A 72,089-nucleotide genomic window follows, 5' to 3' on the forward strand; every position below is an offset into this window, starting at 1 on the left:
ATAGTGTTGTTATTAATCTTGAGTTGGTGTTGGAATTAACTTGTAACACCAACTTATTAAAAAAGTTTAATATATGTAACCGATGAAGGTACTAAATTGTGCATATTAAAATAAAAGCTTATAAAAAAATAAAATGAAATTTTACTTCCAATTGATGTGAGTTGAAATATCATTATATGTAAAAATAACTTATTTTAATTATAGAAGGATGTTTTTGTAATTTTTTATATAAATAATAGTATGCTAGGAGTGTAAATAACACATTAGTGCTCCTAAGCTATTCAAGTTTGACTTGAAAAAAAATTGAACTTCATTTAGTAATTATCGACCCGAGCTCGAGCTCGAGCTATTGATTGAGCCAAATTCAAGCTTAGCAATACTTGACTCGAACAGCTCACAAGTCTTATCAAGCTTTTCATATTTTTATATTATGAAATTATATTATTACCCCTATATATATTATTAACCCTAAGCTTAATTATTGAATCAAGTTTAAGCTTGAGTATAAAAATTGGTAAACAAGCTTAATCAAGCTTGAGCTTGAGTATAAAAATTGGTAAATGAGTCGAGATCGAGCTTAAAAATAAATATTTGATTGAGCTCTAAATTTTGAGTCGAACTCGAGCTCGAGCTTGACAGTATTCGGGCTCAACTCTATTCGATTACACCCTTAATCTATATCATTTACGAAGCACTTTATTGAGTTAATGTTACCTATCAACTGAGTCCTAACTCAATTAAGGAAATTACATTAATATTCCTTCATATTTGAAATAATTTATATTATTTAGATAATTTAATTTTTTTGATAAAAACTAATAAAAATATGTATAGAGTGAGATTTGATTCAATAGGTCCACAAGAAAACAGGTTCATAGGCATGGGTTATTATGGGTTATACTGTTAAACCCTCTGATAAGAACTGAAGTCGAGCAGAAAATTTGAAGAAAAGAAAATGGAGATAAGGAAGAAAGAAAAGAGAAAACAAATAACAAATTTCTTCTGTAATTCGATAACCTCCTTTCCATGCAGCACATGCATATTTCAAGGAAAAGAAAACATAACAAACAGTGACGTGGCGTCTTTCAGTTAACACCAAAACGCATCGTCCAATTAACATCTAAAACTCACTGTTTAACTAATACCCAAAACTTCCCGTTTTTTAGTAACTAAATCAATTTTAGCTAATTCTTTTTTTTTTTTTGCTATTATTCTACCTCATAATAATACTCCCTCCCACAGACACATCCTTGACCTCAAGGATGAAGATGAGGTAATTTGGACTAAATAGCAGATAAAGACTCCCATGTTGCATCTTCCGGGAAAGAATTGGACCATTCAATCAACACTTCTGTTGTAGCTTGATTCCCTCTCTTGACCATCCTTCTGTCTATGATGCGTGTTGGTTCTTTTGGCAAGGCTCCATGGTCATCCACCGGAGGTAGCTGAGCTTCGGTTGGTGCTGAGCCAACGTGTCTCTTCAATTGAGATACATGAAACGTAGGATGTATGCGAGAGTTTTGTGGAAGCTGGAGGTTGTAGGCTACTGCTCCCACTTTCGCAATAACCCGGAAAGGGCCCATAAAACTTGGGAGACAGCTTCTGGTTGGAGACCCTTCTAAGAGAGTGTTGTCTATACGGCTGTAACTTTAAAAAGACCATGTCCCCGATTTGAAAACTTCTCTCTGTGCGATGTTTGTCAACAAAGAGCTTCATACGGTTTTGAGCCTTCTTGAGACAGAACTGAAGCAGCTTCCTGGCAGCCTCACGAGCTTGTAGGCTGCGATCAATAGTAGCTACAGAAGAAGCTCCAGCTAAATACAGTATATGCGTCGGGGGAGGTTGGCCATATAAAGCCTCGTATGGTGTGAGTTGAATAGCTGAATGAAACGAGGAATTATACCACCATTCAGTAAAGGGCAACCAGTGAAACCAATGAGCAGGTGTCTCACCAGTCATACATCTCAAATACCCTTCCAAGCACCGATTAAGAACTTCAGTCTGACCATCCGTTTGGGGGTGGTAAGCTGTAGATAACAGAAGCTTAGTACCCGAATGTCGGAAAAGTTCTTGCCAAAAGTTACTGACAAAAATTTTATCCCTATCCGATATGATGGACTCCGGCATTCTATGAAGCTTATAAACCTGAGTCAAATATTCGTGAGCCACCTCTTTTGCCGTATAAGGGTGAGACAAAGCTAAGACATGTCCAAATTTGGTGAGGTGATCTACCACCACTAAAATGGAGTTCTTTTTGTTTGAAGTCGGCAATCCCTCCACGAAGTCCATACTGATCACTGACCAAGCACGATCAGGAATTGGCAAAGGCTGCAATAACCCAGGAGATGCTACTGTTTCCCCTTTGCACTTCTGGCAAATGACACATTCTCGTACCCATTTTCTCACATTGGTGGTAAGTCCTCTCCAGAACAATAAGCTGGAAATTCTCTTCTTGGTGGCGTGTAGCCCGGAGTGGCCACCCATTGCACTAGCATGGAAATGATAAAACAATTCTTGTCTCAACTAGGGAACCCGTCCAACCATAATTTTTCCTTTCCGGAACAGAAATTGACCATCCCAAGAGTATTTCTGATCTTGGTTTTGTTGTTGTAGGATATTCTGAATAATCCTCTGTAATTTATCATCTAAGACATAAGATTGTTGCACCCGCTCCAAAAGACTCGAAATCACGGAACTGACTGAGAGTTGAAAATGCTAACCATGTTCCAACTGAGGATGATGCAATAGCGCATCAGCAACTCGGTTGTTAGTTCCCTTTCTATATGCCACCTCAAAATCATACCCTAGTATTTTGGCCACCCAACGTTGCTGAAAGGGAGTAACAGCTACTTGGTTTGAAAGAAATCGAAGACTCTGATGATCCGTCCTTATTTTAAAATGTCGGCCAACCAAATAAGTGTGCCATTTCTGAACTGCTAGCCAGGCCGCGAGCATCTCCTTCTCATAGATCGATAATGTCTGATGTCGGACACCAAGGGCCTTATTGAAAAAGGTTATCGGATGCCCTTGTTGCTGCAACACTTCCCCAATACCAACCCCACTTGCATCCGTGTCGACTGTGAATTCAAGTTGGAAATTAGAGAGCCTCAATACTAGAGCAGAACTCACTGCTGATTTTAATGCTTGAAAAGCCTCGGTGGCTTGTTCAGACTAGCACCACCTTTTTTTTTAAGCAGATTTGTTAAAGGTCTAGCGACCACCCCGTAACCTTTTATAAACCTCCTGTAGTAGCCTGTAAGACTTAGGAAGGTGCTCAATTCTTTAGTCGATTGTGGTATAGGCCATGAAGCTACACACTCAATCTTAGTAGAGTCCATAGCCACAGTACCCTTATGCAAGACATGCCCCAAATAATGAATTTGAGAGGAGCCAAAACAACATTTCGTTTTCTTAGCGTACAGCTGATGCTCTCAAAGTGTAAGAACCACTGATCCCAAATGTTGTAGATGTTCAAGCCATGATGTTGAATACACAAGGATATCATCGAAGAAAACTAACACAAACCTCCTCAGCCACGGTTTAAAAATAGAGTTCATGAGAGCTTGGAAACTGGATAGAGCATTTGTAAGGCTGAATAGCATTACGAAAAATTCGTAGTACCCCTCATGTGTTCGAAACGCAGTCTTGTGCAGGTCTGGTTCCCACATGCGGATCTGATGATGACCCGCTCGTAAATCCAGCTTAGAAAATACTCTTGCTTCCCCTAACTCGTTCAATAGTTCCTCGATGACAGGAATGGGAAATTTATCCTTAATTGTATGTTGATTCAGTTGCCGATAGTCTATGCATAACTTCCAACTTCTGTCCTTCTTCTTAACCATGACAATCGAAGACGCGAATGAACTTGTACTATCTCGAATTGTCCCAGCTTGGAGCATTTCTTTAATAAGTCTCTCCATTTTTGTTTTCTAAAAAGATGGATATCGATAGGGGCGCATTTTAATCACAGCATCCTCATTCTTCAAAGGAATTTTGTGGTCGTGTGCCCTTCGAGGAGGCAAACCCTTTGGAACCTGAAAGACATCCTCAAACTCTCTCAACAGTGTTTGGAGTTGATTCTTAGATGCCTCGACCCCTGTGGAAGAAAGCATAACTTGCTCTGGCGAACTCAAAACTGCTGCATAAGGTCCCAACGATTGCCCCACCAACGCAAGACACCTTGAATCCATCTCTTGGGCTGCCAGTGCACCAGGAATAATGCCTTGAATAGTGCAAGTTTGCTCTCTTAACTGGAATTGCATCGTTAAATAACCAAAATTCCATATAATGTCTCCTAAGGCCAACAGCCACTGTACCCCCAAGACCATGTCGCACCCTTTCAATGACAACACTAAGAAATCAGTTTCGAACTTGTGATCTTGAACCTCCCATATAACATCCTTGCACAACCCTCGCGTGAACAAGCAGCTACCATTCGCCACTGAAACTTTAAGTTGTTCTTGGTCGGTCACAAGTAACAACAATCTATTAACTAATCTAGTATCAATAAAACTGTGGGTACTTTCGGAATCAACCAAGATGATAGCCATACATGAACCAACTCGGGCAGCCACCCTCGTAGTGTTATGTCCATGTAGTCCTGTCAAGGCATGCAACGAAATAATAGGAGATTTGGAACCTTCTTCTTCTATTCCACTCTCCTCTAATTTCTCGGAACATTCCAAAAATTCCTCTGCCTCACTATCCGAAACTGGATCCAGCAGAAATTGATACAACTGAGACTTCACACATTTATGCCCCACATGGTATTTAGCCCCACACCAAAAACAGAGGCCCTTCTGTTTTCTTTCAGCCTTCAACGCTGGAGATATAGTATGAGACCCACCTTTGCTGGAGGGCATATTGTTGGTAGATTGTGTTCCTGTCACAGTCTTCGCAGGTGAAGGAGAATATCTTGAAACGGTTGACGTGGTGGTTAAAGTTTTAGGTGAAATAGCCCCTCAAGTTGTGTGCCCCTTGATCGAGTGTGAAATCAGCACTTCTATTTTCTTGGCTAATTGAAAGGCTTCCTTTAAAGAAGGAGGTTCGAACAGGTCTAAGTAGTGACCTATTTCAGCCTTCAGATTGCTAATAAAAATACTAAGAGCATAATTTTTAGGTAGGTGCAATTGGTTTAATAATCCCACAAACATATTCTGGTATTGCTCGACCGTACCTTGCTGCTTCAGATGGACCAACTCTTTCATCGGATTCCCAAACTGCCCGAACCCGAATCGATCTTGTAAACTCTTCAAGTATGCCGGCCACAACAGCATGTGCAGACCCCTATTTCATGCGAATAAAAATGATGCCACTCTAACGCCCTTCCTTCCAGATTCATCATCACCACACGAACCTTACTCGCATCCGGAGTACCCTCCGCCTTGAAGTATTACTCCAGTTTGGTCCACCACTGGTCCACCACCCTCTGAAATCGGTACCACCAAACTTTGGGCAATCCAACTTGCTACCCTTCATCAAAGTGTCTGATGCTAAAGATTGCTCCCTCACGTGAGTGCTTTCTCCTTCCATAGCAAATGGGTCGACCTGAGTATGAGGCAGTTCAGGGTCCTTAGAAGAAAACCCCGAAGGAGCCCCTAACACCCCCTTCCCTTTGTCTACTGTAACATTCGCTGGTAAGCTCTTCGGTGGAGGTCCAAAGTACTGACCCAATACGGCTTGCAAATCACCTCAAAACTCCTTTTTAAACTCCTTCAAACGGGTTTCCATTTTCGTCTCCAAATGACTAATTTCTTCCTAGATTTTAGAAATTTCCTGTTGCATGCTTACTACCTCTTTCTGTAAGCGAGTCGACACACCATCGCCAGCCATTGAAAGGATTGACTGAGCTCTGATACCTTTGATAAGAACTGAAGTCGAGCAGAAAATTTGAAAAAAAGAAAAGGGAGAAAAGGAAGAAAGAAAAGAGAAAACAGATAACAAATTTCTTCTGTAATTCGATAACCTCCTTTCCATGCAGCACATGCATATTTCAAGGAAAAGAAAACATAACAAACAGTGACGTGGCGTCTTTTAGTTAACACCAAAATGCACCGTCCAATTAACATCTAAAACTCACCGTTTAACTAATACCCAAAACTCTCCGTTTTTCAGTAACTAAATCAATTTTAGCTAATTCTTTTTTTCTGTTATTATTCTACCCCGTAACACCCTCTATTCTGCGCAAAGCCTGAATAGCAATTCGTTGGCCTCCCCTCTGAATTGCAATTCAGCAATAGAAGGAATAGACAACAAAAATTATGCTCCCTTAATTGCACTCATCACCCTCGTTCAAAATCATGCTTCCTCTCCATCGTTTTTTGACCTCAAAATACAAAATCAAGAAACCCTTCTTAAACCCTCGTTAAAAAAAGGAAGAAGCTTAATCCACCCAAATCCATTAGTTTCAGTCTTAGTTTAGAACCAAATACAGAGCTCTTTCTGTCTAAGCCTCGCGTTTCATTTGGCCTTCTTTGATTCTTTGATTTGTGGGTTTTCTTTTTATTCCCTTGCTTTGGTTTGATTTTTATACTTATTTATTATTTTACAAGAGTTAGTGTGTGTCTATCTATGGATTTCGTTAAAATTTTGTTTGGACATTTCCTTATTATTGTCATGATCCAATTCTGGGTTCTTTTTCTTCTTTGTCGGTTGCCAGTGTTTGAGGTCGACTCTTTTGCATAATTAAATTTCAAATTGCAAGGAAAGTGATATAAGGTAACCCCATAATCTTTTATTTTATTTTATTTTATTTTATTTTATTTTTTACAGTTCCTCTTGTTTGTTAAAAAAAATTGAGCCAAAAACATATAGATTTGATAACTTGAGAGTTCAGTGCAATATTTCAAAGCATATTTGATTTTGGTTTGAACTCCTCCAGAAAAGTTGTTGTGCTTTGTCTTTTGTTTAGTGACTTGGCTTGGCCCTTGAAATTGGGCACTTTTTTATCTATATATATTTTTCTTATATTTACCACTATTATATAGTGATCATCTGCATTTCTAGTTCCATTTACAACACTACTTATTTGCATTTCTTGTCTATTAATCAAGTTTCTATGTGCAAATTCGTTTTGTTTGGACATTGCCTTATAGCTGCTTGTTCAGCTTCTTCTGTTTGGTTTAAGGCAGCAATTTTCACTTCTAAGGATGCATCACAGTCCTGACGAACCTTCCTCAATTCTTGTTTAGTTGCATCAAGCTCAGTAATTACAGTCACGTATTGTTCCCTTGCAGTTTCCAAGTCCTAGCTCCTAGCTCCATCAGGTCTTGGAAGAATGCCAGAATTCGCTTCTTCAATCTACTTAGCCTTTTCCTTGCATCTTCTGTAGCCTTAATTGCGCAATCCTTCGACTCGTTAACAGTTTTGAGTTTGTGTGAGACTTCCTCGGTGGTTTTTTAGCCCTTTCTAGCTGTACAAGTGCTTGAGCCTTAGTTGTGCATTTGCTACATGCTCCTTTAACTTGTTCAACTTCATTTGAGTAAGGTGAAGGTTGTAGTTTGTAATTGCACTGCTTTATAGTTATGATTGGTGATGCATCTTGGGACTTCTAATGTTGTAACCTTTCTTTTTCTAATAAATTTTATGGTGAAAGATTGTATTTCTTTTTCTGCTCATTATGTTGAAATGTTGTAATCAATGGTGGTGGTAATCACAAAACTATAGTTTACTCTTAATTTAGTTTTTATTTTTCCATTGATCCATGAGTAAATGGATTGCGCTTTATAGTTCAAGATTGATCCCATTGTAATATTATGAAAATACAATTCAAGATTTTCAAGATTCATCTCATCTTAGTATTATAAAATTCAATTCAAGATTGATTTACTGAATTACTTACATAATATATATATAAACAACAATGTTTTCCGGAAAAATTAATTACCTATATTAAACAACTAGAATTTAAATAATATTTAATGATTTTTCTTATTAAATTAATCTATTTTCTACATTTTGTTGTTTTGCATTTTATATTAAAGGGTATATTGGTCATTTGTGTTATAAAATCTATTGCCTTTCTATTCTTTTTCATTTTATTACAAGTAGTATACTCTTATATATATTAGACTCCTTATTTTCTAATACATAAATAGTAAAGAGGTTATAAGGAGGTGAAATGTGAAGAGTTAAAAGAAGATGAAAGGTGAAAGGTTGATTATAATGAACATTCACTTAATAACATTCATAACACTCCCCTTTGAATGTTCGTTGTATAAAAAAGTGTCTCATTAAAAACATTACTAGGAAACACCCTGTGAGACAAAAGCCTAGTGAAGAAAAAAAAGTACATAATCCTTTAACACATAGTACACCACAATCTTAAAAGCAAAATGTAGTACGAATTTACTCCCCTCATTTAAGCATCACTTAAGATCTTTGAAACGACGTAATCCAATGTTGAAAATTAACTTCTCAAATGTAGCAATAGGGAGTGCCTTAGGAAAAAGATCTGTCAAATTCTCACTTTAACAAATTTGTTGAACATTTATATATCCTCTCTTTTGTAGATCATATTGCATCATTCACTATTTAGAAACACAATGAGTGCATTGGGCACATAAAGAAATGGTACTTCAGAACCATCGATTTATAAGATTATTATTTGACCATTTTTATTCCTTTTCAATATTTCTAATCTATATGAAAAAATTAGCCTGATTTGTAACAGCCCGTTTTCAGTGAAATTAGAACAATGGTTTCGGGACCATAAATCCGAGTCCGTAAAAAAATTTATCTTAGTATTATTTCATGATCTGCATTATGATAGGAATGTCGTATGAAATTTTTGTTATGAAAATTTTACTGATTACATGTTTAATTATATGGAAAGGACTAAATTGCATAAAATGCAAAAGTTGAGTTCTAGTAGCTATAAGTATCAAATAGTTATGAAATTAAAATTTGAGGTTCTTATAAGGAAAATAGACCATTTAGAAGAGTTAGTAGATAAGTATGATTAGTCATCAATGGAAAATTAAGAAAAGAAAATGATAAAATTGGAAAGATGAAAAATAATAAAATAAAATAAAATATCATCATATTATCGTCTTTCCTAAATTAAAAAGATGGAAACTCTAGTTATGGACACTTGAGTTCAAGCAAGTTATTTTGGTTCAATTAGGTGAGTATTCAAGTCCCGTTTTTAATGATTTTTATGTTTCTGAGATCGTAATAGCTTAATCTAGCTATCTCGGAGATTAATTTGTAAAGTTATCAAAGTACTAGGGTTTTTCCATGGATGAATATAGTTGGATTATGAAGTTTTATGGTAGAAAATGAAAGGTTGTTGATAGATAAACAACTTTTGTAAATGAAATTTTGATGAAATTATGATTTAAGGACTAAATTGAAAAGTTGTAAAATTCATGGAAAAATTTTGAATTTTATGAAATAAATGAGCTGATATTGTGATGTAAAATCGGCTAGGCTTGGAATAAAGATTAAGTTATATGAATTTCATTTTCCGAGCCTAAGGACGAAATTGTAATTAATCAAAAGTATAGGGGCAAAATGGTAATTTTGCCTAATGTGAATTGGATTGAATTGAATATGAATTGTATTAAATTGATGTTAAATTCATTCGTATAGATCCAGATAACTCAAACACAAAGTTAGATCGAGGAAAAGAAAAAGTGTCGAATTAGTAGGATTTTGCGTACACGAACAATTCTCAAGGTAAGTTCGTGTACCTAAATTGTGTATATTTATATGTTTGAATTGAATTTTGTATATGTGAATTGTGTAACCGCTATTTATATGAAATTGATACATATCTGATAAAGCTTGATAAATGTTAAATCACGTTTGAATAAATGAAATTCGATGGATACAGGATTTCCCGTATTGGTTGTGGTCCTGCATATGTTGTGGACACACCATAGCTCGAAAATTGTATCGTCTGCATGTGTTGTGGGCACACCGCAGCTCTTTTGAGCATCTCGATATATGGGTCTTTGAGCTCTTTGTAAGCTTCCTGATTAATGGCTCTCTGGAGCTTCCCGATATGGCTCGCTTGAACTTTTTGATATATGACTATCCGGAGCTTCCTGATTAATGGCTCTTCGGAGCTACCCGTTATTGGCTCGCATGAGCTTCCTGAATATGGCTCTTATGAGTTTCCCGCTATATGGCCCGGATAAGGTTCCCGTTATACAGCCCACATGAGCTTCCCGTTATATGGCTCGAGAGAGAGCTTCTTGATTATGTGCTCTAATGAGCACCTCCTGAATATGAATTGACGGATTATAAAAATAGTACACTTCGTGTGTACTACTCGTGTGTCAATCGGTATTTCAAATAAATTCAACGGGAAAAATTCCGACATGGGATAATCTGAACTTGAGATGAATTATTATGGAAATTTACATGTTATATGGATATATTTCTTGATATTCACATGAAGTACATGACTAACATGTTTCTTGAGGTTGTATGTGTTTAAGAAAATTGCCAAATTTCTTTAGATGAATTTTTACATGCTTACTTTAAATATAAATGAATGGTAAGTTAATTTCCCATTATACGAACTTACTAAGCATTAAAATGCTTACTCTGTTCTATTTCCTCTGTTTTATAGAACTTTGGAAGCTCGTTGGGTTGGAAGCTTGGCAGAGATATCTCAAACTATCCATCAGCTCGTTTCAGTATAAATGGTAAATTAAATTTTAGGTTATAATGGCATGTATAGGCTAAAAGTGGTCAAGAATGGCATGTATGTGTTTGGTTGAAATTAGCCATTGGTATGGCTTGTAATTGTTATGTTTTAATTTGTAAAAAGTGGCCTTAATATGTTGGTGTGTGTTTGAAATGGATAAATGATGGAAATCATATAAGCATGTTGAGGATTGGTTTGAGATAGTATAAATTTGGTAGAATATGCCTATATGTATGTATGGTTGTTTTGGTAAGTTTGTACACTTGGTTATATGAGGTATTATATCATGTAAAAGACTTGATCTTGGTTGGTTTTGAATGTCTTGTATAGTCTTGAGAATATATTTAAGTGTTTATGTAGGTGAAAGGCAAGTTTGGGTGAGAAATATGGCTTGGAAATGGCCTTATTTCGTCCACATGAGTGTGTGTCTCAGCCGTGTGTGACACGGCCTAGCACATGGGCGTGTGTCTTGGCCGTGTGTCCCCTGCATCTTTAGAATTCAAAACAGAATGCTCAAGATTTTTTAAACAGCCTAGCACACGAGCATGTGGCTTAGCCATGTGACCTAAGTTAGAGAGTTACACGGGTACGGACATGGGATGGAACATGACCGTGTGCCCTATTTTGAATGCCCACACAGCCTGACCACACGTGCTTGTGTCCCCTAGACCTAGGAAAAATTTTGAAATTTCGCGAAAAATTCTCTGTGTACCCGGTTTAGTCCCGACTTGTTTCTAATGTATTTTTTGGGCCTTGAGGACTCATATAAGAGACTTTATGAATAATTTCTGACATGAATGTTAAATAATCTGAAATGCCCGTATTTAATCTGTATATTCTAATAATACTCTGTAATCCTGTTTCAGCGACGGATACGGGTTAGGGGTGTTACATGATTAATTTTGATTATATAAACACTATTGGATACTCAATAATAATTCTTTATAATATCATTGTGTAACTATTTGTCCTTATTGAACACTCGATCTTCACGTCTAGACAAATTTTCATTTTTAGGTATACTTTCATTATAAAGTTTATCTACCGAATAATTATTGCCCTTGAAAATTCTTCAAAACTCCAATGATATTTGATACATTAATATCAACAATGATAATAATAACATATATGTATAGATCCATTAATTAATAAAACTCTGAACAAAATCATATTCACAATTAATGCTTTTCTCATGTAACTCAAGTTTTATGCTTCAAGCATCAATATTATAAAATAATTTATATCAACGAATACAAATTCACTAAACCTAAATAAATAATTTTATTTAGTGTCAAGCTATTGCATCCACAACAAATTAATCATTTTTCATAACCAAAGCCAAGTGCCTTGTGAAAGTTTGTGTTACAAGTTAATTCTATATATTATAACTTGTAATTTTTTTCCACTATTATGCTAACATGTACTCTACTTGGCTTCACACCTTATAGGTGTTTGGGCTTCATGTCCGAGATATATTTCATAAGTTATAATAGAAATATTTATTTATTTTGATGACTTGTTCTCATCTCAATGCTTTCAAGTATATTTTCATTCAAAATCCTCACTTTTTCAGAATATTTTATTTTGTTAGCTCCATCACGTTTGATTATGACATAACTAATTGAGATATCTCATTATATTCATAATTTCAGGTACTTGAATCTCTTCTAGGGTTTTATCAAGAGTTATGCATTGGGTCTCTTCATGAGTACCTGTCTCCTTTAGCATGTAACCATCATCATTTCTTTCTCCTTTCTTTCAATAATTTTTCGTTTTATGGAATTGACCAGTTTTTCATGCTTCTGGCATGCCTAAGACTTATTTTTATTACATTGTCCTTCTGGGACATATAATTATTTGGAGCACTTTAACCGGTATATTTATCAGTTAGTATATGCAATCTCTAAATGTCATCACTAAACATGTTTGGTAAATAATTTATCCTTCAAACTTTGTGCATATAATATTAGTAAGGATCACAAAAAGTGATGACATGATTATTTAACAAACTTGTCTCCCCTTAATACTAAGAAAATTTGCAACATGACTATACTTTTCAAAATTATAAATATATCTCCTTTCAACTTTTAACATCTAATGAAAATTCTATTTTTCCTAACTTCATACTTGATAATTCATATTAGTGCATTATGGTGGAATATAAAATAGATATTTCACATCCAAATATTCTTAGAGGAAATCTATTGGCTTATAAATGAAAGTCAATTCTTACGAGACAAATATTTCTTACATGTTGGCTTGATGCAAATAAAATTACATGCTTACAAGGCCAAAATATATGTTATTAAACACATAATTTGCTTATCATTTTTTGCACTTTTCACTGCACAATCACACTATATTCACGGCATAATCGTTGTCGTATGGCACGTATAACATGCCCACAATCAACTCTTTCACAATAATCATCATAAGCTTATATCACATATCATAATATTACAATTTAATTCACAGTTTCACAACACATATTCACATATTAAATCAAGAGTGTGAGAAAGCTTACACTCGAAATTTAAAGCAGGGGTTTAGGATACTACTAAATTCCCAATTAACACATTGAATCATGTCCACAAGTAGCTATTCTAAACACTCACCAAATATACTTTCACCAAATAGTTGAAAGCTTAAACACGCTTTTCCTTACCTTTGTCTCTACTCGCTGAAGGTTCTATTGACTCTGAAGCTTCAACAAAACAAACCACACAAATACACAACTAATAATCAGCCAATAACTTGCCTCAAACAGTCACAAACATAAGTCTAAGCTAAGTTCTCTTGTAATTGAAACCTTTGACATAGAAAACTTGATATCTAAAATCACAATCCATACTCAATCGTTTTACCTAAAACTGATTTCATTCATATATTTATTCACCTACGGATAATTCCTAACCTTTAAACTATGCAAAACTACTCAATTCATGGTATTGACATTTTCGACATGTTTATGGCAATTTCTCAAAAATTCATTAAAACTCAAGAAATTTTTAACAAAACTTCAAAGTAAATTTAGAAACTTTCTAATTACATAAAAACTAATTGAAAAACACTTTGAAACTATATCTTTACTTAAAAATCTAAAATCCACCATTAACAACCCAATTTTCAGCTTTTATTTAAAACATGCGATTTAATGGCTAAAAATTCAGCTTTAAGGATCCAATAACACTAAAAACTAATAAGGAAATGAATGGTTACCTTCGGTGAAAGAAAATCGAACCTTCGACGTAAATCTGAGAAAACCCACAAGTGAGAAAGATGATGAAATCAATAAGATTCTGAGGTGTTTTCTTAAAATATTATGTAGATTAATGACTTGGTGATTATAGGAATCAAAAGGATGAATATTTAACAAAGAAAATCGAATGTGAGAGGTTAGGAGAGCAAGGGACATCACAAACTTGCAAATGGGAGAAAATAAGTTGTAGGTAGGGGTATTAGGTTGATTTTTAAAATCTGGTCTAATTGCCTCTTAAAAACTCACAATTTTGACTCTTTTACTAATCAGTCCTATTTTCAAAATTAAAGGTCATTGAAACTCATTTTTAAAAATTGATTTAATTTTCTAAAAACCATAGCTAGAAACATTTACAGTGTACCATGTCACAAGATTCCGAACACTCTAAAGTTAAAATTCCTAAAATACCCCTAAAACTTTAAAGCCCTATTTTTGGGTGTTAAATTTTTAGCGTATAGAATGGGTGGACTCTGATATAGAAATAAGCAGACAAGGATTTCCTAGTTACATTATGAGGATAAGTGAAACGAAAGCGATGGTTACGAAAAGGATGATTATAGGCCATGTTAGAAGGCATAATACCTCCAGTGACCAATGTGGTCTCGTACCAGTTGATTTGTAAGGAAAGCTGGTTGGGAACTAACCAAACGTGAATTAGAAGAGTCAAAGGTTGAAGGAGTATCAAGTAAGCCTCTTAGACGTGGCAAATTTTGATAAGCCACTTATTTTGGACGTAACATTCACCAAGTCCCCATGAAAACTTATGTTAAGTTAAAAGGACACCTGGGTTAAGTTAAGGGGGTTATCTTCCTTCTTAAGGATGAAAGGGCTGAATAGATGAAGGTTTCCTCCCAACAGATGAGTTTGAAACCTTAATTTCTACTAGTGATTTCCTTCTCAATAAGGTACGTTTCATGACTCTATTTGCTAAAGAGGCGCATATTTGTAAGAATAATTGAAGAAGTAAGGCTTGGTGCTATGTTTGGGTTAAGTAGAGGTAAAAGGTTACACGAATGAGTTCTAAAAAAGAGACTCTGTTTGCGGAGGTGAGGAAGCCGTAGCATCTAGCTAATTAAAGGATCTGAAGCTCAAGTGGTTGATTTCAAGAAGAAAAGGCTAGATATGGAGTTCAAGTTGTCTTTAAGGTTACTAGGTAAGTCTCTAAGTCGATTACTACAAATGTATTATGTATGTTAGGAATTCGATGAAAATAAGCTAAAATGCATGACATGATGATTCTGTGTGAAATGTATGTCTGATGAACTTGCATGAACGATTCATTTGGAAATATGGATATGATCTTTGAGGTTAATATGTCTGAATGTGTAAGGTGTTTGCATGTATGTCCTAATGACATGAACAAGTTTGTTGTGAAAAAATCTGTCATGAGTAAGTCACTGCACGAAGGGTCTATGCATGAAGTTTAAAAGAATGTGTGACATGAATGCTCCTGTCATTAAGAAGTCTGAAAGGAACAAGTCTGTCAAGCATAAGTCTACATAAAGTGTCTATGTCTGTCTCTAGAGTTGTCTAAAGGGGTCCGTCGGGACTAAAAACATGAATCTCTGAAAGGAAAAGTCCATGGCACTCTGAAGACCATATAGTGTAAGACACTAGCTGGGCCATGCATCATATGGAATAAGTAAAGGACGATTAGGTAAGTATCAGCGATGAGGGGCAAAGTTCACGATGGTGAGTATAGGCGATCACTATCGTTAAAAACACCAATTTTCATAAAAGGCCACCTTTGTGGCTATCTTTGAAAGGATGCCTTTGTGGCTATCTCAGTTAAAAGTGAGCCTTTGTGGCTATTTCTATTAAAAAAGTGTCTTTGTAACAGTTTTCATAAGAAACCCTCGGTGGTGATCTCTGTTATAAGAAAGCCTTTATGGTGATCTCTGTTATAAAAAAGCCTTTATGGCGATCTCTACTATAAAAATGCCTTTGTCTATCTTTGTTATAAGGATGCCTTTGTGGCTATCTCTATTATAAGGATGCCTTTGTGGCTATCTTTGTCAAAAGGATGCCTTTGTGGCTACCTCTATTAAAGGAATGCCTAGTGACAAACTCTATTAAAAAAGAGAGCCTTCGTGGCAGAATCTAAAGAATAGTATTCATGATGACATTTGAAGACAATGCCTTTAGGCAGACACCGAACGAATGGTGAACTTTGTATAGTTACAAGGAATGGATAGAAAGGCTAGTGTGTGTCAGAGTACGTTGCAAAGCAAATATACGAGTTAAGAGCAAGAATAGAAAGTGTACTAAAATAAGGAAGATATAATAAATTTTGAAATGGCGCAATCTACCCCAACCGAAGATAATGATAAGACTAGTGAGTATGGAATAAGTTATTAAGTCTGATAATAAGGTAAGTGAAAAGGTAATGGATGATGTAAATGTAAGATTCAAGAAAAGGGATAGAAAATAAAAAGATGTTAAATATATAAGCCCAAGAAAGGGGAAAATGATTTTGAAGAAAGAAATATGGTAGTCTCAGTACTGTACCCGTCAAAGAAGGGAGAACGGCCAAGAATTACTTCAAGGATGTGCAAAATAACATTGCAACGTAGAATGGATGAAAAAGGTATTCTAAGGTTTAACTCACTAATTTCTTATGAACTTACAAATGTTATTTTCTGTTTCAAGATATAAAGGATTTTGAGTGAGGGACAACGCTAAGGCTGCGCCAAGGAAGCGACGCGTTGAGTTCTTATGGTATGGAGGAAATCAAGTAGAGTGTCAAAGTCTGTGCATAAGTTCATTAAGTAGTATTCCAAAGTGTACCCAGTAGACTAAGAGATAAAGTAAGAAAGTGTAAAGTTTTATTGAATCGAAACAATAACCATATATTGTATATTTACAAGAAACTCTGTAGTAGCCATAATAGTAGTCCGTACATAAGCGAAATGTAAATGTATGCCAATAAGAAATTTTGTTACAGCCATAGAGACATTTACACCAATAAATAATAGAAAGGAAATTTTCAATTACATCTGTAAGAAGGACGTAACACTCGAGATTTGGATCTGGTAGATTGGCTCAGGTCAAAGGCGTTACACTCATCTTTCTTCAGCCAATTTTTGGCTTTTTAAAGCTGATTACAACCCAATTTTTAGTGACTAAAATGCCCCTAAGCGTCTAATTTTGATTGGTGCTTCGGTTGGACAAAGATTACCCCTATGTCATTTTTTGTCCCCTTATGACGGTGATATCACGATACCCAAGGTAAGATATCGTGATATCGTCAACAGTCTTAAAATAGGGTGCTCCTTGGCTGGTGGGTATTGCGATATCCTTTTTGGGTATCTCGATACCACTGTAAGTGGTTTTCATCTTAGGCCTGTTGGGGATATCACAATCTCCATGCCTGGGTATCACGATATCCCTTTCTTTGGTGATGTTCCGCACAATTTCGGGCCTCTGTTGAGTTTTTACAACACTTAACCAGTTGTTAGGGTCCAAATGGCACGTTTGGCCAATTTGGGTCTAAAAAATGACATAAAACTAACAAAAAAATATTAACAATAAAATTAAAAATTAGCAAAAGTAACCAAAAACCATCTAAATTGCTCGAGAATAAGCTCCTTAAATGTAATTGAGAGCTTAATTTGACATATCAAATTACAATAGATCATTTTACAATGGAACACCCGAGTATTCCAAGGATCAAACATAAAAGAGTTTGGATAAAGAGTGGTTCCTAAGCAACAAGCATGCAAATAAGAAGCCTAGCTAACTACTCACTATGTACTATATTACGACAATTCATAATCAAGGGTAAATTGCACTAATTGGCTATTGATTGCCTGAATGCGTGCGCAAAAAAATGATTTTATAAAAAAACTATTTTAAAGAGCAAGTGTTTAACTATAAGCGTACAATGTAACTGTAATATTTATAGTTTTGATGGAACATGGAGTTTTCTAAGGGGTCGAACCCAAGGAAGGAAGACAATTGAACAATTTCTAGCTAAAAAGCATGCAAAAGAAGGAGTCTAAACAACTAATTGCTAAAGGCTATATTACGACAAATCATAAAATGAAGAGTGATTAATTTAAACAATCGATTAACTACTTAGATGACTAATTTGTAAAGATTGCAAAATATGTAATTCACAAATAACTAACAAGCAGTGGTTGGTTGACGTCAATATGGTTCACTAATCATTTAATTAAGGTTCTAAATTACTTAAACTCCCAAAGTGGCTCCATTTTATCTCTCGGTCTCAACTTTACCAAGTTAGACAAATTAGCCTGGTTCATCTCTCAATCTCACCGACTAACCCAGGACTAAAGAATCAATGCTCAACAAGATCTCATCTCGATCTCACTTGACTAAATCTTCCCTTAAGGTTGTCAATTCTCAATTTTTAGGTTCATTCAATTTAGTCCAGTTTGTTGCAATTTAGTCCCTTAACCAAAAATTAGTTTACCCACATCTCCATCAACCAACTCCTTTAAGAGTTTAGTACTCATGATAAAAACTAAACTAGCAAGCATAAAAGAAAGAAACATGACAACCATTAAAGTAAAGCTCAAGAAAAATAAGAAAGTCGGGATTTTTAATGAAGAAAACTTAACAACAAAATAAAGATGAATATCTAACAGTAAAATAAGAAGCAAAGAACATTAAAGATGAAAGCTTTAACAACTGAAACTAAAGGAAACTGAAAATGCATTAAACAAAGATGAAAATATCATTACAAGAGAAGAAATGGAATAAAAGTGTAAATAAACCCTAGCTATGGTAATAACCAACTTAACTAACAAGAAGAACAACTAAAACAAGAAGAAAATTGCAGAAAATTTAAATCTACAATTAAGGAAAAAGATAGAAAATATGAAACCCTAGAAAAGAAGAAGAGAAAACTAAGAGAAAACCTAAGAAAACTAAAGCAAAAACTATCCTAAGTCTGGTCTCCTCTCTCCTCAACCAATTTTGGTTGATTTAATAGCAACTTTTGACCCAAAATTGTGACCAAAATGCCCTTGAACGGGCCTCTCCTGATTGGTGCTTCGGTTGGATAAAAATTACCCTTGGTGTCATTTTTTGTCTCCTGGCGACAGTGATATCGCAATACCCAGGGTTGGATATTGCGATATTATCGTTAGTCTTGAAATGGGGGGTTATTTTGTCATCTGGATATCGTAATACCCTATGGGATATTGTGATACCACTGTTTGATGCCTTAATCTTGGGACTAATGAGGGTATCGTGATTCCAGTGCCCTAATATCATGATACCCCCGTTTCGGTAATGTTTTCGCATGGTTTCAAGCCTTCGAAAAGTACCTAAAACACTCAATCAAACATTAGGTCCCCCAACAGTACGATTGTCCAATTTGAGTCTCAAAAACGAGTAAAATGAGATAATTTTCACTTATTCAATTGAAACCTAAAAACTAAAAAAAAAGACACAAAAAATACTCAAAAACAAGCTCCTTATATATAATGGGGAAGCCTAATTTGACATATCAAATTATGACAGATCAACTACCTAACACTAAGAAGGACCAAATTGTGAAGCAGTCAAAATTAAACAATTAAAAATCCAATACACCAAGTCAATTGGTTGACATCCATGTTGCTAATTAGTCTTTGGATTAGGGATCTAAAAGGCTTAAATTTCTAATTGACTCAGTTTTACCTCTCAATCACCATTTTACCAAATTAGACGATTTAGTCTGATTTATCTATCGAGCTCACCAAAATAACTTGGGACAAACAAATTGGTGCTCAATAGGATCTCCTCTCAGTCTCACCTGTCTAAATATTCACCTAGAGGTGTCAATTCTAAGTTTTAAATTTTATTCGATTTAGTCTAATTTTTACAATTTAGTCCCTGTGCCAAAAACTAACCAAGCAACATTTCCATCATCCAACCACTATAGAATTAGTTACCTAAAATCATTTTCATACAAACAACAACCTAACACATATTCAAATCATACATTCAAATAAACACAAGAATAGGGTTAAAGAAAACTTAAAGATTCCTTGGCAATTGCTTGAAGAAAATGATGGCAACAACAATACCAACAAAGTTCAGATTTTTACACTTTGAAAAGAAAATAGAACTGAGTTATATTAAAATCATTGGATGAAATTGAAAATATAAAGAGAGTTTTGAGTATCAAAATGCAATTAATACAAAAGCTACAGTAAAAACTAACTAAACTACCAACTAAACCGTTTAAAACTAGAAAAAGCTAAGAACTAAGCCCTAAAAGATGAAGAAGTAACTACTAAGCTTAAGGCCACGTTTGGTTCGCTGTATTGGAATAGAGGCGTAATGGAATAGATGCGTAATGGAATAGAGGCGTAATAGCAAATCAATTGTTTGGTTGAATGGAATAGAGGCGTAATAGTATTCTTGTGTTTGGTTGAATGGAATAGAGGTGTAATAGCATAATGGAAAAAACTAAAATGACTAGAATACCCTTAGCATAAATTTGTTTGGGTAAATGATTATTGTTATTGTTATTTAAATTTTAATAAGATTATTAATATCAGTAATAAATAATTTAATCATATTTAAACATAATTATTATTAAATATATTATAATTAAAATATATAATTTAATAAAATTCTTAATAATCAAAATTTTTATATGAATTTACTAAAATCATAATATATGATACTATAAAATATAATTTGAAATAATTAATATTAAATATATTTTAATTAAAATATATGATTTAATAAAATTTAAAATAATTATAACTAATAAATTTTCTTATATGAATTTGTATAATTTAAAATAATTATTATTAAATATAATTTAATAATAATATATAATTTCATAAAATTCATGATAATAAATTTTCTTATATGAATTTATATAATTTAAAATAATTATTATTAAATATAATTTAATAATGATATATAATTTCATAAAATTCTTGATAATAAATTTTCTTATATGAATTTATATAATTTAAAATAATTAATATTAATATAATTTAATAATAAAATGTTCTTATGAATTTACTAAAATCAAAATATAACTTAAGAATTACATTCGCATCTTTTGTTTATCTATATCTATACTTGATTGAGTTGATGTCACGAGAATAGAAATATAGACTTTATAATAAGTATAGATGATATTTAATTTAGTCCTTTTTTAACTAAATATATTTGCATGTTTGAATTAAGTCTACAAATAGTTCAAATATGCAATTGGTTCCAAAAATAGAAATATATCATGAAGAACGATATGCAATGGGTTCTCAAAAGTATATAACATGAAGAACAACATGCAATATAGGTTTTAAAAATGTTATCAATATGTAGAGAATCTCTCATCATCTTCTTCGGCTGTCCCGGTAATCTTCTTCGCTTTCTTTATCCTTTAGGAAGCCTAGAAACGCGAGGAATCCGAAAAGGAAGAATTCACCTGACCAGTTGCCCCCACCACCTCCCTCGTCACCTCCACCACCATCATCGTCACGGGGAGGAAATCCTGAATCACCATCATCTAGCTGCGGTGACTTATCCTTTGCTGCATTTCAATACATGATGTTAGCTACGCTTTCTTTAAAATTATATGGTGTTCAAGCCAATTGGATATATGATATATCCCACCATAGGTAAGGGAGTTCTTTAGGGCCAGGGATCTATCTCTGTCACCTGAAGGCTTAGGTGTTCATCACCAGGATTTTGCAAATAGCTACAACAAAGGCTATTCAAATAAGAACAAACCCTGAAAAATAAGGATATCAAGATACGAATATGTGTCAGATATGGAAATATTCGGTTTTCTCTAAGTTTTTCTGTATATTTGAAGAATCCTTTAAGGATCATATCCCATACCGATGGCCAAACATGCATCCACATGGGTATCAAACAAGGATCACATCCCATACCCATATCCTTATTCGACACTTTCCCCGAACCCAAGTAACATGGTTTTGTGTGTGGACATGTACATATACCATTTAATGTATTCTTGACAGAAACTATGATGAAAATTTTCACTTCAAATATTTTCCAAAAAAATCTATTGTATAACTTTCTCAAAGAGGTTCTTTCATCGTCGGGCATGGGTGTTGAAACCAGATACTTTAAGAAAAATGAAGACTCTGACAGGGGTATAAAAAAGGGATACTTCAAGCAAAATGAAGAGTCGGAGAAACATAGCTCTGTATATTCTCTCAGTTGCAATATTTTTTGGTTTTCTTACCTTATTCTCTGAATTTTCTTCCTCAATGAGGTTCTTTTTTCATTTTTTGATTCTAGCTTTGCCCCCATGGCATGAACCTTGTGATGAATTAAAAAATTAAAGAAATATATAAAAATGGGTAAAATTACAATGAATCATTACTCCAAAGTTATAAACTAGTTATTCTAATACGATATTAAAATGCCAAGAGTGCAAAACAAATAATTTTCCAAGGATACCAGATCAGAAGGGACTTAAAAGGCCAACTAGACAGAGAAATTCAAGCAGATGCATCGCCGTATTTCATCATTGATATGTTGCATTTTGGATCATAATTCAAATTCAACTACAGATTATAGGTTAATATCCATCAGCATTAGATATTGCAGCATGCACAACTGCAGTAGGAGTTTGAAAGATTACCCTCGATAGAAGGCAAGCCAGCCAAAAATGCTGACAAAGCAGGTGGTGTTGCTTTCAGTACTTCATCAAATGCCTTGGAGGATACACCGTCTACCATTGAAACTATGGGATTGGACAATGGGTTTGAAGCAGCACCAACAACTGTAGCCATGGGATTCGACAAATTGGGAGCAGCAAGAATTGCAGTAGCGATGTTTGATGGAACTGTAGTTCCTACATTCAAACAAGTTCAGTCAGTTAAGTATCTAGCATTTCAATATGATTCAACAAGCATACAATTCAATGTTATAAAAGGTAAAAGCATAACATTTGCCACTCAAGTCATGTCAATTGCCGGAAGGTAAATGAGCAGAACTGCTAAAAGCTGGTGACCTTTAAAGCCATTATCAAGCCCAAAAGAACAGCAAAATAAAATAATTCGTTGTACATATCAGATATAGATTTTAAACATCCGACCCCAGCCTCTCTCAAAACCCTGAAAAATATACGAAAGATTGCATTATTAGATAAAATTTCAACGTTTAAAACAATGAAACCCCATCAAAAGAAACTGAAAAACAAATGAACATGTAGGGATTAATAATTAACAACCCTATAGAGGCTAAAAGAACACAAAAGAAACTAAAATAAAAATGACCCAATTATTTTTTATGATTCTCAAGAGCAAAAACAACCTCAATAGGCATAATTAAATCCAAATTAAAATAACATCCATGGAATTCAATACAACAGAAACTAAAGGAGAAACAAAAAGAACTTGGAACCTTGAAGAAGGTGCTGGGTAAGAGAAAACTGGAGAAAGCAAAGGAAGATGCCGACTTTAAGAAAGGGACGAGAAGAACTGGGAAATGGAAACCCCACGTCTGGGAAAAAGGAGAAGAACAGGGCTCAAATAAAAATGCCTTAAAATCCTGCCGACTTTGAAGGTTGTTATTTTTGTAGAGATGTGGGCGTGTGGAGAACTATAAGAAACAGAGGGAGCAAATCGGCAGAAACTGTGAGAAACAAAGGGAGCAAATCGGCAAAAAAGAAAAGAAAAGAAACGGAGGGAGCAAATCGGGCGAAACAGAAGAGGCAAAGGGGAACAGAAGAGGCAGAGGGTAAAACAGGGAGGGTAAAGTGAAGCAGTACCTAAACTGAGCAAAAGGGACGGATTAGAAATCGATGATTTCACCGATTAGGTCAGTAATGGTTTAGCTCCGTAATAATAATACATTGAACCAAACAACGGATTAGAGGCGTAATAAGTGGGGCCCACCGATTATAGCCAATACACCCAACCAAACATGCTGTAAAGATGAAAGAAATTTAAAGACAAAGTTGGCTCTTTTAGTTTTCAACCAAAAGTAATATTTAACATCTGATTACAATCCAAAAAAGATGACAAGAATGCCCTTAAAAGCTATGTTTTTATTGGGGATGGTGTTGGACAAAAGTCTACCCCCTGCAGCTATTTTCTCCTCGTCAGATAGCGGTGTAGTGACACCCTAAACAATACTGAACTCGTGGATCTTGAAGTCTTGATGTCGCAATATTGTTGGAGTTGGCCTCAATTTCTTCACTTCAACACATTTAAAGGTATCACGACCTTGGAGGCACGATGTCACGACTTTGGCTCGGTGTCGCGACATCTTACCCTCGGTATCGTAACTCCTACTACAATAAACTCCATGTTGATTTTGTGTTGAAGTTTTTCCTCCTCAAGGTGAAAGGAGTTCCATAGCATTAGTGTCACAACACCCACTTTGAATGATGAGGTTGGACCATTATTGTCTCCTTACACCAACTCAATCACATCGTTAGATTTCTCATGGCACCGTTTAGCCAATTTGGGTCTCAAAAGGGGCAAAACTAAGTAAAAACATTTTATTAATGATTAAAGCTAAAAATCAACAAAAACATATAAAAGATACTTAAATTGCTTGAGAATAAACTCCTCGAGTATATTGGAGAGCCTAATTTAACGTATCAATTTACAACAAATCACCACTCATATTTTATATTTTATTCAACTTAGGCTCTATACTTGGGATATGCATATTTATCGATATTTAACATCAGATCAAAATCTGATTTCATATTATTTCGTTAGTGACCCTATACTTTCTATTCATAACACAATTTCATGGCAAGTTTCCAATGTATTCAATTTAGTCCCTAATGTGTCAAAGTTATCTAACAAGTTTAATTAGCTTTACAATTTAGTCCTTATCATGATCTAAGCTTATTAACCATCGAATTCAAGCATAATTAATCAATTTTTCTATAATGGAAACTTGCTAAAAACTTAACAATTGAACAAATTGATACACGGGTAAACTAATCAAACTCCCATGACTCAATTTCCATAAAAATCCAAAAAAAAAAAAAGCAGCTTAGGAACTTACTTGAATTGATGACCGAAAGCTTAATAGAGTTTGCAGGTTTCTTTCCTTTTTAACAACGGTGGATGGTGTAAAATGGGGAAGATGATGATGTTCTCATTTTTTCCCACTTAATTTAATATATATACTATGATTAAGATTAAGTTAATTTTAATTAATCATGTTTTTAATTTAGTTAAACTTATTTTTATTCTTTAATTTTAATTAGCTTAATTTAAATAATCATCATCATCATCCTCATAGTCCGCTAACTTTACAAGAACAATGGTTTAATGACCATTTTAATCCTTTGAATAATTGCTATCTAAGTCCTTAAGCATTTTTTTAATTAAAATTCTATAACGATTAAACTTTTACGATTTAGCTCTTGAGCTTTTAATTAACTATTTTCTCGGTTAAATTACCCAATCAAACTTTATTATATTTTCATATTAACTCTGAAATATTCTTATTTTATATTTACGAACTTAATTTATAAAAATTCTAAAACCGTATTTTTCAATACCACTAAATATTGAATCATTATACACATGCTTTTTAATTGCTTGTTTTCCATCATCCAATCCAACAAGAACACTGCCCCATCTTCATGGCCTGAATTCGAGAACCCCATAATGCAAAAATTGCCCTTTCGATACTTATGAATCTCGAATTGTAAAGACGAGATTTGATTTTCCATGATAAGTTCAAGAGTCATGGCAGACATAATAATTCTATTAACAACTTCTAAACCATTATGTGTTTTATTGTGGAAAGACAACAGGAGGCAATGTTAGTCTTGTTTGAACAAAGGGATAAATTGTTTATGAGTTGGGGTCAAGTTAACTTGTGATATCAACTCTTAAATATATTATTAACATATACAATTGATGAAAGAAATAAAATGTACATAATAAAATTAAAATGTATAAAAATATTAAAATAAAGTTTTAATTGAATGGTAAATTAAAAGTTTTATTAATACAATTGGTTCAAGTTTAAATCTCACCATATGCATATTTTATTCATTTTAAAATAAAAAATACTCTGTAATAATAACTTATTTTAATTTTATGGATTAATATCGAATTAACTTATGATACCAATTAAATCAAATTCATTATTAATATATACAATCGATGGAAATAATAAACTACACATAATAAAATTAAAAAATCAAAATAAAGTTTTAATTGAGTGGTAAATTAAAAATTTTACTAATACAATTGGTTCGATTTCATATCCCACTATATGTAATATGTACATTTTATTGATTTTTTAAATAAAACGACTAAAGTATCTTGAATAATATAACTTATTCTAATTACGAATGGATATTTCCGAAATTTTTCTAATCGAGTTGATGACCTGGTTAGGATAACACCAATTAGTTAGCAACTTAAATAATAGTAAGTGTAGTTAAATAATCAATTGATAAAAGTAATAAAGTTAGTTATTTAACTTTTAAATTATTTGGCAACCGAAGGTCTCCCCAATTTGACCTCAAAGTCTTGATCATACTCGAATACTGATCTACAAATAAATAAAATGGGTGAACTACAAAGAAACACAACCCGTGAAAAATCTAATAATAATTTTGAATATGAAACAAAAATATGATATGTTTAATAATAATGAAAATCCTTCAAAAAAACAGAAAATAATATTAATAATAAGTGCTACAATAGCACAACATACTGGAATCGTGTTTACATAAATAATAAAAATAAGACATGACCAACATGTATTATTATCATAAATATTCAAAAGAGAGGAATGATTTGTCACAATAAGACCTCAAAACAAAAAAACCAAAGACACGAGAAAATCATATTTAGTAAAGAATATGGTAGTGACAGCCAAAATAATTTTGAGGAAGTCAAAATTAAATTGCGTATTTTACATAAAAATATTTTTATTTTTTAATAGTCTATATCTTCATAATTCTTAAAAGATTAAATTAAATTTTTATCATTTTTTGGAGAAAAAAATATAATTTTACCATTACTAATTTAAAATTTTATAAATTATAAAAACCATTTTCAATGTAACGAGGCCGGCAGGATTTGGCATGATGTTTTGCAAAGGTCCCTCATTCTCAAACCTTTCAAAACCAATGATTATCATATCATTTCCCAAAAACAAAATTGGACTAATTGTTCCAAACACTACGATCAACCTTAAACACTCCCCATAGATTTTCATGCTCTACGTGCTTCACCTTCAATGGCATTATCACCGTACATAATCTTCTTTTTTTATTATGTTAGAGTTCGGCAGTTAGAAACCTCTAATCTAGATATCAAAATCAAGGAGGGAGCTTTTGGGATATAATTGAAATCGAGGTATTATCAGTGAGTACCAGTGGTGGTGCCACCTTTGTTTCAGTTTGGTGTCTTTGGAACTGATTTCACTGCAGTAGGCTTTTTCCCAGCTCTTGTGAGCAGGCAATGCTTTCTGCACCATGGAAATTAAAAGCACACAATTATCCTCATGTAATACATACAAAAATGAGTGAAAAAAAAATAAAATAAAATAAAAAGCAAAAACAAAACACCATTGAAGATTTATCTACTTACCTGTTGAGCATAATTATCCTCTTGTCTTGTGGAGGACTTACCCATTTTTCTGAGTAAAATGCTTGCTTCTTTCATACCCTTAAATGCATTGTTCTGTGACCAAAGATAACAAAGATTATATTCTACACTTCACATTCGAACCAAAGGATGAGCGATTTAAGTGATTGAACATTTCCTAATACCCACAACTTTCAATAACTATAGAAAAGGCATACAAAAATGGAAGTTGAATTGTAAAATATATGGTCATTCTTCCCAAACTTTGCTAACCAAATCAACTGTAAACAGATTCCATTCAAGTTATGTACGATAAGAAAAGTGAAAAGAGCGCCAAAAAGGGTAAAATTCCTGCAAATAAGGAGATGATACAAAAGCCAAGTTACTGAGGATTAGCAGAAAAGCCTTCAATTTCAAGGTCAAGAACATGTCAGAACTAAACAGGAAAACAAGATAATCAGGCAACAAAAGGAACTCTATCAATCATATGAACCATTTTCTGCACATTTTCCTTTAGACGTTTACTGGATGGTTACAAATCCTTCTAAATCCGTAAACCATAGGCCATCGGTAAATATAATTTTTATGTCAAAAGCAGTTTTTTTCAATTACTAAAATGCCTTGATAGTATCTTGCTCAACAAAAACCATCCAAGGTAAATCATGTGAAAATATTTGGAAAAGAACTTTGCAACTTAATAATGGTGAATTAATTTAAGCACAATTTCTGATGTGCCTGCCTGACTTATACAGGATACAATTTAGTACTTCATTTATGCTGTTTAGGATAGAACTACAAAGAACAAGATTAATAGAGAGCTCAAAAATACTATTATTTTAACAAATAGGACAAAAGAAACTGTGTACTTGCCTCTAGATTGCCAGCTAGAGTGGTTTGCATGATGAGGGGCCATTACCACTACCTTGACCAGGAATTCAGGGATGTAATACTATTATTTGAACAAATAGGACAAAAGAAACTGTGTACTTGCCTCTAGATTGCCAGCTAGAGCGGTTTGCATGATGAGGGGCCATTACCACTACCGTGACCAGGAATTCAGGGATGTGTGAGCTTCACACTGAAAAACTGCTCCCTCAGTTCCAGCCTCGTAGAAATGCTTCAATTTAAACAAGTTCCCCAGGTTTTATGTATTGAGACTGCATGTAGAAAGGAATGCAGTTTTCAATCTGTACATCACTAGCACCCATATAGGAGGAAGAGCAATGCAATGGCCCCCTTCAGTAACAAAAATGCAAGAATCTCAAAAGATAAAATACAAAGAATCTACGCTCCATCAATTCCTTCAATTAACAATGAATATGTATTAGGGTGGAGCTGGCAGCCCATTTTTTCCATGATGCTTAAGAGTTCACTGCATCTATCAGCAAGCCCCTTTTTCAGTAAACCATCAATAAGAATCTTCCAAGCTACTTCATCACTACTATAACCACAACGAAGCAAGTTGGCGAAAAGTGTATCAACCTTCTCCTTATCCCCTTGATCATATAGTCCACAAATCAGTTGCCTGTAGGAGTCCAGATAGGGTAACTGGCTAGATTTGATCATTAGGTCCACCACTATCATAGCATCATCATACATTCCCAACTCACAGAAACAATTAAGAAGAGAGTTGTAGCCATCTTCACCAGGAGATATTCCTTGATCTCTCATATGATCAAATAACTTCTGTACTACGACAAAGCGGCCAACTTTGCAAAGTCCTATAATAAGCTTGCCATAAGTGTTAGCATTGGGTACACAACCATGCTGACGCATTTTCTCAAACAATTCCAAAGCAGTGTCAAATTCCATTGACTTCCAGACATCAGCATGATCAAACAACATGCCATTTGAAACCAAATTCACTGCAGAGCTGTCATCCTTTGTCCCTCGGTCCTTCAACAGATACTTGAATAAAATAGAGTATGTATGATGAGAAGGCTCACAGCCAGCATCAAACATACATTTGAGAACATCAAATGCAGAATGCATCAATCCCAGGCATCCATATGCATCTAGAAGTAATGTGTATGTCAAAGAATCAGGAAAAACTCCTTCTTCCTTCATCCTAATCATCATATCCTCTGCTTCTTTTAGTCTCCCTGAACCACAATATGCACGAATAAAAGCAGTATAGGTTAATACATCAGGTTGACATCCTGAGGAAATTAGTTGATCAAGATTCCCATGCGCATGATCGAAGTCACCTTCTTTAAGCATCCATTTGATGAAAATTGTATAGGTATCTACCGTAGGCTTCACACCCATCCCTGCCATCTTTTTCACCGTCGACAATGCTTCCTTCATATTTTTCATGTTGCACAACCCATCTATAATGGCATTGTAAGTGCATGAGTTTGGCAAGCAGCCCTGATTAATCATTCTATCAAGCAAATAATTAGCATCTCCAATTTTCCCAACCTTGCAGTATCCATCAATCAAAGCAGTATATATAACTTCATTTGCTTTTAAGCTTTTCTCCTTGAGAGAGTCAAAGAGATTACGCGCTTCTTCTATCCTATCAACTTTACAAAGGGAGTCAATAAGAACACTGTAAGTCCATTGGTCAGGAACCAAACCATTCTCCTTCATCATCTCAAGCAGCCTAAAGGCATTATCCAACTGCCCCATTTTACATTGCCCATGAATTAATGAATTATATGTGACCACATTAGGTACCAGCTTAAGTTCAAGCATCTTATCAAGAAATGCCATTGCCTTGTGAACATTCTTCTTACAAAACCCAGCTATCAATTCATTATAGGTTCGCTCATTGGGAAAACAATTATTAGACTCCATCGTACCCAAAACTTCCAATGCAGCCTCCATTGCTCCATGTTTGCAGTATCCATCAATCAAAGCATTGTAGGTGACCACACTTGGAACCAGCCCTTTCCCTAACATCCTACCTACCATTTCCCTTGCCTCATCAACCTTATTGTCTTTACATAAGCTATCAATGATTACTGTATAAGTATGAGCATTCGGCTCACACCCTTTCTGTGACATTTCCTTGAACAATTTTATTCCTTCTGACTTCCTCCCAGTTTCACACAATCCAAAAATAATCACAGTGTATGTACGAACCGTAGGATAACAAAAATCCTCCCCCATCGCCTCAAACAACTTAATAGCCTCATCAACCCGTTCAGCCTCACATAGACCGTGAATAAGATTCGTATACGAAACCTCATTTCTTCGACAACCCTTACTTGGCATCATTCTAAAAATCCTAAATGCGCTATCTACATCCTTATTCCTACAATGCCCCAATATTAACGAAGTATAAGTAAAGGTATCGGGATTTAATCCCGCTTGGACGATTTTAGTGACATAGCGTTGAGCCTCAACCACATTCCCAATCTTACAATAACCATTAACCATAGTATTCCAAGTAAAAATATTGGGTGAAACCCTATTGTTCAACATCTCACTATAAACGGATTTCATTTCATCAATCATCAAGAATTTCGATAACGACATCAACAAAAAATTGTAGGATCTAAGGGAAAGCTTAAAACAGGAATGAAGTTGCTCATTCTTATTCATTTCCATTAGTAATTCAAAAACGAACCGGGATTCGTGGATGGAAGCGGAGGATTTGATCATGGCGAGGCGTATTTTGTCAGCAGGGCCGAAGAACTTGTAAGCAACAAGGATGTTCAAAAGGGCGGAATAGGAATAAACAGAGTGTTTGAAAGTGGGTTTCTGGGAGATCCAATAGGAGAAATCGAGAGCAGTTTGGGGGAGAAGATAAGGGTTGAGGGAGAAGAGGGAATGGACATGGGAAGGGGAAATGGAAGGGAGGAGTTTAGGGAGGGAAGGGTGCTTTTGCCAATTGGGTTTGGAGAGAATGGAGTGAAGGAGCAAAGGGAGATCGTGATCGGGTGGCTCAGGGTCTATGGGAAGAGATGAAGGGAATGACGAGAAGGGTTTGGTGAGGAGGAAGCAGCGGAAATGGAAGGACTCAACATGTTTCATAATAGCCGCCGGCGTTCTCATCGTGGAGGTTCTGATGGTGGCGATGATGGAGGATCCATTCATGGAAATGATTGATAAGAAGAATCACGGAAGCGGCTGGAGTTTAGGTAATGGAGGATTGATTGATTAGGTAGGATGCACTGAGTTAAACGTTTCCCAGGCGTGCTTTGGGTTTTGGGCTGCGTAATTTGGGCTTCCCTAATAAAGAATCGTTAATTTCATTTTAATATTTTTCATGTTTGTTTTATGCTTTAGGTCTAGGATGCCCCTTATAATAATGTCGTTTTTAAAGTTTAAACATGCGTTCTCTCATTAAGAATATAATGTGTCCTATCACTGTACTCAATATTTCATAAAATGCAATAAATTTAAATTATAATATTTTTTTTGCATAAAATACAATAAAACAATTAAGTATAATAATAAAAAAACATGATATAAAACGAGTTTGCATCTTTCAATTGGTTTGTGGGTTAATTGATTTAATGTCTTATTCAGATCGATACTTTAACTGATCCTCAATCCAACCAACCGATCCAGTCTGATTCTAAAAATGGTTAGAAATAGACATTTCTAAAGGTTTGATTCTCAAAATTTTCAGTTTATGTTTGAAGCAGATCTCAATTTTTAGACAAACTAAAATTTCCTTTTTCACAATTTTTAATTTGAAAGTAAGTGTAACTTTTAAGGTTAATTAAAAAAAATGAACCATCCCACGAAACTAAAAATCTCTCTCTGCTCCCAAGAGTGCTTTACATAGAGTCCTAGAGAAAACAGTTACTACTACGGCTTGGGATGGAGGAAAGCGGTGGTGAGGATAGAGAGGGGAGGGATGAGATCTCTCTCCTAGCAGAAGAACTCATCCAATTATTAGTCAAGGGGCCGGTGGTGGTACCAAATTCTAAACCAACACTGATATGCACAGTTTGGACATAAAAGCTTTACAACCCAGAAAGTTTTAGGGCACAAATGAAAAGTATATGGAAGACAAGGAAAAAGTTTGAGATCCAGCGGGTGGGGCAAAATCTATTTTTGATAGTGTTTGATTTGGACGAAGATCTGGAGTCGATTATGGAGGGAAGACCTTGGCTTTTCCGTAAAAGTATTATTTTATTCAATAGGTTAGTTCAGGAGGTGGAAAGAGATCAAATTAGTCTAAATTCTTCACCGTTCTGGATAAAAATTGATTAGTATTTACCAGAATTTGATAAGAAAGATCCCCTGCATGCAATTGGTGTTACGTTTGGGGGTTATCAGATCTGAAATTAACGATGCTTGCTGTCGACTCAGAATTAATTTGGATGTTCGGAAACCACTACACCGAGGTATTTTTGTCTCTAGTATTAATGTTAATAAAACGTGGGTTCCTTTTAAGTACGAGAATCTACCGACATTTTGTTTTGGATGTGGAAGAATGGGGCACGGGATAACAAATTGCACTCAAATAATACCTGCAAGAAAAAGAAAAATTAGTATTGATCCACCTTATTCGTTGGCTTTAAAAGCATAATCAAAATTAGTTGGAAAAGAAAGTATGAAACTTAATGCTATGACGAAGAAGGTGGGGGTTCAAAGCTCTTACACAGGAGGCAAAGTAGTGTTGACAGAAAATTCTAAAATAATAGAAAAAGAGAATAACGAGATTCGGGAAGTACAGGAGTATATGGAATTGATGGGAGGGAAAGAAATGATAAATGAGCAGGGAAGCATATTTGGGTTAGAAGAGGCTAAGAAGGCAAATGGCAACAAGGTACAAGAGTGTAAAAACGTAAACCATGAAAAGAAAACGAGCTGGAAAAGAATAAAACCAATGGCCACGGTGATACAAACAAAGGCTGAGAATAGTATGGGAAAGAAGAAGTCCTCAGAATGAGATCTTGCAAGGAGTGACAAGGGAGATGTTGAGGTGGACGGAACTAAAAGATTAAAAAAATGATGTTGAAAGATGTGATAGAGCCTCCTCAGAAGTGATGTTAGACTGTTCTGAGCAATTTGAAATACAAAATTTATTGAGATCGGCGGCTACCAAGAGGTAAGCTGACCAGATGCAATGAAAATCATTAGTTGGAATGTTCGTGGATTGGGAAGTCCATGGACAGTAAGGAGGCTGTGTTTTTTCGTAAAACAGCACAATCCCCAGATGGTCTTCTTAATGGAGACAAAGTTACATAAGCAACGCATGGAAAAAGTCAGAAGGAGATGTAGTTTTATTAATGGAATTGATATTGAAACAGAGGGTTCGCGAGGAGGACTATGTTTAGCATGGAAAGGAGATACTGAAATAAGTAGGAATCATATTGAAGTTATGGTTAAAGAAGACAATGATGAAGCAGAATGGAGGTTCACGGGGTTCTATGGTTCGCCCTATGTTAATAATAGCAGTGCTACGTGGAATCTGCTAAAGAAATTGGGGCAAGATAGAAGTCATCCATGGTTGGTAAGTGGTGATTTTAATGAGATCATGTATTCTTATGAAAAATGTGGGGGTGAACCTAGGGAAGAGAGTAGAATGGAGGCCTTTCGAGAGGCTTTAGAATAATGCCTACTAGAAGACTTGGGATATTTGGGGGTTTGGTTTACTTGGGAAAGAGGAAATTTACCAGAGACAAACACTAAAGAAAGACTTGACAGGGGAGTGGCAAATGACAAATGGAGGCAGTTATTTTCAACAGGTAACATCAGACACCTAACACACTCAATGTCTGACTATTGCCCACTTCTTATAAACACAAAATGTGGAAATTCTTATAAGGGCAATTCAAAATTTAAATTCGAGGCGTGGTGGCTCATGGAGGAAACTATTAAGGAAGTAGTTAAAGAATCTTGGGAGTCAAGAATAGGTACAGTTGCTGAAAAACTCGAAAGACTACAAGCAGACTTAAAAATATGGGCAAAATCAATAAAAGAACGGCGAGAGGGATTGAAGAAAAAGCTTACAAAGCAACTTGATACGTTAATGGTGTAAGAAAGGACTGACGACACAATGGCAAAAGTCATCGATACCAAAATCCACCTGAATATGGAAATATATAAAGATGAAATTTACTGAGAACAAAGGGCAATGGCAAATTCGCTTAAAGCAGGAGATAGGAATTCAACTTTCTTTCATAGGTTTGCAACATATCGAAGAAACATTAATACCATATCAAAGTTAGAACTTGATGGAGGAGGAGAGGTTATCGAAGTTACTGAGATTAATGAAGCTACTACTATGTACTTTCAGAAGTTATTCACGTCAAATGGAGTAGGAGACCCTTTTTATCTTCTAACGGGCATTAAAAGTAATATTCTGGTAGAAATCAACAGAGTTCTGATGTCAAAATATACAACAGAAGAAGTCTATGAGGCTCTGAAAGGAATGGGACCCATTAAAGCATTAGGACGTGATGGTTTTCTAGTAATTTTCTTTCAGAAGTATTGGCACATTGTAGGTAAGGAAATTTCTAACTTTTGTTTGGGAATTCTAAATAATGGGGAAAATTTTGGACCTTTTAATCAAACAGAGATCGTGTTGATTCCAAAAATTCCTAATCCCACTAGCCTAGCTAATTTCAGACCCATTAGTTTGTGCTCAGTTTTTTATAAAATGGTGGCGAAAACAATTGCAAATCGACTACAAGTAGGTATTGGAAGATGTATTGATGTGGCTCAAAGTGCGTTCGTCCTAGGAAAGCTAATTACAGATAATGTGCTTCTTGCGTATGAGATTTTGCATACATTTCGACAAAAGTGCAGGGGAAAAAATGGATACATGGCAGTAAAGCTTGATATGAGTAAAGCTTATGATAGGGTAGAATGGGGCTATATAAAAGAAGTCATGTTAAGAATGGGTTTTGCGAAGGAATGGGTGGAGCTGGTTATGAAATGTATATCTACAACGTCCTATGTAGTCAATACAAATGGAGGAAGTGGACGAAGCTTTAAGTCGACAAGAGGATTACGATAGGGAGATCCTCTAAACCCTTTTCTATTTTTAATGTGCAGCGAGGGATTATCATCGTTGATGAGATTGGTAATGAAGGAAGGATCGTTAAGAGGTGCAAAAGCAAGTAGAAGAGGCCTAGAAATTTCACACTTACTTTTTGCAGATGATTGTATTCTGTTTGGGGAAGCATTAGTCAGAGGGCAAATGTGCTAAAAGAAATATTGAAGATGTCTGGAAAGTGTTCTGGCCAATGTGTAAATTTCAATAAATCTACAGAAGAAAAAAAGAAAGAAGTCTCGGTAATTCTGGGGATAAGGACCTCAACAAATATGGAAAGATATTTAGGTTTCCCGAATGTGGTTGGCAGACGGAAAAAAAATCTTTTCAGCATCTCAAAGAGAAAATACATACCAGAATTGAAGGATGGAGTACCAGAATGTTATCGCAAGGAGGCAAGAAAGTATTTCTAAAGTCGATACTACAGGCTATTCCAACCTATGCTATGTCTTGTTTCTTGTTACCAAAGTCATTATGCAGAGATATAGAAAGCATTTTTGCTAAATTCTGGTGGCAAAAATCCCACGGAAGAAGAGGAATTCATTGGTGTCAATGGAAATATTTGTGCCGGTCAAAAGAAGAAGGTGGTTTGGGCTTTAGAGATATGGCTAAATTTAATGTCTCACTATTAGCCAAACAGGGATGGAGAATCTTGAACAATCCAGATTTCTTATTAGCTCAAGTTTTAAAAGCAAAATATTTCTCGAATGTTAATTTCTTAGACTCACGATTGGGGAACAATGCTTCGTATACATTGAAAAGTATTTGGGCTACAAAGGGCACTCTAGAGGAAGGTCTGTGTTGGAAGGTGGGAAGGGGAACGCATATTTCAGTTAGCAATGACTTTTGGATCCCAGATGTGCAAAAAGAGCAGGTTATCAGCTTTAAATACAAATTTGAATGATTTTAAAGTTACCGATTTAATTAATCAAAGTAACAAAACATGGAAGAAAGAGTTGATAATTTCTACCTTTCCGGAGGATGTAGCTGAGAAGATTATTGGCATCCCATTGGCAGAAGAACCTTATGATGATTTTCGGGTCTGGAGTGCAGAGGCATCGGGCGAATTCACAGTGCGAAGTGCCTATAAACTATTACAAAGTATTGAAGATGATCCTAGAGCTTACGCTTTACAAGATGGCTATAAGGAATTTTACAAAAAATTATGGCTCTTGAACCTTCCTTCAAAAATCAAAATTACAATTTGGAAGATATCATGGAATTTCCTAGCTATACGAGTTAATATGCTTCAAAAAAAGCTAACAAACATAATAGTATGTCCACGCTGTGGAGTTGGATCAGAGAATATGGACCATATTTTCCGTGAATGCCCTGTTTCAATTTCAGTATGGAGGGAATTACCATGCAAAGTTTTTTTGCAAGAAAGTCAGTTGGAGTTTGTACAGTGGCTAACCTGGGTATTTGCGAAGAACTCAGCATCACAATGTAGGATATTCTGCTGTGCATTATGGGTAATTTGGGGAGATAGAAATGACAGAGTGCACAAAAAAAGTGAGTAAATTTGGAAAAGCATTAGGCAGATTTGTTAATAGCTATATATCAGAGTTGAATGAGATCGACAAAAACAAGTCACAATCTTCTATAATTATTAGAAAGTGGAAGAAGCCACCTGACCAGTTTGTGAAGATCAATTTTGATGCAGCTTACGACGGAAAGTATAATCAAGCGACTGTGGGGATTGTGGCTAGAGACAATGAAGGCAAGGTTCTTTTATCATGCTCGAAGATCTATCAACAGATGACATCAGCCTTTGCGGTCGAGGCTCTCGCATGTCGAAAAGCGACCAAAATCGACATAGAAAGAAAATGGGAAAAAATCATTATCGAAGGAGACTCATTATCGATAATAAAAAAGTGCAAGTCAAGTATCCTAGATAAATCACAAGTATGTGCCTACATTAGTGATATTTATAAGCTACTATCAAAACTCAAGGAATGCAGATTTGAATATGTCCCAAGAGCAATTAACAGTCTTGCGCATACGGTAGCAAAAGAAACGATGAAGGATAAAGTAACAGTGTACCTGGTTGGGGGAGTCCCTAAATATGCAGAAGATCAAGAAGAAAGGGATAGAGAGGGAGAGTCGGATTGATCAGGAAGGTAGAAGATGAAATGGGGTAAATCTGAATGAGGGCTGATAAGGAAAGGTTGAAATTAATGTTCCCTCGGGAGTGTGTATGCGTCTTGAAGAAGAAAGGGAAGCTAAAGTGACAAGGCGATGAAAAGTCATTTTGTTGATTGGGCAAAAACAACAAGAAGATTAATGGATTCGAAACTTCCGTCTCGCTTTTATGTTGTCCTTAGGTGAATTAGGATCTGCTTTGGACGTCCATAGTATTATTATTGCTTTTTTATTCATTCTTGGGCCAAAACTTACAATTGGGCCTGGTCTTATATAGGAAATTTGTTTTGTATTTTTAATTTATTAATAAAGCCCAATATGTAGTTATTTTCAAAAAAAGTAAGTGTAACTTTTTTAACATTTTCTTTTACACTTCAATGGTTTATATTTTACGAATCATGAAACGGTAAAATGATATTTTATATTCACTTTTTCTCTTAAAATTTTATATTTATTTTATTAATTTACTTATTTTAAATTTAAAAATCTCAAATTTTATTTATTAATTAAAAATAGTAAATATCAAAACTATACATAAACTTTGAATCAATATGCAACGTCATCCGTGAACTTTGATTTTTGTAATTTTATACATAAAATTTTGGTTTGATTTAATTTTCACAAATAATCGACAATATTTTCAAATTAACACTATTTTATGTTAATATTTTGTATACAAAATAATTATATTAATCCAATATGCAAATAAATGTATATATTCATTTGAATCAAAACCCAAGTTTCAGTATATACATAAGAATCGACTCAAATTTCATATGCATAATTACACCAAATCAAAAATCATGTATTAAATTACACATTAGACCAAAATTTATGTACAAATTTAACACTCACCCCATTAAAAAATAGAGATTAAAGATTTAATAACAAATATACCGTAATTAAGTTCCCATTTAACTTAAATGAAGATGATAGAAAGCGAAAGTAATAAAAAATAAAAGAAACAAAATATTAAAGAATCAAATAAAATGCATTATTTTTTAGTATTTTCATGTTTGTTTCAGTGTTTATATTTAAGGTTTATGACTACTTCTAATAATGACATCTCTAAAATTTGAATTTACATTTCTCTTTAAAATGTAATTTTTTTATCATTGCACTCAACACTTATTAGTAGAATGCAGTAACTTTGAACTACAATTAATTTTTTTTGCATAAACTACTAAAACAATAATAAAAATATAATAATGAAAAATATGACATAATACGAGTTTACATCTTTTTGAATATGGATATGGATTAGGGGTGAATTGATTAGATTACAAAGTTAAATCTAGGGAAAATAAGCTATGCGGGTATCAATACATGTGCTCTAGGAGTTAGGCTTAGTTTAGTAATGTTTCTCAAAAGTGTTTTTGAGAAAAAAACACTTTTGGGGAGAAGCTAAAGTTTTTAGGTTCAAAAAAAGTGCTTTTGGGCCATTTTTTGACTTGGAGAATCACTTTTTCTCTAAAAAAATAGCTTGCTTAAGAATATTTTTATCCAAAAAGTACTTTTAAGAAGTACTCCTAAACTCTTACACTATGTTTGGTTGGGTGTATTGGCATAGCCAATACACCCCTAATCAGTGGGCCCACTTAATCCCCCTTTAATCCATTGTTTGGTTCAATGTATTGCTATTACGGGGCTAATACATTACTGACCTAATCGGTGAAATCCACCGATTTCTAATCCTTCCATTTTGCTCAGTTTAGGCGCTGCTTCAGTTTACCCTCCCTGTTTTACCCTCCCGATCGGCTTCCCCTTTGCGTCTTCTGTTCCTTCCTTCTAGCTTCTGCCGATTTGCTCAGTTTCTGTCGATTTGCTCCCTCTGTTTCTTTTCTTTTCTTTTCTACCGATTTGCTCCCTCTATTTCTCAGTTTCTGTCGATTTGCGTCTTCTATTTCTTCTCTTTTTCTTTACAACATTACGCTTGGCCTTCTCAACCAGTGAACCTTTTCTTTTCTTTTCTCTCTGTCACTCTTTCGATTGCTTTCAGTTGGTGGGTTTCCAAGTTTCTGCAACTGAAAGGTAAAGGTTTCTAACTCTCTTTTGCTTTCAAACTGCTTTAATGTTTCTAAACTCTCTTTTTCTCTCTGTAATGAGTTTCATTGGCTGCCTTGTTAGTGACTTTTGTTTTTTCTGCATGTAAGCAGATTCGAATCACTGCCTTGTTAGTGCATTGACTTCTTCATCCGATTTGCTCATTACAGGTTAATTTTCCATAGGTATTTTGTTTGTATTGCATGTTCGATTGAAATGTTTAATTTTCCCCGATTACATGTTTCTATTGTTGTTTCTTAATATGGACGGGATTTGTATATTGAATCCTACTCTAGTTAAGGGCTAATTATGCATTTCATGTATACTCTTCTGCATAGGACAGCATTCCGTTCTGGAGAAACAATTTTCGGATTAGGCTTAAGAATTGATAACCGTTGTTTGTTGATAAGGTGCCTTGGCTTATATAGATGGATTTATATATCCAGTTGTAGTGTAATTAGTTGGAAATTATGTGTTTTGTGTTGTTGGTTAGGCTTAAGAAATGATAACTGTTGTTTGTTGATAGTGTTGCTTGCTTTTAATATGGATGAATGGGGCTATTGAATTGTAGTGTAATTAAGGGAAAATTATGCATGTATGTCTTTATTCATCAGCATAGGACCAACAATCCTTTGAAAACAATAGTCGGATTAGGCTTAACAGATGATACCGTCATTTTTGATACCCTTATTTGCCTGAATATGGATGGATTTGTATATTGAATTGTACTGTAATAGGGCAAATTTTGATGTTCATTTCGTTTTTACCTTGTGCATTCCACAGACAATCCGATTATCGGATTAGGCTTAAGAAATGATATTGATATTTTTGTTTGTTGATATTCTTGCATTGATTACTGATGAAATGTTATGAAATATATCTTCATCCTGCATATATTTACTTGCAACCAAATGACCTGAATCTTATGCAATGGGACCGTAGATGAAATTATTCTACCGTGGGCAATGAACACTACTAATATTATCTTTCAGCTCATTTCATTTGTTGCTGCAAAATCTGAGGTGTATTCTATGATTCCACCAACTTGGAGCTTAAACATAGTTTTTGAAAGATCTTATAGTGTTGCTACAAAATCTGAGGTGTTGTTGGGCAATGAATTTTTCTTTCTTATTTTTTTTTTGGGGGGGGAGGTTGTTTATGAAGCAACACTAACTAGATTAAGAGAAGGGAACTTTCATGAAGAGAAAAAAAAATAATTAAATTGCTGTTAAATGAAAGCTAAACAAAATGGCATTTCATAAAACATGAGTGACAGTTTGGATCTAACATGTTTACTCATTAATTTTCAAAGATAATGATGTGAACCTAATTACACTGCATGACAGAAACAAATATACATGGAATTTTTCATAAGAGAAAAGGTTTCAAAATTTTAGATTTTAGACTAATATCTGCTACACAAGCAGCCAATTAAATGGAAAAAGAAAGAAAAAAAGAAGGGAAAAGGATTTGCAATGTCTTAAGTTTCATATTAAAGACGGCACCGGTGAGGGGTAGCTATCAGGAATTTTTATAGGAAATAAAAAGCATGGATCTGTCATGCATTAAACTGGAAATTGTTCTTGATTTGTTAGTCAGTAGAAGATGAAACTGGAAATTGTTGCATTTGTTTTGATATTGTTCTTGATTTGTTCTGGAAATTGTTTTGATTGTTTGCTGTAAATTGTTCTTGATTTGTTAGTCAGTAGAGTATGAAACTGGAACTTGATTTGTTCTTGATTTGTTAGTCAGTAGAATATGAAAATGGAAATCAAATGCTGTAAACAAGTTACTTGCAAGACCACTCTGTTTATAATAATTTAATTTTATTAAATGTCAACCAAGTTGTGATTGAGTGATAATGTATAAAATGAGAATTTTAAAACCGTGTTGTAACAGGCATATAGATTGGGATAAGAGTATGATTTCAAGAGTATATGTTTTGAACATAAACCATAATAATACAAAGGAAAAAGTTAGCCATTAAAATAAGCAAGTAATTAATTTCATCAAAGAGCCAATATATATCTATATCTATATATATATATATATATATATATAAATAGTCAAAACACATTAAAGTTTCAACTTTAATCCGCAAATCATGCATTCCAATTGTTTTCCATCATTTTTCTTCTTCCTTTAATTTCATGAAGAATGGAATTGACATTTTGAAACCTAATTAATTCAACAACTTGGAAATTTAAAATCAAAGATAATTCATTAACAAAATGATAATACAAGGTTATCAAATAAATTTCCTCATATTTGTGCATTGCTAGTGAATCAAATGGTGAATTTATATATTAAAAAACTGTTATTTGGTGGAACTAAATATTACTCCCTAAGCTCTTATCATAAATCAATATTTGATCGAATTTATTTATTTTTATTTGGTGGAACTAAATTATTTTCCATATCCAATTAAAATAAGCAAGTAATTAATTTTAAATATGGTTTGGATGGGAGAAATAACCATAGGTGGCTTCACCACACAAACTCATCCATCATTCTTTATTAAACCAAATCCTCATTTTTATTTTATTATTAAACCAAATCCTCATTATTTATTTTATTTGTTTTAAAATTAGAAAACCTGAATTAAACTAATCATAAATAAATAAACTAATCAATGTTAAAACTTTGAACATGCTTTATTAAACTAATCAATGTTAAAACTTTGAACATGCTTTAATAAACTAATCAATATATTTATACGAAATGAAATTTAAATTTAAAATGTTATAAAAGTTTTAAAACTTCAATTTCATTATTAAACCAACAATTAATTTTAGGTCATACATATACCAACAATTAATTTTAGGTCAATTATACATGCTTTATAATTTCTTTATTGTTTGGGTGATTGATAAAGAAATGAAATTAAAGTTGCAACGATATCATTTAATAGATACTTTTTGCTTCGTGTGTTCTAAATTTGTATTGTTTATTTTATTTGATAATGTGTAATTGCAACTTCAATTCTTTGATAGTGTCTTCTAATTTTAATATGTTGCAAGATAATGGCTCGCTCGCCTTTAATTGCACAAAGTGTGAGGCGTAAAAGAATTGGTATTGCATTGACAATATGGTTGGAAATCTGTAGAATTGCGATTTGGTTCTTATTTAGAATGGGTGTCAGCCTTAGCCTACAGACTTATAGACCAAGGATTAGGTCCTATACCTTAGATTTTTATGCAAAACGGGATTATGTGAAAAGGCTTGTATATGCTAGTGACGAGACTTGTATTGAACAAGTTAGGATGAATAGACTGCCTTTTTTAAACTATGTGAGATGTTAGAATCGATAGGGGGATTGAAGTCGTCAAGAAACATGCTTGTTGATGAGCAAGTAGCAATGTTTTTACATATCATCTCCCATCACCTGAAAAATCGAGTTATCAAGCATCACTTTAGAAGGTCCGGGGAAACTGTTAGCAGAGCATTTCATAGTGTTTTAAATGCTGTCATACGCTTACAAGATGTGTTATTTAAAAAGCCGGAGCCAATTACAGCCGATTCTTCTGACACAAGGTGGAAATGGTTTAAGGTATTGGACTGAGTTTTATATATAGCTTGTACAAAATTTAGTTGATTTAGATTTAAATTAGTATTCTAACTCAAGGTTTTATATCATGTGATATAGAATTGCTTAGGCGTTCTTGATGGAACCCACATCAAAATTAGGGTGCGAACAGTTGATAAACCTAGATATCAAACACGAAAAGGTGACATAGCAACAAATATGCTAGGTGTTTGTACACCTGAGATGCAATTTGTTTATATTCTTCCTGGTTGGGAAGGTTCAGTTGCCGATGGACGGGTTCTTCGAGATGCCATTAGTAGAAGACATGGACTAAAAGTTCCTCATGGTAAAGTGGATAGTTAGAGGACTTTGATATATTGTTCATTAAGATCAAACTTTTTTGTGCTGAATTAATCATTTTAAAAAAAAATTTATTTTATAGGTTGTTATTATCTAGTTGATGCTGGATACACAAATTGTGAGGGATTTCTTGCACCTTTTAGAGGACAACGATATCATTTGAACGAGTGGCGTCAAGGTTATCAGCCAAGTTCTCAGTAAGAGTTTTTTAATATGAAACATTCCTCAGCACGTAATGTTATTGAGAGATGCTTCGGGTTATTAAAACTTAGATAGGGAATACTTAGGAGTCCATCGTTCTATCCTATAAGGGTGCACAATAGAATTATTATTGTATGTTGTTTGCTCCATAATTTTATTCGAACCCATATGAGTATTGATCCCATTGAAGCGGAGGTGGGAGAAGGATTACCTACTAATGTGGTGGATGACGATGAACCGAATATCATAAATATTCATCCATCGGATGCTTGGGCTACTTGGAGGATGAAACTAGCGAACCAAATGTTCGATGAATGGCAAGCATCTAAAAATTAGTTTATGAAACTTTTGTGAAACTTTTGTATTGATTTTTGTATTGTACTAAACTTGTTGAATTATAATCTAATTTCTTCTCATTCAGCATGAGTTATAATTTTAAATTTTTTGTGGTATGGAGCTTTTGATTCATGATATTGAACTTAATTATAATTTTATAAAGTGTTCACCTTTTGATTCATGATATTAAAATAGTAATTAATATAATTTGTTTCTTTTTGTTCTTAAGATAATTATGTCAGGTGTTCCAGAATCAAATGCTTCTTCTCAAGCTTCTCGAGGAACCAAAAGAAAATGGGTTCCAAAAGAAGATGCAGCATTGGTTTCCTGCATGGTGGACCTGCACAATGTTGGAACATTTAATGCTGATACCGGGTTCAAAGCATGTTATTTAAACGAGTTGGAAAAAATGCTACAAAAGGTTTTACCAAATGCAATGTTGAAGGCGAAACCTAATATTGAATCGAGGATTAGGTTACTAAAGAGGGAGTGGTCAATCGTCTATGACATGCTTAATGGCCAAAACAATAGCGGTTTTGGTTGGGACGAGCATAGGCAGCTCGTTGTTGCTGAAGATGCGGTTTGGGACTCCTATTTAAAGGTAAGATTATTTCAAGTCTTTATTATCTTATTTTTACCAAACTTATAACTAATATGATTTCCTCATTTTTTTTGAGTCACAAAGAAGTCGCTCAATTCAGACATCGTTCTTTCCCTTACTACGACCAGCTTACTACCATATACGCAAGAGATCGAGCAACTGAGAAAGATGCTCAAACAGCTGCTGATGTTCTTGAAGAAATAAATGCTGAGGGTGTACCTACTACAGGTATGGATGAAGAAAGAAACACATTTTATGACTGTGAAGCTGACATCTCTTTGGATGACATGGATGTTTCTGCTGCGGAGCCGTAACGAGATAGAGACCAAGGGGGTTCCTCATCTTCAAACAATAGAAAGAAGAAATCTGATGCTCGTGATAATATGTATTCTTCATTTGATGAGGCTGCCACTTTATTGGCCGAAAACATCAAGGCCGTTGGCGATCAAATCAGTACGAGTATTGCCTCCGATGTGGTAGTTCAGCAGAAGTCAGAAGAATTCCAGATCATGCATGAGAAAGCTTCAAATTTATATTCAACCTTATGGGAAATTGAAGGTTTAACCGACGATGAGTGGTATCGAGCTTTGAGTAAAATTCTAGATCATCCAACTCAAATGATCGTTTTCTTTAGTTTACCTTCTGTTGCGCGATTGGAATGGGTCAGAAGATTTCTTTCTGACCATTAAAAATCAATGTTCAAACTTTTTGATGTTGTAAAACTATATAACATATGGATTATGATGTAGAATTTCATTTTCATCTAACCTTTTCTTAATATAAGTTAATTATGTTTATGCAGAATATAATTCTCAAGTTATATTTTGATTTTAGTAAATTCATATAAGAACATTTTATTATTAAGAATTTTATGAAATTATATATCATTATTAGATTATATTTAATATTAGTTATTTTAAATTGTATAAATTCATATAAGAAAATTTATTATCAAGAATTTTATGAAATTATATATTATTATTAAATTATATGTAATAATAATTATTTTAAATTATACAAATTCATATAAGAAAATTTATTAGTTATAATTATTTTAAATTTTATTAAATCATATATTTTAATAAAATATATTTAATAATAATTATTTCAAATTATCTTTTATAGTATCATATATTATGATTTGAGTAAATTCATATAAGAATATTAATTATTAAGAATTTTATTAAATTATATATTTTAAATAAAATATATTTAATAATAATTATGTTAAATTATCTTTTATAGTATCATATATTATGATTTGAGTAAATTCATATAAGAATATTAATTATTAAGAATTTTATTAAATTATATATTTTAATTATAATATATTTAATAATAATTATGTTAATTTATATTTTATAGTATCATATATTATGATTTGAGTAAATTCATATAAGAATATTAATTATTAAGAATTTTATTAAATTATATATTTTAATTATAATATATTTAATAATAATTATGTTAATTTATATTTTATAGTATCATATATTATGATTTGAGTAAATTCATATAAGAATATTAATTATTAAGAATTTTATTAAATTATATATTTTAATTATAATATATTTAATAATAATTATGTTAATTTATATTTTATAGTATCATATATTATGATTTGAGTAAATTCATATAAGAATATTAATTATTAAGAATTTTATTAAATTATATATTTTAATTATAAGATATTTAATAATAATTATGTTAATTTATCTTTTATAGTATCATATATTATGATTTGAGTAAATTCATATAAGAATATTAATTATTAAGAATTTTATTAAATTATATATTTTAATTATAAGATATTTAATAATAATTATGTTAATTTATATTTTATAGTATCATATATTATGATTTGAGTAAATTCATATAAGAATATTGATTATTAAGAATTTTATTAAATTATATATTTTAATTATAATATATTTAATAATAATTATGTTTAAATATGATTAAATTATTTATTATTGATATTAATAATCTTATTAAAATTTAAATAAATTTACCCAAACAAATTTATGCTAAGGGTATTCTAGTCATTTTAGTTTTTTCCATTATGCTATTACACCTCTATACCATTCAACCAAACACAAGAATACTATTACGCCTCTATTCCATTACATTCAACCAAACAATTGATTTGTTATTACACCTCTATTCCATTACGCCTCTATTCCAATACAGCGAACCAAACGTGCTGTTAGGGTCAGTTCTTCATTGCTTAAAAAAAACACTTTTGACTCCAAAAGCACTTTTAAAGAAAAGTTGCGAAGAACAAGCTGCTTTTGGTTAAAATTTTTAGCTTTTCAGAAGTGCTTTTCAAAAGTACTTCTGAAAAGGAGCTGAAAAGGAGAAGCTAACAATTTTAGCTTTTCCTCTCCCAAAAGCACTTTTGGTGCTTAATTACTTTTTCACCCCTCCAATAACATAGTATTTTTCTTTTTTTCTTGGTGCTTAATTACAATTGTGTTAAAATCATTAATTAAAAATAAAAAAATATTTTTTAAAATACTAATTACAAATATTTAATGGTTATATTTAAATATTTAAAATATAGTTTATATATTTTAATTAAATTTTATAAATAATTAATATTTATTGCTTAAAAATATTTACAATTTATATTTCATATATTAAAATATTAACAACAAGTTATAATATTTTTTTATATTATTACTAAAATATAATAATATTAACTAATTTAAATATTATTTAAATGCATATTTGTTACTTGATAATAACATGTTTAAAATGGACATTTTATTTCTCAAAAGCCCTTTTTGACAGCAATGCCAAAACACTCAAATTTTAAACCAAACTTTTCAAAAGTACTTCTCAAAAGTATTTTTCCACAGCACTTTTCAAAAGCACTTTTCAAAAGTAATGAAGAACTGACCCTTAATGAGATGCTTAATGGGAAATGGAAAATAGATAACGAAAAACGGTGAAGACAACGAAAATGAATGTAATACCTCACTTTCGTACTTGTCTTGGAGGCTAAGGCTATGTTCTTTATTGCTTAAGAGATGAGCTTTTATATGGAAAAGTGCTTTTCTATGAAAAGCAATAAAGAACAGCTTTCATTTGGTAACAAATTTCTAACTTATTTGAAGTGCTTTTGGGCAGATGAAAACGTAGAATTTTTTAGCTTTTTAGCCACATGTTCGCTGGTTCTTTGCTCTCATCTCTTCTCTCATCGTTGGTTCTTTGTTCCTCTGCCCTCTGCTGGTTCTCTATTCCTCTGCCCTCTGCTACGCTGGTTCTTTGCTCTCATCTCTGCCCTCTGCCGATTCTTTGTTCCTCTTCTCCACCACCGGTGAGTTTATCTTTTTCTTCTCTTCTTCTGTATATTTTTGTTTATCTTTATTATGGGATTGATTTTTATCATTATTTTTTCTGTATATTTTCCCCTCTTCTCCACCACCGGTGCTTCTCTTTGGAAGATTTTCTTCTCCCATTCAAAATTCACATTTTTATTTCTTCTCCCATTCGAAATCTCTTTGGAAGATTTTCGTCTAGGTAACTCCATTTTTTAGCTAGATTTCTTTTACTGTTGGTATATTTGACTTGATTTTGTATATTTGAAGAATGTATGTATATTCAGATTTGTTGTTATTCGTACCCCCACTCCACCGCTTGCATTCATCTTTTTGAAGAAAATCTCTGCGTATGAAGCAGATTGGTACACAAATCCATAGAGCAGCTCTGATTTTGCCATATCTAATTTTGATGTATGGTCTTGATAAGGATATGAAGAATTGAGTTGGTGTGATTGTGATACCCATCTCACATATGATACAATTGTGATTGTTAGGATCCATACCAGGGTCCACATCAACCATTATTGGCAAGCATAAAAAACAGAATAGGATCTGGTTAACCGAAAATTAGATAAGCTATCTAACTCTTTGCTATATAAAGAGTTGGAGATAATTTGAGTTGGTCAAAACCAGTTCAATAGGAGATTACCACATTCATCTCCGCCTGCTCTTATGTGGTTCAATCTGATGTGAATGTGATTGTTATCTGTGCTCTAGTTATTTGCTAAACAAATTTTTTTCTGAATACATAACTAGTCATCTTATTAATGTGCAATATAATTGATGCCTTTCTTTCCGTGGAACAGGCGTCTCAACAACAACTCATTGACAGGTACAATTCCTCTGTCCTTACCTACTGTTATGACACTGCAAGTGCTGTGAGTATTGCTATCAGAAATTCTCTTTCCATACCTTAGCTTCAAGTACAATACATAATGGCTTGGAAAATTAGTACAACAAATTATCTGTTGATTTGCTTCCTTGATCTCTAGGTTTAATTCATAGGAGAAATGAAGAAATGTATATACGACACAAACTAGATTTTCTTTTGGTTTTGCTGTTCAAGTTGTAAAGGTCTGAAAATGGAGACATTTAAACTTAAAACTTATTAATCCACAAAGTGTTGACGAAAGGTATAACTTGTAAAAATCTTTCCAGTTTGCAATTCGATCCGATCCATTAGTTCGTAGAGCTATTTACTCGATTGCAGACATTTCTGGAACACCTCTAACAGAGGGACAAATAGTCAATTTTGAAAGAACTTATTGTCAACCTCTTTCAGATATGAATCCATCTGATTCAGAAGAGAAGAACTTGCATCAGTATCTCAATTTCAATTCAAACATGGGTTTGATTCACACTCCATGTTCTGAGAAATATTTACCATCCGAAAAGCGGAAAAAACGGAGTCTTTGTCTAAAGAAATGCGTTGAGAAAGGGGCTACTGAAGCTTGAAGATGAGCTGTTAGTTTCATTCACTTGATCATGCTGCCTAGTAGTATTTCATGGAAGGAGACGTAGGGTTAAAACTCCACTTTCAAGATTAATTATTGTATTCTCATGGTGATAAATGGTTTTTTTTTTTTTCTTTTGGTTGGTACAGTGTAGGGCAGTCAATTATACTTGAAATTTATCTGATTCAAACTTCAGTTTATTCCCAGGTTTATTACGTAGGGTTAAAACTTCAGTTTTTTTCTTCAGGTTTATTGAAATTTATAGTCTTATCACTTTGCATTGTTAGTGTAATTTACTAGACTAGATTAAGTTGAAATTTGTAAAAGTTATGGAGGAATTTACATTAGGAATAAAATAATGAGACAGACATTGGACAGAAATGTACCGGACCGATCACCTTAATTAATTAGCACTGCTCTTGTTCGCTGTCAAAATCCTTGTTTGTACTGGATTTTAATTTTGAATCAGAGAAAGTAAATGACTTTGAAGGGAGTAATTAATTGCTCATATGTATGCTCAAATGTAAACTACGTACTTGAGGTTCTAGAAATTAAAAAGTTGATTAAGAAATAACATATGGAGAAAGAGAAGTCAAATCTTGTAATTAGATACAGAACATATGTAGAAAATATGAAAAAGAAATCCAAAATTAATCCACTTTTATCAAGACTAAGCTTATTGGAAACAGATCACACGTGCAATGACGATATTCATAATGCGAGATTAACGGACAGATGAGTCCATGTAGATGTAGGGTCTTCGACTCCAACCCTCTATCATGCCATTTGGAAAATATACTAAAACGCCGACTAAAGCTTTTTTAATTTGATACGATATATTTAAATATATTAATAAACATTATTAATAGATCGTAAGTCTTTGTTGTAGGTGTTTCACTTAGAATAATGACATGCATATCTTTTACTGTTATTTGTTCATGTATGTAGTTAAAATTTTGATACACATGTAAACATATATACTTATGTGATATTTGATTTTCTTGATTGCTTTACTGGCTGAAACGAATCTGTTTGTATACACAATAGATGAGTACTTCGGCAGTTGAAGTTAGTGATGAAAAAGTGAAAGCAATGTGGGATAAAAGATTGACAGAAATATTTTGTGATATTTGTATTAAAGAGATATTGAAAGGCAATAGGTCTGGTACTCATTTCACAAAAGATGAATGGTTAAAAATAATGACCAACTTTGAGAAAGAAACGGGCAAGGGTTTTTCACAAAGACAACTTAAAAATAGGTGGGATGCCCTAAAAAAAGAATGGAAAGCTTGGAAGAAACTTAAAGGCGAAGATACTGGTCTAGGGTGGAATCCTATCAAAAGAACTGTTGATACATCGGATAATTGGTGGGAGAGTAGGCTCCAGGTACATTAATAATTCTGAATATTTTTTATCTTTTTCTTATTTATGAGGTTATTGATAATTATTGTTATTAAACTATCATTTTATATGTAGGTTGTGCCTGAAGCTAAAAAATTTAGAACATTGGGCATTGATCCTGAATTCGAAGGGAAGTTGGACCAAATGTTCATGGGGATAGTTGCAACAGGTGATAAAGCATGGGCACCTTCTTCTGGTACACTCCGTAGTGATTTTTTTTAGGATGGTAATAACAAAACACCTGAAGTGTAACAACTCGGTTTTGACTCTAATCGGACATAGTGGTTTCGGGACCATAAGTCCGAGTCAAAAAAAATAGTTTAATATTATTTTGTGTGTTTATTTTGTGTGCATTTGATTGTGTGAAATTTTCGTGTTTTAATTTCGTCGTTTAAGTGTCCGATTTAATAAAAGGGCTTAATTGCGTAAAATGAAAATTTAGGGGTTAATTATAAAAGCACCTAATTGTTGTTGTCTTTATAACTTAGAGGTTTTATTATGCAAATAGTCCACTATGTAAGTTAGTGGGTGGCAAAGGACTAATGTAACCTTATTATATATGTCATATATATATATATATAAAGGTTAATATAGTAAATTAAAAAATAAGGCTAATATATGCTTAATATAACAAATTAAAAGGGCCATGCATGTTCATCTTTTGGCCGAATATTGAAGAGAAAAAGAACCATTTGGAAGCTTTAAAGATTCGGCACTTTGAAGCTCAAATTGAGGTGTGGATTTTGTTTGGTTTTCAATAATTTTTACGTTTTTGAGATCGTTGCTTTGTATATTACCTACCTAGCCCATGCTTTAATTTTCGGATTTGATGATGAATTTGAGATTTGCCATTGTTGATAATGTGAGGAATTTATTGTTTGATGATGAAAAATAAATCTTTGATGTTTGATTATCATGTTTAATTAAGTGATTTTTATAAAAAATCCAAATTAGGGATTTAATTGTGGAATTTGAAAATTTAGGGGCTTAAATGTGAAATAAATGAAATATATGGGCTACTAGGGACCATTGGAAGATTCGGCTAAGGCATGATTTTGATGAATTTTGTGTATTTGGTGTATTTTTGTATTAGGACTAAATTGCAAAAAGTGCAAAATATTAAGGGCAAAATGGTAATTTTTCCATTTATGTATTTTTGGACTTAATTGAATGTTTTGATGAATAAAAATGTTAAATTTGATTATGTTTAGATCAAGAAACGAAGAAAACGAATTTGGATCGGGGAAAAACGAAAGTAATCGAATAGTCGATCGTGTTTGCTGATATCCGAGGTAAGTTTATCAGCTATTTAATGTTATCAAATCAATATATATGTATGTATATCTATTATGTTTGTTGTTGAGCTATAATTAAAAGTAATTTAATTGAATAAATTCAAATTATAAATGGTATAAATATGTATATACAATGTTCGAATATATAGATATATGCTTATATAAATATTTGAATTAAGTTAAAGTATGAATGGTATAAAGGTATATATATATATATATATATATTCAAATAATTATATATGTATCTATATGTATATATATACTTGAATTTGGTTGGTTGTAAGAGAGTTATATATATATGTGCACATAAGTTTGAACATATATATATGTAGGTAAAAACATTTGGGTTTGATTAAAGATATATATGTTGTAATTGTACAGATAAGATCGAATAAGTAGGTATATGGGAGTTGGAACATCTATATATATATGAATAGGTCTTGATTATATTTTAAGGTATAAATGTTAAATACGTACTTGGGAGTTCGAATATATCTAAGTGTATATTCGTATATGATTCTTGAATTGAATTGAATGTATGATTTGCAAACTCTTTTGTGATTGAATATGGACTACAATGAATGTGTGTTTGCTATTAATAAGTATTTGAGGAAATTATTATGTATATGGGAAAATTGAGATTTTCGGGCTTAGCGCTTAGCGTGCTTATTGCTTAGGTGAAACACTTCAGACTAAATGTCTAGCGTGCTTAATGTCGGTGAAATATTTGAGACTATATGTCTAGCGGTGCTAAGTGCTTAGGTGTCTTGAATCGAGCTTTAAGCCTAGCAGGCTAAATGCCGTGAATTTGTTTTAAGCATGTGATTAAGTGTACAATTATATGATTTTGGATATATTTAATTGATAAGTATATTTATATATACATTCGGCTAAGTGCGTTTGATGATTATATATATTCGGTTTATGCAATTGTAAAATATATATATATATATATATATATGCTCGGGATTTTGTATTTGATAAATATATACTTATAAATATTTGGTACGCATACTTGATTTGTAACTACATATGCATTCGAGATATATATATCTCTTTGTTTATAAGTATTTGATGAAAATGAATGCATTCGTTCATATGTATTAGATTTGTATTGGTTTAAAGTTTATCATGAGTATACATACACATTCGGTTATGATATGTGTATGATATATATATACATATGATCGGTTGTGTACATTCGGTTGTAATGTTGTTTGGTATAAATATATATTCAATTGATCGCATTCGACAGCATACATATCGAATATAAATAAAATGGTGCGAGTTCAATAATGTATAAAAATTAGTTATTCGTGTTAATTGAAATCTCGGTGAAATAGATTAACGAGTTATATTATATATATATATTTATATACATTTAGTTATGTTGTAAACTTACTAAGCTATAAAAGCTTACTTTGTTTGTTTTCGTCCATTTGATTTTATAGATTTTGGAGACGTTCTGAGCTCGGGGATCATCAAGATAGTCCATCACACTATCGACTTCTTTTGGTATTTTGTTAAATATTTGAACTTAATCTTATGGCATGTATAGGTTTGAGTGCGATGTTAATTACATTTTGATTGTAAATTATAATAGCTATGCGAAAGTAATTAAATTTTCATGTTGTGATCAGTTTGGTTTTAAAAATGGTTGTGTTTGTTCGGTAATGCCTCGTAACCCTAATTCGGCGACGGAGACGGGTTAGGGGTGTTACATGAAGAGAATGAAGAAGAAAATATGAGAAATGATGTTCACATTTTAAATGATTTTCACATTTCAAATGATGTTCAAATTGATGGAAACGGTCAAAAAAAGAATAAATCCTGAGATATCGTGTTCACATTTTAAAACTGGAAGAAAGAAATCCTCAAAGCAAATTGGAGTGGCTGCAAGATTGTCCAGTCAAATAGAAAAATTATGCAATGTAGCTGACAATATGAGTCAAGCCACATCTAGTTTGACTCCTGTTATGGATCCGTATGATATTCCACAAGCAGTCAAAATGCTTGACAGCATGTCGGAAGAAGTTCCAGAAGCTAGTCCGCTATACTTTTTCGCACTTAAATTATTGCTCAATAAGGACAAGCGAATTATGTTTTTTTCAATTAATCCCAAGATTAGAGCTTTGTGGCTTAAAACGGAAATGGAGGATAGTTGAAAATTTTTTGATCTTCTAGGGTTCAAAGATATCTAATTATGTGACTAAACAACAATGCTAAACTAGTTTTATCAATAGTTATTTATGTTTGGTTTTTGGATATTGAATTTTTGTTCTACTTATTTATGTGTAATCTAGTTTTATTAATGTTGTTTATGTTTGGTCTTTAGATACTGAATTTATGTTCTACTTATTTTTTTACTAAATTAGCTTTATCAATAGTTGTTTATATGTGATTTTGGATATAAAATTTATTCACAGGTGATGAGTATAGTTAAGGATTACAGCGGTGATGAAAGTGATGATGAAAGGGAAAAGAAAGATTTTACAACGCATGGAATGTTTTAACCGATTATTTGTTATTGCATCTTCTTCCGTGCAATTATATTACGAGAAGTATATATTGAGGCAACCATGCATGGATTCAAAACAGTCAGGTGAGACATGGATCCGAGAGATCCTTGACGGTCACAAATCACGTTGTATGATTAATTTTAGGATGTCAAAATGGTATTCACAAGTTTGTTGAGAGTTTTGGAGACAAGATACAACTTGCAAACTTCAAGAAACATATCTTCTAGTGAAATGTTGGGAATTTTTTATACATATTGGGCATCGGTGCAAAAGTTTCCCAATGTCGAGAAAGATTTCAAAGGTCTCAATAATAAGTCGACACTTTGCAGTTGTGCTTGAGAAAGTTTCAAGGATGGCCACTGATCTAATTGCACCCGAAGATCATTTTTTTAGCTCAATACCCGAACAAATACGTAATGATTCTAGATATATGCTGCATTTTAAGGTTAAAATTTAATTTTATATTATTATATTTTAATATATTTGGTCGACTAAAATTAAAATTTAATTTTTTAGCTCAATACCCGAACAAATCACGTAATGATTTTATTTGTTCAGGATTGCATAGGTGCAATTGATGATACTCACATTGCAGCTATTCTTCCACCAAATGAACAAATTCCCTATATTGGAAGAAAATGTATCCCGACTAAAAATGTTATGGCAGTATGTGATTTTAATATGTGTTTCACATTTGTCATAGCTGGATTGGAAGGATCGGCACATGGCACTAGAATATTTCTTGATGCAATTCGAGATCCAAAATACAAATTTTCGTGCCCACCAAATGGTTAGATATTTTATTTATATGTGATTTTTTAAATAATAAAGTATAATTCTTTAATTGATAATTTTTATCAAAAAAAATTCTTGAATTAATTGTTTGTTATATTATGACTTGTAGGAAAATATTATCTTATTGATTCTGGATATCCTCAAATGAAAGTTTATTTTGGACCATATAGAGGTCAGCGATATCATTTACCTGACTTTCGTAGAGGTAGACCAACATCTAGTAAAGAAGAGATATTCAATCATTCACATTAATTATTACATAGTGTGATTGAACGAACTTTTGGTGTTTTGAAAAAAAATGGGTCATTTTAAGGGATATGCCAAGTTATAGTTTTGAAAAGCAAACGATGATCGTTGTTGCTACAATGACTATACACAATTTTATCTGAAAACATGTCGGTCGAAATGATGCAGATTTTATGGAATACGAAGATATTATTGATTCAGAAAATGCGCATGGTCGAGAAAGTGATGATGATGACAACGACGACGACGATGATGATAGTGATGATGACGGTGAATCAAACAATTCAAGTGGTTTTGAAATGGAATTAACAAGAGATGCTATAGCTTCTAGTTTAATGAATTCACTTTAAATTATAAATGCTATTGTTAAATTTTTAGTATTTATATTTGGTATATAAATATTATCCCTTTTTAAAACTTTAATCCAAATATAGTAATATTTTAATTTGTTAGGTTTATGTTTTCTATGTTATGTTAATATCTAATATGAATTATATATTCAAATACATTTTAAAATAAAATATACAAATGTGTTAAAAGCATTAATTAAAAATAAAAATAATTTTTATAATAATACAATTGTGTCAATATCTAATTACAAATATTTAATTATTATATTTAAATATTTAAATATAGTTTATATATTCTAATTAAATTTAATAAATAATTAATATTAATTACTTAGAAATATTTAAAATTAATATTATATATTAAAATATTAACAATAAGTTATAATCTATTTTTTTATATTTTTGTTAAAATATCATAATATTAACTAATTTGACCATTATTTAAATACATATTTGTTACTTTATAATATCATGTCTAAAATGGACATTTTATTCTTCAAAAGCACTTTTTGACAGCAATACCAAACACTCAAAATTTTCAAAAGCACTTCTCAACAGCATTTTTTAAAAACACTTTTCAAAAGCAATGAAGAACTGGCCCTAAGTTGGGACTTGTCCTTCGGGTTATAGTTGCACAAGAATGAGCTAATTCCTTTTGTCACTAACCAGCAACCTCAGTGTGCAAGTTTGGCAGTTCTTCGGTATTGGCATACGACAACTTCAAGGGCTAAAAGCTATGGGATGGAGCCTAGCTGTCTTTTGCCAATGTATTGGGCTTTATAGGGCATATAATTCTTAGGCTTCGGCTTGCGCTGATAGGATAGTATAGCAATAGTCCTCCCTTTTAAGTCTAAAGCAAGTTAGAAAGAGGTATTATGGGAATAAAAGTTGTTCAGAATGGTGGAAACCGGGATAAAAGTTGTTATAGACTTATAGTAGTAGGATTCACGGCTCTTACTTGATTCTTACAAACAACGTCATTGTTTATATAATGATTGTCAGATTATATTCATAATAAGGTATTGTCTATTTCAGAGCGAAAAATGTAAACATAATTTTATCCTTTTAAAAAAAGATATACCCATTATAACCATAGTCCAATCCTTAGCCAATCTAAGCATAATCATCCCCTAAAACACATAATACCTCAAATTGGGGTTAATTTAGAGTTGCCATTGGGCTTATGGGTGCATGGAGATTGATTAATCATTTTGTCCTTATAGTGACAACCTTAGCAAAATAGTGAGCAAGGACCTTGTGGACTGCATAATTCTTAGGCTTTGGCTTATGCTTATAGGCCGGCATAACCATATGAAGAAAGTAACATAAAACTATACAAACACATAAATATTTTAAAATGCATATATAATTAATTATAGTTTCAGAAAATAAAGTTATATATATTTTTGGAACAAAATAATTATCCTATCTAAACAGTAAAAGGGTTCACAACAAGTGCATCAGTCGCAGGCTCCTTTATATGACCGGTGATACTAGGATGGGGCCAAAAAAAAAATGAAACGCGACTAGAGATATTCTCTATCAACAAATAAAATCAACTACAACATCCCTTATTAGTTCAATGATAGAGAAGATACTATAAAATAGAACATTTTAAAAATTATTTGCTTTAAAATTAAATAATGATGGAATTAAAATCAAAGTGAATGATTTATAAATACAAAGATCTTCCTTTATACTACTAAAGCACTTTAAAGAAAATTAAACCAAATCTTTCAAAGCAATGGAAGACAAGAGTGAAGAAATTTGCTTCTTTAAAGAAAAAGAAAAAAAGTGTGGCGTGTGGGGAAGAGTGTTGTTGCCTTAGGAAGTTCCTAGCCAAAGCATGGAATCTTCCCATATAAATATAAACATATAATATATTGTATGATATTAAAAAAGGAAAAGAAAGGGACAATGTTGCCAATTGAAGGGCTATACTATCTTTATCAAACTTAAAATTCATTTTTATTATTACAAAAATAAATCAATTTCATAAAATCTAAATCATCTTTCTATTATAGTAATTTTTAAAAATTAAGTGTTTAAACAATTATAACATAAATTAAACTATTACAAAAACAATTTTGACCTAGATGGGAAATCGAGACATGTATAATTATATATAATAACACTCAATTTAAATCTCATCAGCTTTTAAAATATGAAACTTTATAATAAAATGATAATTTTAAGTATTATTGTGACACATGTAATATAATTAAATAATAAATATTGAAAGGACGTGAAATTGAAGTTTTATTAATTAATAAGAAAAAGGAAAAATAAAAGGTAAATTACAAAAATAAAAGTGATAGGAAACCCAAAATCAGAAACTTTGTTACATTCTCCGAAGACGATGGCTTCATAAATTAAAGAATAAAGGTATTCCTCTAATGTTATAAATATATATATATATATATATATATATATATTAGCTTTCTAATTAATTTTTATTTTTTAATTTGTTTATCAAATCACTTTAAAATAGATAGAATAATTAAAATCTATTAATTTTATTGACATGACATCCACATGGCAATCCACATTTATTATATATGTCACATCAGTAATTAATTATTTTTTAAAAATTAAAATATATTTTATAACTTTACTTTTCCAATAATTTTTTATTTTTAAATTAAAAATTAATTATTAATATAACATTTACGTTATGTATCATGTCAGCAAAGTTAATAAAATTAATTTTACATTCATTTTGACAAACAACATAATTTTTTATAAAATTAAATAAATCATTATGCGAAATGTTTTTTTTTTTGAAACACATTATGCGAAATGTTAATTGGTTGAAGGCAGGGATATTCCTTTTCCTCGAATTAAATAAATATTTTAATTTTTTAAGAAATAAATTTAAATAAACGGTTTGTTTGAATTTCTTTCATTTAATTAACAGAAAATAAGGCTAATAATAAAAATTTTGAGATATTTGTGGTTATTTAATTTAAGTTTATTTCATTGACTTATCTAAATACATTTTAAAACTTGTGTTTTCAGTTAAATAGGTAAAACACTTAATTAAACTGAAATAATTTATAAATACAAATATTTTATTTTATTTTTAAAATTGAGGTAACCGGACTCACAGTGTGAATTCTATATACATACATGCTATTTCATTAACTTGCCTAAAACTATCTGCCCCTTTTACTGCGTTAGCCTTATTTATTCACCACCCTCTTGCAAGACTGGTTTGAATTTTTTTTAAAAACTATTCTCTTAATTTAGAATTTATGTTCATGTTTTTATATAATTATTTTTACATTAGAGCTTACAATTTTTTGTCCAAATTAGTCCCAAACTTGACAGTTATTCCCACAAAACTAAATTTTAAGATTTTAAGAAAATATCAAGAATTAACCTAAATAAAAAAGTTCAAACCCTAATTATCTATAAAGATTTTGTTTGTTATATAGAGATGATTGTTGTACACCGATAATAACAATAAAGGATTACTTGTTGTAAATCTACAACAAAATCCATATAATGAATTTCCATCAAATAAAGAAAATAGAAAATCAACAAAACTAAAAGATGTATGGCAAGTGCATACATTATTGGTTTTATGCATATTTTAAATTTCATTCTTTTACATCATTAATTACGAGGTTCATAAATTTAGAAAATTTATTTAATTAGTGTGAGTTATCAAATTAAATTAATTAAATTATCATGAATAATTAAATTAAAGTAATCAATTTATAAGTTTATGATGTACCCAAATTCATAGTTGAATATTTTATTAGGGAACTTAATAGTTTATTGAGTTGATATATTTAGTCACACTCTAATATTATTTTCATCTATTAAAATATTATTAATAGATTTTTATGTGAAACTTAAAATCTTTATTGAGTAATATTTTAATTAATATCATTTTATTTTATAATTATAATTAGTAGGCTTACTTATATAAAATAACTATAATTTTACTTAAAGCGGTTAAAAGTGAAAAGTTGTTATAGAGGGTGGAAATAAAACCTAAAAAATTAATTCTATTAGACACTTGATTATTATAGCGAAATGCTATTATAACAAGTGACTATTACAGAGAGGCCGGTTGTTTTTCATATTTTTATAAAATGTATTATAAAATATAAACACCACACCAAAACACACTTTTAGCGGTATTTTTTAGGCCTTTAGCGGTGCTTTTTAGCGCCACTAAAAGTGGAAGCGCCGCAAAAAATGCCGCTATTGACAACATCGCTAACATTTGCGGCGTTTATTCACAAACGCCGCTAAAGGTCATGTTCTTTAGCGGCGCTATTCCCACAAACGCCGCTAAAGGTCATGTTCTTTTGCGGCGCTTTTTCCACAAACGCCGCTATTGTTTGGTGACCTTTAGCGGCACTTTTTCTAAAAACGCCACTAGTTTTGGGATTTTTGTAAAATAAAATTTTTCATATTTTCAGCCCTCATGTAGCAACAAATCAAAAGCAACCCAATCTAAACCAGCCAAAAGCAATAAATTTATATAATTATTTCAAATTAAACGAATAAAATAATATTAATATCAATAAATCAAATATAAATCATATTATTTTTACAAAAATGTTAAAAGTTAAAATGATAAAAATATTTATACAATATACTATGATGACGGATGTCATTCTTTGAAACATCTTCATCATATTTCAAGTCGCTATTAGAGTTAAATCGTATTTTCGCCTCGCTTTGCTTCCCTCATTGCACCTCTGCTTCCCTCGCTGCCGCCTCTGCTTTAATTAAAACTTCCTTCTAAAAATCAAAATTAAAATTAATAATTAAACTATAAAGCTAAGATATAACCATACAAAAAATTAAACAATTGGACATTTTTTTTAAGAAAACTAATTAGGGAAACATAGGAATAAATACCTTATATTTCCTCAATTTCGAAGCAAATCCTGGAAAAAAAGACAGAAGTACATTACTACCGAAAAAACAGAAGTAAGAAAAACAAAACAGAAGGCAACAGAAATAAATTTCGCTAATAAATAGAAGACAAAAGTGAACAGCAACTACAGCCTAAATGCGAAAGCAGTATGCGCAAACAAGTTCACATGAACAAATATTAGAGCCATAGTCATTCGGGCCTAAAATGCAACAAGGCAACAAGGCATTCATGAGGGTGCCACTGTTTCAGCTAAGAATCTCAAAGCAGCAAGGCAACACAGAAACTACAGCCTAAATGCAAAATTTAGGAACAAGTAAATAAGGAATTCTTTTATTTTTTAAATAAAAATTTATAAATAGTGAGATTTTAACTTAAAAATATCTTTAAACCAAAACCATAATTTTAATAATGATTTCTCAAAATTTTAACTTAAAAATATCTTTAAACCATAATTTTATTAGTTGTGATAACATATATGCTCAAAGAACCATATTCAAACTAGAAGAGCTCCCTCGGGGGGGTGAGGCCGGTTTTACAAGTAACACTATTGCTACCTTTTTTCCATTCAAGATAGAAGACCTCTAGCTAACTAAAGAAATACCTAATCAAGCTTTTTTATAAGAATTCGTAGCCATAGAAAAGCAAAGAACCACATTTAATTACAGTCGTCTAAGTATAATATTAAGGTGAAGATAACCCCAGTTGCTTTTGTCTTTAAGTTGAATTGCAGTCCGTGAAGTTTGATACTGCTTTACAAAAGTTAAATCAAATAGTAGCAGAATAATGAGTTCCCCCACAGCATAGGATAGCAATGTCAAATAAGATGTGGCTAGATATTCATGCGTTTGCAGAATGACAAGGTATTTGCAGACATGGCATGAATTATAGCGATTAAAAGACAAGGCATGAATTATAGCAGAATGACAAATTGGAAGACAATGCATTTGCAGACATACAATATGAAGGATTTATCTCATAAAGTCATGCTTTATAGCGATTAAAAGATGGTGCTCAAGAAATGTGCTAGTGTTATGAAACTTTTGAGAAATCATGGATACCACAAATCCAACATATCGGAACCCTAAATCCCAGTGTAATTAGCTTCAATACATTGTTGAATTAGTTTAATCGGAACCCTAAATCCCAAATAGCTAGGACTGAAACAAAACCCTAAAATTTTAATCGACCATTGACAGAAACGGCTTACCTGGGACACAAATCTCGCAGCTTTGCCCAACAATCGTGCAAAGATCGATTCCAACCTTGCTTCGTTTATGTTGATTGCTGAGATAACCTCAGCTTTTTTTTCCTTCCTATTTTTCTTTGAAATTTTCTTCCCTTTCGATTCACTATTTCTCTGCTAACCTCTCTTCAGTTTCCCTCTTTCTCAATTTGGTAAAGGACGACACTAAAATATTTAAGTTAAATGTCCTCTTAAGAAACGGTGCCGTTTAAGGTAATTTTAATTCACATTTGCGGCGTTTTGAGGACAAACGCCGCTATTGCATTAACATTTGCGGCATTTTAATAAAAAACGCCACTAAAATTTCAAGTACAGAAAGAAACGGAGCCGTTTTATTAAAATATAAGGCAATTTTCTGGCATTTTCCCAAAAAACGCCACAAAATATTAAAACATCCTTGCGGCGTTTATAATAAAACGCCACTAAAACATTCCATTCTTTATTTGAAACGGCGCCGTTTTGCCAAAGTTTAAATATAATTTACGGCGTTTTTCAGAAAAACGCCACAACTAAAATTTAATCCCTAAACTAAAACGACGCCGTATCGAAAAATGCAATAAATATTTGTGGCATTTTTGTTAAAAACGCCAGTAATAAATTTAAATTCTCCTATCTAAATGGTGCCGTTTTTTTCTAAAATTTGAATAAATTTTATTTATTTATTTATTTATTGTATCTTTCATTTAAATTTTACATAAATAATTATTAAAATTTTAAGTAATATTTAAAAGTATTTGACACATGTATAAATTTTAGTTTTTTATTTCATTTATATTTTTTATTTTATTTTTCTTATATTTTGGTCTTATACAAATTAAATAATTAATTACCTATATATATATATATCCATATCAAAATATGAAATTGTTAGGGTTAAATATTTTAAATATACAAGTATTAATTAATTGTATCATTTAACAAGTCTCAAATTATAAACCTTAAACCCTAAATTAACCAATCAATCTATATGCATAAAGTGATCATCTATCTATAATATATCTCTTAAATAATATAAACTATACTCATAATTTCAATATATTAAATTTATTATTATCTATTTTACAAATATATAAGAACATATTTAATATAAAAATTAATAAAAACTAATTAATCTAAACTTAAACCCTAACCTCACCGTTGAAACCCTAAACCCTAAATCCCTAACCCTTAACCCCTAAATCCCCTTAACCCTTATAGCATAACCCCTAACCGCTAAATCCCCCTAACCCCTAAAGCATAACCCCTAACCGCTAAACCTTAAATCCCAAACCCTAAATCCATACCCCGTACTCCTTAAAATACCATCCAAAAAATCCCTAAATCTTTAATAATCATAAAATATAGTTAAAATTTATCAAACAATATTTAATAGTTAAAAATTTTGTATAAAGTAGCAATAATCAATATTATCAATATAGTTAAAACGGCGCCGTTTAAGGTAATTTTAATTCAGAGTTGCGGCGTTTTGGGGACAAACGCCGCTATTGCATCCACATTTGCGACGTTTTAATAAAAAACGCCACTAAAATTTCAAGTACAGAAAGAAACAGCGCCGTTTTATTAAAATATAAAGCAATGTTCTGGCGTTTTCCCAAAAAACGCCACTAAAAGATTCTATCCTTCCATTGAAACGGCGCCGTTTTGCCAACTTTTAAATATCATTTACGGCATTTTTTAGAAAAACGCCAGAACTCAAATTTAATCCCTAAACTGAAACAACGTCGTATCAGAAAATGCAATAAATGTTTGTGGCGTTTTTTATCAAAACGCCGGTAATGTCTACCTTTTGCGACGTTTTTTATAAAAATACCACTAATAAATTTAAATTCTCCTATCGAAACGGTGCCGTTTTGGGAAATTTTAATATATAGTAACGGCATTTTTTGTTAAAAACGCCGCTAAATCTCACATATTTTATTTATTTATTTATTGTATCTTTCATTTAAATTTTACGTAAATAATTATTAAAATTTTAAGTAATATTTAAAAGTATTTGATACATGTATAAATTTTAGTTTTTTTATTTGATTTATATTTTTTATTTTATTTTTCTTATATTTTGGTCCTATCCAATTTAAATAATTAATTACTTGTATATATATATATATTATCCATATAAAAATATGAAATGATTAGGGTTAAATGTTTTAAATATACAAGTATTAATTAATTGTATCATTTAACAAGTCTCAAATTATAAACCTTAAACCCTAAATTAACCAATCAATCTACATGCATAAAGTGATCATCTATCTATTATATATCTCTTAAATAATATAAACTATACTCATAATTTCAATATATTAAATTTATTATTATCTATTTTACAAATATATAAGAACATATTTAATATAAAATTTAATAAAACTAATTAATCTAAACTTAAACTCTAACCTGACCGTTGAAACCCTAAACCTCTAACCCCTAAAGCGTAGCCCATAACCCCTAAATCACCCTAACCCCTAAAGCATAACTCCTAACCCTTAAACCTTAAATCCCAAAACCTAAATCCATACCCCGGCCTACTCGATCCTTAAAATACCATCCAAAAAAATCCCTAAATCTTTAATAATCATAAAATATAGTTAAAATCGATTAAACAATAATTAATAGTTAAATTTTTTGTATAAATTGGTGTTTTATATTCTTATAAAAATTTATTCTATTTTTTATTCTTTACAACACAAATACAATTTAAGTTTTATGATATTTTATTTTACTCATAATTTAATATATTTTTCTAGTAAAGTAGTTTAAATAAACTGTGATTGAAAAATAATAAAAATAGTTAGGAGTTAGGACTTCTCTTTAATAAAAACATTTTGTATTAAACAATATTATTTGTTATCATTTAAATGTAAATTTGACCACTATATAATAAATACAACGAAATATTAATTTTTTCAACGTATAAAAAAAAATATAATTGAAACATTACTTGAGAATATATCAAAGAATGAGATAATTGAAATGGTTAGTAGATTTTTTTATTATTAGCGGCGCTTTCTCAAAAACGCCGCTAAAAGCCCGAGCATTAGTGGTGCTATTTCAAAAACGCTGCTAAAGGCCCGAGCATTAGCGGCGCTTTTTCAAAAACGCCGCTAAAGGAACGAGCATTAGCGGCGCTTCTTCAAAAACGCTGCTAAAAGCCCCAAAAGCTCAAAAAACGGCGTCGTCGGTCTTAGGTTTTTTGCGGCGCTTTTTAGAAAACGCTGCTAATGCTTATTTTTAGCGGCGTTTTCCAAAAAGCGCCGCTAATGCTCCATCTTTAGAGGCGTTTTTAGAAAAATGCCGCTAAAAGCCTATTTTGGTGTAGTGAAAGATAGTTGGGTGAGTTATCATCAATAGCATTGAGTAATATATTTGATAAATTATAATCAAATGTAAAAACTCATCTCATCACATCAATATACAAAATGACATGTACATATAGACTAATTCACAAACCAAGAATCAAAAAGCCTGGGCTCTAATACCAATAAATGTAATACCTCTATACCCAGTCTGACCATTTGGACCTGATATAAGACTATTACATTTGGTGCCAAAGCGATTTTGGCTAGACACTGTGTAATTTAAACATTTACTTATAGTGTTTTAACTCATTTAACCCAACAATTATTATTATAAACATTTAGGGTCATTAATGGATGTTTGATTGCATTTGAAATGATATTAAAATTATTTTTACTCAAAACATGGATCAAGTATCGATACTTAAACAAAAGGTATCAATACCTTATAAAAGGTATCTATACCTCTACACAATATCGATACCAGAGTGGCATTCTAGAACTCCAAAAATTCAAATTTTGATGAAGGTATCAATACCAAGTGTGATATTGAGTTTGAAAGCCTAGGTATCGGTACCTTGCCTTTGAAATCGATACCAAGTGTGATATTGAGTTTGAAAGCCTAGGTATCGATACCTATACCCTTGGTATCGATGCCTTGGGTAAATTTTGATAAAAATTAGTTGAAAATTTTGTTAAAAACCCCCTACAAAGTTTTGGATTCTTTACAACACTTAAAATCATTTCAAAATGCCTTAAGACAATTCAAAACAACTCCAATTCAACCAAATTATCACATTATCAAACCACAATTGCAAGCATACATATGACTGTTAATAACTCATTTCATATAGAACCAAATTATTTCAATTTAAAATACTAAAATAGATAACTTTTTAAGAGTTTGCATTTTAGTCCCTAACACTTGGGAACACATTTGGTCTACCTATATACATGCCATTTTAACTCAAAATGTAGTACATACTTTTGTAGCTCTCGGAGATGTGATGAGATGAGAGGTCTTCTAGCTCGACTGTAGCTCTTCAAAATCTATTTGTACCTACGCATAGAAATAAATGCGTTAAGCTGGTGAAGGCTTAGTAAGCACTACAAGAATAAATGTACATAACATATGTTTAAAATGTTACTAAAATACATCATATACTCACACATGAACTTCAATATAATTAAACATTCATTTCAATAGATTAAAACATTCATTTTAACATATGTTTATACTTACAAATGAACTTCAATATAATTAAACGTTCATTTCAATAGATTTATTCACCTTGGATGAATTTTATACTTACCTTGATACCTTAAATAATTGTATTACTAGCATTCTACACATTTCGCCCACAGTAGACTATTTAGAACAATTCAGGATATACGGATTAAGTACGAAGGTGTAACTATATGCACAAGTAAACAGAGAGCATCGATGTGCTAATACAAAGAGCACATGCATGCTAAATAGAGAACACTTACGTGCTTAGAAATCAAAGAGCTTACCGAGGAATCTTAATGGCATGCCACTAATATCTTAATAGTTCTAATTCTTCCTACTTGGGCATAAAACATGAATTTCATACATTTATAAACTTTACATGTATTTCGAAAAAGATTTCACCTTTTTCCATTATCCACAATTTAGTTCCTATTTTATAATTCACAATTATATGCTATTTCAACACATTTTATTTTTCTTAACATAGTTATTTAACATTCACCCAAATATACCATCTCATATTCCTTACATATATTTTTCTTTAACATATTTCATTATTTCACCATTTAGTCCTTTATTAAATATATATTTATTTTACATTTTTATCCTAAGTAAATTCTATACTATAACATAACCATTTAAAGAAAATAATTTAAAATCCTTGTGGTACTTACAACAAAAGGTTTAGATGATGTATTTCCTTTTCTTTCACTCATTGGCCTTCTCCTTTCCTTTTCTTTCAATTTTACCCTCTCCTTCTTTTCTTTTTCTTCAATTTCATATAAAGCATAAATTACTTGCAAGTTAAAATTAAATCATATAACTTTTCTATGCTAGTTAATGAAAATAAACATGTATGACATGATAATTTTATCATCTCTTACCTTAACTCCTTAAAAACTCAAAACCTTAACTTTTATTTTTCTCTCCTTTAACACATCTATGGAAGTTCTCTCATGAGATTAATATGCTAGCTAGCCTTCTTTATAGTTTTTACTAAAGAAATACTAAAGAAAAGGGAAGGTTTTGAGCTTGGTTTGTTCAACAATGGAGGAAGGACTCAAAGAGAATAAAAGAAAAGTTTGATGGAAGCTTGAGGGGTGAGTGACAGTTTGCCAAGGTAAAAAGATGATGACTTTTCATCTTTTTCTTCAATTTTCTACACAATTCCAAAAAACTCTCATCATTTTTAATCAAAATGGTAAAATTGCTAATAAATCTTCTAGCCATCCATCTTTACACTATAGCCCTTAATCATTATGTCTAAAAAATATCTACTTGACTAATTACCACTTTATCCTTCCTCATCTTTTATAATTTCTAGGATGTTTCATACTTATCTTTTGGTTAAATTTCTTCTTACTCCTTCATTCCTTTCCCCACTACTATGTATCTTTTAACTTTTTATTTTTCCTACTTTGGCCACAACAATTTCTCTACTCTATTTAAAATTTTTCTATCTAAGGAGTATTTTCTAATTTTCTATCGAGTCTAAATTGTTCCTCATTTAATATTCAAAATTCCTATTTGTTCTATTTCAAGTATTCCACACTAATTCCTAATCCAACTCATCACTATACATCAGTTCTACTTAAAACGTAGATGTTACAGTTCCTAGCACATCAGACACACTAACTAAGCATTAATTGATCTATTTTGCAATTCAATTCCAATAGGAAGGTAATGATGACATAGCTTCCAAAAAACCACAGTGATTTTAAGAGGAAGTTTAAGTTTCCAGATAACTGCCCAATTAAGACCTACACTTAGATATTGTGATTGTGAGAATTCAGACCAACGTAATTGATAGGTGCTGTCAGTAGAGAACTTTCTGGTAGGGGAGTGTTTCCAAACAATTTTTTCTTGGGCTCTACACAATGGGAATCCCTTATCTTTTATTTCTTGCCACCACTGTTCCCTTAACTTGTCTCGAACTAAGTTGGCATCCCATGTTTTGGTGAAAGGATTTATAAGCTGGGTAATATTTTGGCCAATAAGATTGTTGGTTGTTACTGCATAAAGATAGAGAGAATTACCTATAATGTGGGTCTCGTCACCTTTGTCGAACTGGACATTGATTTCCTTCCTACAAATATCCCTACTTGTTAATAGACTCTTCCACAACCAAGTATCATTGGTTTTTTTTTCAACAATATAAAAATGATGTTGGTGGCAATATTTCAACAATGTTTTTTTTCAACAAAGTCCCATCACCTTTCTCTTCCAATTCGAGCAACCTTATTAACCCAGCTATTTTTGCCTCATTGAGAACAATAGGAAAACCTTCAACACACACAGCAAAAACAAGTAGGGAATGGATGGGTCACATTGCCTTAATCCTCTTGAAGGTAAAAATAAGTCACTAGTGCCACCGTTGACGCCAATTGTATAGGAAACAGAGGTCACACAGCTCATAACCAAAGCCACCCATGTAATGGCCTAAATTCAAGGTTATCGGAACAGTGGTTTCGTAGCCACAAATCTGATTTAAAGATAAATTTATTTTAATATTTTTGCATGAATATTGATATGATAGGAAAATCGTATGAAAATATAGATAGAAGAATTTTATCGATTTAGTGGTTAGTTAGAAAAAGAAATTATTGAAGAAATTGGGTAAAAACAAGGTATCGAGACCTCGATCTCGTAAAATCGAGTCAAAAATATTTTTATAAATATTTATGAAGTGTTAGTAATATGGTATTAAAATTTCGTTAGAAAATTTTAATGTTTGGGTAGTCAATTAAGTGAAAAAGACTAAATTGAAAAATGTATAAAAGTTACTAGAAGGATTAAATAGCTCAATTGTTAAATGAGGAGGGACATAAATTGCAAATAAGCCCAAAAGGAGATATTTTAGGCGGCATAAGCTGAGAAAAATCAGGAGAATTGGTGAAATAAGGGTAAAATGGGAAAATAACAAATTTTACTAACATAAAAATGAGACCAAATTGGAATATCTAGAATTCTCTTTATTTTTCTGCATTCTCATCAGCCAAAAACATCCTAAGGGTTTATTCAAGCTGGTTTTTCATAATTTTTGCACCAAGTAAGTTAATCATTTCCTTTTTCTTGTAATTTTTGTGTTTCTAAGACTTTTACAACTAGGTCTTATTACTAAATTCATTAGTTTTTGATTTTATGAATAAAATTGAAAGTTGCTATGAATATGTGCTGGAAGTTTATGATGAAATAGCATGAAATTGAAGCTTTAATTTGTTTATGAGATGATTTTATTAGGTAATTTCAATAGAAATTGATTTGTAGGACCTAATTGTGAAAAGGTTTGGAATTAAAGTCTAGTGCTAAAATTCTGATTTCCAAAGGTTATAAAGTAGTTTAAAGTGATGGGATAAAGTGTTAATTGAGAAAAAAAAATAGCTCAATTGAGAGGTTAATTGAGCAGGGATGAAATTATCATTTATTGAAAGCTTAGGGAAAAATGGTAATTAACATCATGCACTAAAATAGTTTTGGACAACAGCAGTAGTCTAACTTTGAAAAATCACCAAAAATTGTGGAGATCAAATTAGAGGATGAATAAAATATGAAATTAAATCTTATTGATTCTAGTTTCTTATAAAAGAAACGATGTAAGCAATGGAATTTTAAATCATAAGAATAATAGATTTTGTGAGACAAGTTTAGAATGAATTCGGGTTCCCCTGTTTTTACTTTGGAAAATCATCAAAAATTGGATAAAAATAATTAGGGGCTTAAATCTATATGTCTAAAATCCTTAATAAGCCTATTTTCAAAAGAAACAAGCAATAACATCATATGAATTCTTTACAATAAGATAATTAATTTTTAGTGAAGAGGGGTCGGAACTGTAAAATAGTGAAACAGGGGAAGCTTTAAAGAATAAACTGTACTTATTGGATAAACCAAAAATTTTGAAAATTTTATGGTAAGAAGATATATGAGTCTAGTTTTGGGGAAAATTAGCAGATCTTAATTTGGAGTTCCGTAACTCAAGATATAAATAATTTAGTGACTATGACTCAGTGAGATAGCTTTGAATGCACTATAAATAATAATGGAATTATTGAGAATGTTACATATGAACATGAAATGTATTAGATTAATGATTAAATTTATTTATTTAGATCCAGAAAATTTAAATACGAAGCTAGATCGAGAAAAAGAAAAAGTTCGGGATTAGTAGATTTTTGTTTACGAACAAGTATCGAGGCAAGTTCGTGTAACTTAAATTATATTCTTAAATGCTTGAAATATATTTTTCTTGATGTGAATATGATTTGGATGTTTATTGTATGATAATTGATGAAGTATTGATATTCTTGATGAAAAAAGAAAATAAATCCTGGTTGAATGAAAGGAAAATTCGATGGATCACTGAAAAGGAATTAACGGTAAAAAGGATCTAGCCCGGACGAGTGATCCTATCCTGATATAGCCCTCCCGAAGAATATGTGGAAAATGGATTTAGCCGGACGGTAATCAATTAGGTCTGAATTTAGCCTAGACTGGTAATTCAGATCCAAGCTCATTAGAGTAATTTTCATTACTGGATTTAGCTCGACAGTAATCCATTGTAAGGATGAGGTTCATGAGTGTGCTCTCTGAAAAGGAAATGTGCGCACATGAATATGAATTGACGGACCCGGATTTGTACACTAAAGTGTACCCCTGAAAATCCATCGAAATTCTGAGAAGTTCAACGGGATAAATATGGAAAAATAACAAGGGAATGAAAATCATGGTATTGATGAGCTCATCAATCGTGATATATATTATTGATACATGGAATTATTGAACTAACTTAAATGTTGAGTTTGTGCATGTTAGGGGAATGGATGTATTGAATGGATGTATGAATGTTTATTGCATTTTATTGAAAATATTAGGTAAGTATAATTCTGGTTACATGAACTTACTAAGCACAAAGTGCTTACCTTGTTTTTTTCCCCCTGTTTTGTAGTGTTAAGAGCTCGGAGGTCGGATTCGGTCAGAGACGTATCACACTATCAACCTCAAGATCTCGGTATATAAAAAAACTTTATTTTGGAAATCAATGGCATGTATAAGCTAGTAAAGTAAATGTTAATGTGAAATGAATGTATGGGTAGGGCTAACAAATTTTGGTTTTGGTATGTGATGAGGTTATCTTATGAATACGTTAAATCTATCTTGAAAATATGTTGAAATGGATTGGTTGTGTTGGATTGGTCTTGATTTAAAATTGTAGGGAAGATTAGATACTTATAAAGGGGTTATATTGAGTTAAAAAAAAACCTTTGGGATTTTGCGAAAAATTTATTCGGTAAAATCTGGTAATGCCTCATACCCCATTTCGGCGACGAATACGAGTAGGGGGTATTACTGATACGAGCTCGTTTTGGATGATGTGACGAGTCGTATTATGTTCCCGATCGAATTTAGGTAGTGTCGATTT

General features: G+C 32.2%; 3 protein-coding genes and 1 long non-coding RNA gene across 17 annotated transcripts; 1 reads left to right on the forward strand and 3 right to left on the reverse strand.

The window, feature by feature from the left end:
- Window positions 1-21,101: 21,101 nt before the first annotated feature.
- On the reverse strand, window positions 21,102-23,801 carry LOC105763559 (protein YELLOW LEAF 1, choloroplastic). 14 transcript variants are annotated; one of them, XR_008191698.1, is made up of 6 exons: window positions 23,271-23,796; window positions 22,814-22,981; window positions 22,507-22,719; window positions 22,105-22,181; window positions 21,552-21,624; window positions 21,102-21,423 (listed from the first exon to the last, which is right to left on the reverse strand). XR_008191698.1 is itself a non-coding variant. In XM_052624740.1 (4 exons), the coding sequence occupies exons 3-4, from the start codon at window positions 22,655-22,657 to the stop codon at window positions 21,227-21,229; spliced, it is 348 nt and encodes a 115-aa protein (XP_052480700.1). In that variant the 5' UTR covers window positions 22,658-22,710; window positions 22,879-22,981; window positions 23,271-23,790; the 3' UTR covers window positions 21,102-21,226. The 14 variants fall into 14 exon arrangements, 5 of the variants coding, with proteins under 5 accessions (XP_052480700.1, XP_052480699.1, XP_052480698.1 ...); XR_008191696.1 differs by having other exon boundaries at window positions 21,507-21,591; window positions 23,271-23,795; XR_008191693.1 differs by having other exon boundaries at window positions 21,507-21,624; window positions 23,271-23,793.
- Window positions 23,802-26,964: 3,163 nt separating this feature from the next.
- LOC105763560 (pentatricopeptide repeat-containing protein At5g65560) lies at window positions 26,965-31,577 on the reverse strand. The gene is made up of 2 exons (XM_052625109.1): window positions 27,449-31,577; window positions 26,965-27,326 (listed from the first exon to the last, which is right to left on the reverse strand). Exon 1 carries the CDS (start codon window positions 31,487-31,489, stop codon window positions 28,730-28,732), a length of 2,760 nt encoding a protein of 919 aa, XP_052481069.1. The 5' UTR covers window positions 31,490-31,577; the 3' UTR covers window positions 26,965-27,326; window positions 27,449-28,729.
- Window positions 31,578-32,767: 1,190 nt separating this feature from the next.
- Window positions 32,768-36,913, reverse strand: LOC128035330 (uncharacterized). Its single transcript, XR_008191723.1, has 3 exons — window positions 36,823-36,913; window positions 36,379-36,740; window positions 32,768-32,877 (listed from the first exon to the last, which is right to left on the reverse strand). It is a non-coding gene; the product is annotated as an uncharacterized LOC128035330 (long non-coding RNA).
- An 11,118-nt stretch (window positions 36,914-48,031) lies between these two features.
- LOC105762074 (L10-interacting MYB domain-containing protein) lies at window positions 48,032-51,031 on the forward strand. The gene is made up of 4 exons (XM_052625054.1): window positions 48,032-48,142; window positions 48,750-48,775; window positions 50,539-50,783; window positions 50,874-51,031. The coding sequence occupies exons 3-4, from the start codon at window positions 50,598-50,600 to the stop codon at window positions 51,018-51,020; spliced, it is 333 nt and encodes a 110-aa protein (XP_052481014.1). The 5' UTR covers window positions 48,032-48,142; window positions 48,750-48,775; window positions 50,539-50,597; the 3' UTR covers window positions 51,021-51,031.
- The last annotated feature ends 21,058 nt before the right edge of the window (window positions 51,032-72,089 follow it).

Source organism: Gossypium raimondii, chromosome 12, assembly GCF_025698545.1.
Source record: "Gossypium raimondii isolate GPD5lz chromosome 12, ASM2569854v1, whole genome shotgun sequence".
Lineage (NCBI taxonomy): Eukaryota > Viridiplantae > Streptophyta > Magnoliopsida > Malvales > Malvaceae > Gossypium > Gossypium raimondii.

Coding starts and splice junctions, on each gene's coding strand:
- LOC105763559 (XM_052624740.1), bottom strand. CDS start 22,657: ATGGCTACAGTTGTTGGTGCTGCTTCAAACCCATTGTCCAATCCCATA. Junction 21,424..22,506: donor TGGCTTGCCTTCTATCGAGG/GTAATCTTTCAA, acceptor ATTGAAATGCAG/CAAAGGATAAGTCACCGCAG.
- LOC105763560 (XM_052625109.1), bottom strand. CDS start 31,489: ATGAATGGATCCTCCATCATCGCCACCATCAGAACCTCCACGATGAGA.
- LOC105762074 (XM_052625054.1), top strand. CDS start 50,598: ATGACCAACTTTGAGAAAGAAACGGGCAAGGGTTTTTCACAAAGACAA. Junction 50,784..50,873: donor GGTGGGAGAGTAGGCTCCAG/GTACATTAATAA, acceptor TTTTATATGTAG/GTTGTGCCTGAAGCTAAAAA.